This window comes from Pollachius pollachius, assembly GCF_949987615.1.
Source record: "Pollachius pollachius genome assembly, chromosome: 3".
NCBI classification, from domain to species: Eukaryota; Metazoa; Chordata; class Actinopteri; order Gadiformes; family Gadidae; genus Pollachius; species Pollachius pollachius.
In genome coordinates, this window is record NC_136936.1 from 23,037,366 (window position 1) to 23,107,854 (window position 70,489).

At 46.3% G+C, this 70,489-nt stretch overlaps 7 protein-coding genes across 7 annotated transcripts in view; 4 read left to right on the forward strand and 3 right to left on the reverse strand.

Moving 5' to 3' along the window:
* Positions 1–10,631, forward strand: part of pik3cb (phosphatidylinositol-4,5-bisphosphate 3-kinase, catalytic subunit beta) — a 50,599-nt gene extending 39,968 nt beyond the window's left edge. The window contains exons 11-24 of the mRNA XM_079733332.1: positions 1–2; positions 355–405; positions 1,939–2,127; positions 2,507–2,628; positions 2,889–3,032; positions 3,182–3,281; positions 4,570–4,766; positions 5,279–5,388; positions 5,592–5,670; positions 6,369–6,536; positions 7,101–7,224; positions 7,591–7,736; positions 7,975–8,107; positions 8,773–10,631. The exon at positions 1–2 is cut by the window's left edge and continues 129 nt beyond it. Coding sequence (XP_079589458.1) covers positions 1–2; positions 355–405; positions 1,939–2,127; positions 2,507–2,628; positions 2,889–3,032; positions 3,182–3,281; positions 4,570–4,766; positions 5,279–5,388; positions 5,592–5,670; positions 6,369–6,536; positions 7,101–7,224; positions 7,591–7,736; positions 7,975–8,107; positions 8,773–8,910 — 1,703 coding nt within the window. The 3' untranslated portion in view covers positions 8,911–10,631. The remainder of the gene's footprint in view (positions 3–354; positions 406–1,938; positions 2,128–2,506; positions 2,629–2,888; positions 3,033–3,181; positions 3,282–4,569; positions 4,767–5,278; positions 5,389–5,591; positions 5,671–6,368; positions 6,537–7,100; positions 7,225–7,590; positions 7,737–7,974; positions 8,108–8,772) is intronic.
* A 2,461-nt stretch (positions 10,632–13,092) lies between these two features.
* On the forward strand, positions 13,093–28,009 carry LOC307073778 (period circadian protein homolog 2-like; the record flags this gene model as incomplete). Its single annotated transcript, XM_079733738.1, has 21 exons — positions 13,093–13,523; positions 16,425–16,517; positions 16,822–16,976; positions 17,355–17,464; positions 17,959–18,160; positions 19,015–19,066; positions 19,397–19,539; positions 19,660–19,738; positions 19,968–20,074; positions 20,713–20,866; positions 21,376–21,484; positions 21,688–21,964; positions 22,268–22,418; positions 22,600–22,733; positions 23,048–23,212; positions 23,426–23,665; positions 23,979–25,087; positions 25,669–25,933; positions 26,529–26,763; positions 27,262–27,397; positions 27,902–28,009. 21 exons carry the CDS (start codon positions 13,093–13,095, stop codon positions 27,995–27,997), a joined length of 4,443 nt encoding a protein of 1,480 aa, XP_079589864.1. The 3' UTR covers positions 27,998–28,009.
* A 4,406-nt stretch (positions 28,010–32,415) lies between these two features.
* her13 (hairy-related 13) lies at positions 32,416–33,611 on the reverse strand (the record flags this gene model as incomplete). Its single annotated transcript, XM_079731655.1, has 4 exons — positions 33,496–33,611; positions 33,295–33,381; positions 33,068–33,149; positions 32,416–32,939 (listed from the first exon to the last, which is right to left on the reverse strand). The coding sequence occupies exons 1-4, from the start codon at positions 33,583–33,585 to the stop codon at positions 32,416–32,418; spliced, it is 783 nt and encodes a 260-aa protein (XP_079587781.1). The 5' UTR covers positions 33,586–33,611.
* A 2,487-nt stretch (positions 33,612–36,098) lies between these two features.
* On the reverse strand, positions 36,099–37,245 carry her8.2 (hairy-related 8.2; the record flags this gene model as incomplete). Its single annotated transcript, XM_079733739.1, has 4 exons — positions 36,099–36,442; positions 36,762–36,840; positions 36,943–37,038; positions 37,183–37,245. 4 exons carry the CDS (start codon positions 37,243–37,245, stop codon positions 36,099–36,101), a joined length of 582 nt encoding a protein of 193 aa, XP_079589865.1.
* A 3,078-nt stretch (positions 37,246–40,323) lies between these two features.
* Positions 40,324–49,773, forward strand: cab39 (calcium binding protein 39). The gene is made up of 9 exons (XM_079732223.1): positions 40,324–40,497; positions 43,568–43,725; positions 44,453–44,617; positions 45,619–45,737; positions 46,667–46,835; positions 47,198–47,257; positions 47,899–47,964; positions 48,375–48,518; positions 49,553–49,773. Exons 2-9 carry the CDS (start codon positions 43,612–43,614, stop codon positions 49,739–49,741), a joined length of 1,026 nt encoding a protein of 341 aa, XP_079588349.1. The 5' UTR covers positions 40,324–40,497; positions 43,568–43,611; the 3' UTR covers positions 49,742–49,773.
* Positions 49,774–51,974: 2,201 nt separating this feature from the next.
* Positions 51,975–61,080, forward strand: LOC307073438 (integral membrane protein 2C-like). The gene is made up of 6 exons (XM_079733284.1): positions 51,975–52,177; positions 53,811–53,957; positions 54,390–54,578; positions 55,095–55,205; positions 58,577–58,727; positions 60,000–61,080. The coding sequence occupies exons 1-6, from the start codon at positions 52,085–52,087 to the stop codon at positions 60,089–60,091; spliced, it is 783 nt and encodes a 260-aa protein (XP_079589410.1). The 5' UTR covers positions 51,975–52,084; the 3' UTR covers positions 60,092–61,080.
* Positions 61,081–62,789: 1,709 nt separating this feature from the next.
* LOC307072401 (lysophosphatidic acid receptor 4-like) lies at positions 62,790–63,757 on the reverse strand. Its single transcript, XM_079731686.1, has one exon. The coding sequence runs from the start codon at positions 63,741–63,743 to the stop codon at positions 62,892–62,894; it is 852 nt and encodes a 283-aa protein (XP_079587812.1). The 5' UTR covers positions 63,744–63,757; the 3' UTR covers positions 62,790–62,891.
* Between the last annotated feature and the right edge of the window lie 6,732 nt (positions 63,758–70,489).

Here is a 70,489-nt window from a genome sequence, read left to right on the forward strand (position 1 = left end):
AGGTTCAAGCACGCACACACACACACACACACAATGACATACTCACAAACAAGCATACCGCACACTCATGCACAAGTCATCACATCCGCTTGATTGATGGTTGATTGATGACACACACACACGCACACACACCTCTCACTTTGGATGAACTTCCTGCTGACACCACCACTTCCTCCGCATCTCTCGGAGGAAGCCCATCATCGGTGCCCTTCATTAAGACACGATGACAGAAAGTTGTGAATACGAGCAGGCTGGCGCGTGTGTGCGACGTGTGTGTGCGACGTGTGTGTGCGACGTGTGAGGCATGCACCATCTGCAGGCACTAACGTTCACGCCGGTTTCTTGTCCTCACAGATACTGGAGAAGGCTGCGGAGATTGCAAAAGCCAATGACCTCGTTCCCATGGTGAGTTTGGGACATGAGCATGAAAACGCACGCCGGCCAAATACAAAGCTATTACTCCCATTCTCCTTACCTTCATTTAATTTCCTTTAAATACTCACCCCCCTTCTTTTTTTTGAGTCGCAGCATGTCAGGCGGTGTTGGTTAGTTTCCTAGGAAACCCAAAGCAAGCACCATTCAGAAAACTGGACTGAATGTGCTAATCCACCCCCGTACTCGGTGATCATCCATGTGGTTTCATTTTGGGATGGTTACATTTTTGAACATCAAGCCAGAAAGCAGTCCCATAGTGTAATTTTATCCCAACAGACAGTTGAAAACACTGCATTTACATTACTAATAACATTAGCTTTGAGATTTTAATGAATGGTTAATGCCAAAAAATGATAGAAGTGGAAAGACTTTCAAGGTAATTCCGATATGATTTCAGTAAACAACATCTGTATGTATTTAGACTGAAATCACCTTTTAATAGCTCTAATGTTTGCGGACAATTCCCTTGCAACATGCTAGTACAAATCCTTTGTAGATTCAAAGACAATCATTTAGTTGTAAAAGGAATTTGATCGTTGTTACCTGGTTGCATGCTGCCATCTAGTGGTTCATTTTCAGCAAGAGCTGCCGATGAGGAGTGGCAGGTTACCGTAGCAACATTCAGCAGTGTGATATCAAAAGCTTAAATCATTTAAACCCTGCAAATTACTGGCTTTGGCGCTAACGCAGCAACCATTGGCAGAGCTCTATTGTATTTTCTCCAGTGCTAGTTTCTAGGGAATATCGAGGAGAGAGTATCTGTTTTACATCCCTGGTTTACCATAACTTTAATCTGCCGGGACGCAAACAAAGATGCCATCACAAACGTGATCTTCATATCTGTGGTTGTATAGGGCTTGTACATCAGAATGCCCCATGGGATTCCCTGTTGCCGATAAACCGCCATTTTGTTACGACTTGATTGAGTCATGTCCTAAATTAACGTAAACATTCACTTAACCTAGGCTAATGCAAAAAAAAAATATTGCCATGTCTCGTATGAGAAACGTGGCAGTTTCAAACACAACAATATCCTCCCATAATGACAAATGATTTCACCATTAATTACTGAAGAATGACCAAACAAGATTGCAACCAATAACATTATCATTGCTATGTGACGTCACATTGTAAAAGCGCTATTTTGTACTGAGAGCAAGAACAATGCCAGATTTACCTGTTTATTTATTGGATTAGATTCCACTTTGATTCCAAATATGTGTCCATGTATACAGCAGCCCAAAGTCAAACATAATTTGTTTACTAACTCATAGATGGAGGAATGCTGGAACACAGTTTATTTGTTAACGCTCTCTGGGCTGCCAAGAGCCCCTCAACAAACGTGATACTGGGCCTCAACCGAACGTGTTCTTTGAAGCGCTGCCAGAGGGCGCAGGATGGTTGTTTGGTGTAAGAGATCTCTCTCAATCTCCTCTCCTCTCCCCCGCTCCTTCTCCCCTCCCTCCCTCTCTCCCTCCACTCCCTCTCTCCTCCCGCCTCCAGGGGCGCGGGGGGAAGAAGTTCCATATCGAGCTGAAGGAGATCATGGAGCGCGACCCGCTCTCCCAGCTGTGTGAGAACGAGAAGGACCTGATCTGGACGCTGCGCCACGACTGCCACTTGAAATTCCCCCAGTCCCTCCCCAAGCTGCTGCTGTCGGTCAAGTGGAGCAAGCACGAGGATATGGCCCAGGTTAGCCAGGGCAGAGGGCAGAATGTGCGGAGATGCTCACAGACCGAATCCAGAATACACAGCCCTGTCAGCGGCCAACCGTTCTTCATTCACATCACAACAGGCCTGACACAATTTGCATGGTTGTCCAATTTCTGTAATCAATGACTGGACGCCAGGCCGATCAACTTATAACATATTATAACAGCTTCATAAATGATCTAAAAATATTTTTTGAAGAAATGTTCAGAAGAGGACCTTTGAGTATGAGGTTTGATGTGCCGAGTGTGAGTATGTGGGCCAGCATATTGGTGTAAAAATGGTGATGGTGGTGATGCTGAGGATGGTGGTTGTGATGATGATGATGATGATGATGATGATGTGTGTGTGGCTGCCTCAGCTCCAGGCCCTGCTCCAGATCTGGCCCCGGCTGAGCCCCAGGGACGCCCTGGAGCTGCTGGACTTCAACTACCCCGACCAGTACGTCCGCGAGTACGCTGTGAGGTGCCTGCGGGACATGAGGTACACACTCACTCACTCAGTCAATTACTCACACACTCACACACTCACACACCCAGCCAAATAAATCGTGGCCGATTTACGACTCGACATTGACAATGTCAACAATTAACCTCGGGTCTTATCAAACTGGCAAACATTTAACCCTTTTTTTCTCTACCTCTCATTTCTCTCTCTGTCTCCCTTTGCTTCTGTTTTTGTGTGTGTGTGTGTGTGTGTGTGTGTGTGTGTGTGTGTGTGTGTGTGTGTGTGTGTGTCCCCAGCGACGAGGAGCTGTCTCAGTACCTGCTGCAGCTGGTGCAGGTGTTGCGCTACGAGCCGTACTATGACTGCGCCCTCACGCGCTTCCTGCTGGAGCGTGCCCAGGCCAACCGCAAGATCGGTCACTTCCTCTTCTGGCACCTTCGGTGGGTGTTGCTATGAGCTCCCACGCACACACCTTGCCAGTTGTGCGTGCATAAAAACAAGTGAAACGTGTTGTTTGCAGAAGGCGGGTCACACGAGGACAGAGACGGTTTGGGTTGGGCTCAATGTGTTGCCTCTGCCGCCCCTACAGGTCAGAGATCCACATGCCTGCTGTTTCCATCCAGTTTGCCCTCATCCTAGAAGCCTACTGTCGAGGAAGCATCCCTCATATTGAGGTCCTTAAGAAGCAGGTAGGACACGCATAAAAGGAAATACAGAGACATGTGAGGTTTTTCCTCTTTGTGGATCATTTAAAGGGGACATATTATGAAAACTATGCTTTTCCTGGGATTTGGGGTGTTGTTTTGGGTCTCTGGTGCTCCCACACGCACCCAAACTTTGAAAAAAGTCTGTACATGATTCTTTGAGTGAGATATTATCAGTCTGACAGCTCATTGGTCAATGGGCAGCAGCTCATTTGCATTAAAGCTACAGACACCAGAAACAGCGCATTCTGAAGGGACTGAAACAAAGGGGAATAGCGGTAGGCAAGATTTTCTTTCCTAAAAGCTATTTCCAGCAAACAGCTTCAAAAACATGTTTTCTGGACCTCAAATACTATGTTTACTTGTTGGGAAAACACCATAATATGTCTCCTTTAATCTTCTGTGTTCACTGATTCCTAACGCAACTGTGTCAAATGACTTACAACAAACATAGTGGGACACACACACACACACACACACACACACACACACACACACACACACACACACACACACACACACACACACACACACACACACACACATACTGTGCTTAAAGATGATATATCTGTGAAGAAGTGTGTGTGTGTGTGTGTGTGTAGGCATGCTGCAGGATGTGACCTGGGCATGAATGGTTATTCTGTGTCTATTCTTCCCATCTTAAACTCTGCGTGTGAAGTGTACCACCCCTGCCACATCCGCCAGGCAAGGACCCAAATAGTACACAGTTTATTGACAGGCCCAGGGTCATGATACACACAAACACACATTTGACCTTTGAACTTCGCCCACAAAAGTAGTACGCTGGAGGACATTCTCTTCTCTGGGCACTTCCTTCCTCTTCCACTTCTTCAGCACTGTCTTAGCGCTCTCCACTTCCTATTTCGAGGTGTGTGTGTGTGTGTGTGTGTGTGTGTGTGTGTGTGTGTGTGTGTGTGTGTGGTGAAAGTCCTGTTGTGCTTGTTTGGAAAATCATTCTAGATCAGGGTTTATTCTGCATTAATTCCACTACTTATATGGCTTTTGGCTGTTCAATTATGAATTGACTTTGATACGCATGACAGAGCATGGCTTATGGGGCTCATACAATATCTCAGTATGCGTGAGTTTAGTTCAATAATCAACTAGCTCTCGGAGCGTCACTGTTAACATTGACACACATTTAGAGTCCATAATGTTCCTCTGTCGGCCCCTTGACCCTTGTGTACATTACCGCTCTGCCAGTACTCCCTTCTTTGAATGCATCTATATGTTATTCCCAACCCCCTGGTAGGTGGAAGCGCTGAGTAAGCTGAAGTCGGTCAACGAACTCATTAAGCTGGGCACCATCAAGACGGCCCGCAGTAAGACCAAGGAGGCCATGTTAACCAAGGAGGCCATGATGACGTGCCTGAGACAGAGCGGCTACTCAGAGACGCTGTCGGACCTGAACTCACCGCTCAACCCCAGCATCCAGCTCTCCGGCATCAAGTGAGTCCCAAGGAGCCCGCCGCTCTCTGCTGGCAGCCGACCCCTTGCAGTCAGTAGGCAAGTGTTGAGTCTCTTCTGCAGCGTTCCTACAGCTCTGGGTCACGATGCGGTCGGATGGTGGGCTGGGGCCTGACAACGCACTTAAACCCCTTAGCACCCCAGAATGCGTGATCCTTGCGCTAAAAGATGTTTCTGTGCGTTTGTGGCCCCACCACCGCTGACTGAAAAGGCCTCTTGGGTCCTGAGGCGACCCAGGGGAAGAAGCCCTGCTCTGCGGTGTACAGGATGTAGTGTGTGCTAAACCACAGCATAGACACGGTGATTGTCGTGCTAAATTGATGCAACTGCCGTTTGACCAATAAAGCCGTTTTTTCAGTCGAGGGTCAGAGACGGCCAAGAAACCAGAGAAGAGAGTCTGTGGCTGTGTGGTTCTTGGTTTCTTGTTGAACTTTTCTTTTCCCTCTCTCTCTCCCGGTGCTTTCCCTCTCCCTGTCCTCGCTGGCGGCCCTCAGTGTGGAGCGCTGTCGCTACATGGACTCCAAGATGAAGCCTCTGTGGATCGTGTACCACAACAAGCTGCTGCGTGGAGACAGCCTGGGCATCATCTTCAAGAACGGAGACGGTAGGACTACACACACACACACATATATATATATATATATTTATAGCGTTTTTCCAAATAGCTGTTCAACAGTTGTTCAAATGTTATTCAACAAGTCATGACTCATGTGCATCATCTGCTTGGTGTTTGGTTTCCTTTCACTGATCTCTCTTCTCTCTCTCTCTCGTCCCTCTGTCTTTCTATCCCTGTCTCTCTTGCCACAGACTTGAGACAGGACATGTTGACTCTACAGATTCTGAGGTTAATGGACCTGCTGTGGAAGGAGAATAGCCTGGATCTTAGGTGAGCCTGTGTGTGTGTGTGTGTGTATGTGTGTGCTCTCTCTTCAGCAGGGGGAAACTAATGTGTGTGTGTGTGTGTGTGTGTGTGTGTGTGTGTGTGTGTGTGTGTGTGTGTGTGTGTTTGTTTGAATGCACAGACGGGCGGGCGTTGCGTGCCCTAGCTTGTCGGCAGCTGTTCATATTAATATTCCTCATTCCCTTCTAAACCTCTCCCCAACCAAGACGAGGATCAGTTCTGTTCTCTCAGTCCTTATGGGATTGGGTTTGTATTTCCTTGAGTCCCATGTGTCTGCATTTCTCCGGGTTGGGTGGTGCTGTAGGATGTGGACAACTTAGGCAGTATCTATTATTAAACCTAGAAGAGTAGCAGTTAGTTTTTCAACCTTTCCACATGCTTTAAATCCTGCAGATTATATCAACACAGCCCTCCTGTGGACATGGAGGGAAAATGCAACATTTGTATTAGAAATACATAAAAAGATTGCAATGAGTTATTTCCTTGGTAAATTGATCCCTGATAGAATTGACTTTCCATCAGATGAATTAATAAATACCAACTTTTCCATTTAAGTTCTCCCTTGTTGTAACCAATATTTCCTTTTGGTAAGGAACAGGAGCAAGCATTACATGGTGTGTGTACGTGTTTGTGTTGTGAATGGAGCGAGCTCTTCCTGATGCGTCTGCCTCTGTGCGGTGCAGGATCGTTCCTTACGGATGCCTGGCCACGGGGGACCGGGCGGGGCTGATTGAGGTGGTGTCGTCGGCGGACACCATCGCCAACATCCAGCTGACCAGCAGCAACGTGGCGGCGGCCGCGGCCTTCAACAAGGACGCGCTGCTCAACTGGCTGAAGGAGAAGAACTCTGGGTAAGGAGGACTCTGCACGATGCTGCTTGTCTCAGGGTGAGGGTTAGCCTCAGACCTTTGATTATTGGCCAGAGTTACCACATGTGACTTGTTAACCAAAGCTATTTATTTTTTATTAAGAAAGTATCCTAACTAGCTGTTTAATTTGCATTATGTAAATACAAGGCAGGTACTATATAGGTGTTAACACAGCCTATACATTACTTGCATGTCAACGTTTATGTTGTATAAATGTGTTGTGTACGTTTTTCAGAGAGGTTCGATCTCAGTGAGACCAACCTGGTTACAATATCGAATAGATACAAATCGACAATCTAGACTTCCAAACTATGGAGCATTTTCACTGCTTGAATGTGTATGGTTTCGATACCGTTCAGACAGTGATGGGTCACTTTTAGCGAGCCAAGCTAGGACGCCTAGGTTCCATGTCTCTGAGCCCGTGCACTGGGGGTGAGACCGGGGCCACATCTGTATGAAGAGAGTTCCAGGTGCTGATGCAAGTAGTTTTTTGGGTTCACGGACTGATGATCACCGGCTGTGTTTGTGTTGTCCTAACGATGACAGGGACGCACTGGACCGCGCCATCGAGGAGTTCACCCTGTCGTGTGCTGGCTACTGCGTGGCCACCTACGTGCTGGGCATCGGAGACCGCCACAGCGACAACATCATGGTCCGCAGCACCGGCCAGGTCAGTCTGAGGGCCAGAGAGGAACACCGTTATACACAGTGGTCATGTGTGCAAGATAAGCCTAGTAATGTAGAGTGAATAATTTAATTCGGACGGTAATGATTGGATGGCCTACCTGTCTGTCTACCTACCAACCCGCACTCATTGTAGATGACCGGACTCTTCCACAAGGCTAGGTCAGACCTATCTCTTAAGCTAGTGGGCTAGCTCTTTTTTAATTTGCAAACCTTTAAATTTCTTACTTCTCCACATTGCCTACCACTAGCTTTAAGTAAAACAGAAAAAGAGAGGCCGTTAAAGATGCTAGAAAAGTTGAGTCACTCATCATCATCGTCGTCATTGATTTGCTCATCGTCTCTCCCCCAGCTCTTCCACATTGACTTTGGCCACATCCTGGGCAACTTCAAGTCCAAGTTCGGCATCAAGCGGGAACGTGTGCCCTTCATCCTCACGCATGACTTCATCCACGTCATCCAGCAGGGCAAGACGGGCAACACAGAGAAGTTTGGAAGGTGTGTTCCAGCTTCTTGTTGGTGGTCTGAGCCACTTCCATGTGTTTGCATGGAACAAGAGGGGATGAATCTGATAATTGCTCGTATAAGACAGGGATGAGGGGAATTATACTATCATACTATACTACGATACTGTGATGACGCTAAATTTTTATATGTCAAGACTGCCCCCTTTTTATTTGTCTACACCACTAGCGCTTGGTTGGTTGATACATCTTTTCTGTGTCTTTTCCACCAGCTTCCGTCAGTATTGCGAGGGGGCCTATCTAATCCTGAGGAAGAACGGGAACCTCTTCATCACACTGTTCGCCCTCATGCTCACCGCTGGGCTGCCAGAGCTCACCTCCGTAAAAGACATACAGTACCTGAAGGTAACACACAGACATACACTCACTCACTCACTCTCATACACAGACTGATCGAATGGAAATCATAATGCACAGTGCCGCCGTGTTCAGATGCATGTGGATGCATGCCTTGATGAGCGTCTGCATACCAGCTAACCTTTAAAATCATGTAAGCGTTCCGTTACCGATGCAACAACTATAGCGTGATTGTGTTCTGGACGTTAAAGTGGTTTCTTCTATAACTAACGTAACACAATGACATCAAGCGCTGACATAACCAGCGCTGCTATCATCTGTATCTGTAGCCAGCCGGCCGTTGCTTAGCAACCATAGTTGACACCGGTGTCGGACATGTTTTGGTTGTTCAAAGATCAAGAGATAAGGTATTTCTATCTCTCCTGTTGCGGCCTCGTTCCCTCCCTGGTCCTCGTCTCTGCCTCCGTCTCGGTGCTTGCGCTGCATCTCCTCCTCAACCCCTGTTTCCTCTCTCCTCTCCTCCCTCCTCCTCAACCCCTGTTTCCTCTCTCCTCTCCTCCCTCCTCCACAACCCCTGTTTCCTCTCTCCTCTCCTCCCTCCTCCACAACCCCTGTTTCCTCTCTCCTCTCCTCCCTCCTCCACAACCCCTGTTTCCTCTCTCCTCTCCTCCCTCCTCCTCAACCCCTGTTCCCTCTCCCCCCCTCCCCCCCAGGACTCCCTGGCGTTGGGCAAGACGGACGAGGAGGCGCTCAAGCAGTTCCGCCAGAAGTTTGACGAGGCGCTGCGAGAGAGCTGGACCACCAAGGTCAACTGGATGGCTCACAACGTGGCCAAGGACAACCGCTCCTAGGGCAGCTGCCCCCCCACGGGGTGGGGGGGGGGGGGGGGGGGGGGGTGGAGGGCAAGGGGCTGAAGGGGGTGCCACGGAGAGACGCATAGAGACAACTTATCTATATATTTAAAGAAGGGAATGTAGAAGACACCCGCTCCCCCCCCGCCCCACCTACCCACCCCGCTCACTTCCTTATGTCGTTCTGGAAGAGCGACTGAAAGACAGAACAAAGAGAACTTCTTTCAGGCCTTTTGACATATTTGTGGAATAACCTATGGCACTTGCAGGTCTTGCACAAGTGCAGTCGGTGACCGAGCACACACTCACACACACATGCAACCCATGGAAGGAACTTACTCTCCAAACTCTATCGTCTCTCTCCTGTATCTCCCCACAACAAATCCCAGCCGCCAGCCCCTATCGCCGTACTGACCGTGGGGTTGGGGGCTCCGGCCCACTGACTGATGAGGGAGAGGGGTGCTTCAGAGGACAAGTGTGGGTTGGCTAACTTGTGTCCAGAGAACATCAACGGCTGGTCCCACGCACAGAGCCAACGGAGGCATCACGCGCCACGCCCAACTACTGTACTCTCTAAGATAAACGACGGGTGTGGACGGCAAAAAACTGAAAAAAGACGTGGAAACCGGAAGAAGTCTTAAAACTTAGCCAAACTATATGCAACGGCCACAAAGGATCACAACATTCTTGTTCCTTTACTGCCTCCTGCTAACCATCAACCGTGTGCCTCAAGTGCGGGAAGATTGTATATTTTTATTTTAATTTTTTTGCCGTTTTAAGATTATATCTTCTGGGTTTTTTTGTTTTTCTCGTTTTGTTTTTATGTGCCAGACTACTTTATTGCTCCACAGAAGTGTGTGTGAGAGGAACAAGTTTTTAAAGTTTTTAAAAGAAGCAGAGGAATCGAATACCTTGAGCCTCGTCCACCGTTTTAAGCTAAGGGGTAGCGTGGAACATTCCAAACACTGGAACCTTGCATGAACAAGACCTAGCACAGAAAAGGAATTACTGAACTCAACGTTTTCTATCAAAGTAAAAAAAAATTTTTTGAGTTTGACCGGAAAGTTGCTTTTTTTTGTTTTTTGCTTTATCTAATTCAATCAGATTTTTTGTTTTTAACAAAGGTAAATAAAAGCAATTCTGCTAAATATATCCGCTTTAAGGAGTTCATGTCTTATATAGGACCTTGCCTCAGCTTGTGAGCCTTTCAAAGCACAATCCACCTTGTGCTAATAATCTCGACAATATCGGAATCATGTAACATGCCTTTCTTAGGACCAAACTAAAGAGAAAAAACTTTGGTCGTTTTATTGTTAATACATATTTTGTAATTATTTGTTCCAAAGTTGAATGTTCTCGCAAATAAGTGCCGATGTCATTTGAAATGTATTGGTGGTTTTGATATAGCAGGGTGAGGGACACTGCGATACAAAGCTCCAATCTGGCTTTTCAACATTGGGTGCTCCCTGCAGCACCTGCATTGGTTGTTTGTGCAATACCCATAAACAAATATATGAACTGTATCTATTTGCATATGAACCCTTGGGCTTCAGGCCCGAGCTCAAACTGGAGGTCCCGGTGGGTTTATGTGTGATGCTGCTGTACTTCCCACTGCTAGCCTTTACATGTCTCCCAGACACTGGATATTGTCAAATGTACAGGCTTTTATTGTTTCGCTGGTATTTTGTTTTCATAGGAGTTTTATTAAAGTTATTTTTCACCAAAAACTCGGGCAATCTCTGCTGTTGTCGCAGTCCTGGTTGCTGTTTAATGTCGCTGATCTGGTTCAAAACAAACTGAATGATTCCATCTTTGTGATTGCTCGAGTCTTGTTGTGAATTAAGTTTGATTCCAGGAGATGAATATGTCCAGATCCGTTGGAATCTACTGTTTCTTATTATTCGCCAGAGAGAAGAAAACTGTTGTCAGGGCGAGGTCACAGATGGTGATGCCTCTCCTTCTTATGTCCATAGCTTGCTTTCAGTGAGGCTGCAACGTTGTGTTTTTTGGAAGTTATTGCTTTGAGTGTCAACATTCAGTACACGACTAGTATGCTGCCCTTGCTTTACTATAGAAAAGGATACCATCTGTGTTGTGGCTCTTCCCCCACATACTGTATATGGCACCGTTCTCTACTTTGAAGTGGCATATTTGCTTATACTATCCAGACAACAATGGAACACATTGTGTGTTTGTGGTTGTTGATTGTCATATCTATTTTTCTGTCGAGGCCCATCTCTTTATTCTTTTTCCGCAGAAGCAGAATAATCTTGGCACTAAATTAAGTCAATTCACTACTGTTGGATAGTGACAAGGATGTGACATCATCCCCAGACAATAATGTGTGCTGGTCCAATTCCCCCGTTATGTAATAACGTAAGGTCTACTTCCTTCAATATGGTGAGCCTGGAACTGTACCATGTGTATCTGGAGGCGGTTTTTAGGTCATTGCATACGTAACCACCGAGTCTTTCGAGCTCTATTTTGTGTTATTATAATATTGCGTTGGTTGCTGCTAGTGTTTTCTTTTTTATTCAATTTCCAACTCGGACTTCACGCACAACTCAGGCAAGCGAAAAACATGCAACATAAGTCTCCACTTGCAAAGTGTATCAGTTTAACGTAAAGTGATAGGCAGTGGCTTGAGCCAATCACCGCGCTTTGTGGTCATTGCGTCAATTTCCCCATGGAAACCCTCGGCTTCAGCCAATGAGCGGCAGATATTCTGGAGTCTAAATTCAGGTCGCGCCGGGAGATGCGGAATACCGACTACCTGAAGTTAAAGACAATATTCCCTTCATGCCGTCAGCATTCAACACCAAGGAGAATATGATCCAACTTCAACCACTCAGGTTTGTGATTTTTATTTGGGCATTTTCTATTACTAAAAAAAAAAAACGACCCATGCGATATAATCCAGTTTGCTCTACTAATTGTATTTTACTTATAAAAACAATTTCAGAAGCTTGTGTTTTCTTACAAAAGTTAGGGGCATGTCTGGACTTGAGACTTGTCCCTACATAGCAATTATAACCCTATTTTATTGTGCGATTCAACTGACACTTCAACGGTACCCCAATATAGCTACCTGCAGTGGTTTGCATGTCAAAGGGTCTGCGTCATGAAGTAGAAGGAGTTTTATGGGAGAAAATAATTCTGCTCCGCTGAAAGTGGTCGTTTTTAATTCCTCATGAACTTCAAATCATTCTTCATAGGCTTGCAAGTCTAGTCAGTCTTGAAAATAAACACATCCGACAGCCTAGGAACCCTAATATTGGCTTACCATATCCATTATATATGTGGAATTATCTGGGTTATATCTAAATCCTGTATCTAGAGAGAGATATTCCAGTCATTGTTTTTGATCTGTGAATTAATTATGGTAAAACTTGGAAACTTTTCTTTAATTTGGCAAGAATTGTGTCTCAGGGTTTTAGTTTTTCTTTCCTGTACTTCTGTTCCCATTTCACATGATTATAGGCTGTTGTCCAAATGTACTCTCTCTGTGTTGGCTGTTTGGCTTCTCCATAACAGCGTCAGTGGTTTATTAGTTCAAGTGCTTGCGTCTGTGGGTATGTGTGTGCATGTTTGTTCATAGAAAGCCTGCTCACATACAGACGTCATCAGATCAAGTCAGCTGACAGTAGCCGCCACCACCACCATACTGCTATGAACAGTGGTTGAAATGATTTGCCTTTAGAAATATAGGCTACAGTTGATCGTTCTGGAAAACAAACTTTTAATTTGGTGGCATGTGTACTTGCATGAAAGGTAAAAAAACAAGTTTGCCTCCATGATATGGTTTGCCCTTTTCATTATTATTAATCAGAATTTTGTTTCCATCTAAAGCTGCAATTCATATCGCTATGACCGGGTCAAAGGCAGTTTGTTTTGGTCCAGTGGGTGACTTCCTGTTATTGATTAGGATTATCTACAGAGATATGATCCTAATAATAGCTTCCCCAAACAATCAGGATCATCTCATCCATGTGCTGGCCCCGTCGTGTAAGGTTTCTAATACTGTATGTTTTGTTTCTGTCTCCCTCCCTAGACGCTACATGTCTACACTTCAGCACTTATTGCAGTGCTGAGGCCATGCTGAAAACAGCCTAACCTCAGCCCTGTTCTTGCTTTACTTGTGCACCCCACCTCCCCTGCTGTCTGAGAACTGAGCACTCCAGCATGGACGGGCGCGCAAGAAACCAAGAGAGAGTCAGCTTCCTGCCGCAGGAAGAGGAGGAGGAGGAGGAGGAAGGCTCCCCCTGCATCCCCATCGGTCAGCTGCACCTCATGGCCGGGGGCTACCCCGAGGGAAGCGGTGGACGGGACCGTCCCGAGCTGGAGCCGGCACTGGGCCTGGCGTCCGAGGGAAGTGAGAGCAGCCAGGAGGGCCCGGCCTCGCCCGGGTCGCCGCTCGAGAACAACAGGAAGCGGGTGCGGCCTGCCTTGCACGAGGACATGGAGATGGGGGCCAGCGGCTCCAGCGGAAGCAGGACAGAGTCCCATGGCAACGAGTCCCACGGCAACGATTCTCAAGGCGACGAGTCGGTCGGCAGCTCCAGCGGAAACGGCAAAGACTCTGCCCTGACGGAGTCTATAGAAAGCAACAAGACGTGAGTGACGGCCCCCCTGCTTAGCTCAGGGTCTCCCCAACGCCACAGGGAGAGCACCATCTAGGCCACGGATGTGAGTTTCATTAGGCGTAATGGCATGGACGTTCGGGAGGCTGTGAGTCACGGTCGCCGTCCATTAGGCGGGCAGTCTCAGCAGGGGGACCTGCTCTGTGTTTCAAGGCTCTAAATGAGACAACACCGGTACTGCTGTCATACAGAAGGAGGGGAAATTAAAACGTTGATTGGCCATGATTCACCAGTAAAGCTTAAAGAGACTAACTTACCAGATTCTGAAATGCAGGGCACTTATATATGACAATATATCAAATGAACCTAGTAACAACTGATAAACTTCCATTGACATGATCTCTATCTCCAGATATATGATTATATTCATGCGTCTATATTCGATTGCTTACGGTACTTTTGGACACATGGACCTCCAGCCACTGGATGAACCTATAACTGTGTAGGGTATTACGTTTTCTCTAGATAAGTGGAAGCCAATATAATGGAAGCTCTGTCCGTCATTTCATCCATTTTGACCCGGGCAGCTGTCAATTGACGTAGACTCAAAAGACCTAGCCCCTTTTGACCACTTCCCATTTACGCACACAGACAGACACACACCACACCACACACACACACACACACACACACTAAATTTTCATTTACAGTGAATTGACTACAACTTCAAAGTGCTTGCGTTGATGGAGCTCCTGGCCTGGTCATTGCTACTTCCTGCTGAAATTAGTCCATCTGAATTGTTGTTCTAGAGCGATGAATTTTCAGGATTCTGACAAGTTGGACCATATCAGGATGTCACTGGCTCCAAGTCAGGTTTTTATTTATCTTAACACTGTTGGAGACTAGGGCATTGCTGGCCAACACCAACATTTGGTTTTATAGTCTCAGGTGATCTGTAAGGTAAAGTGAAAACTCTAGAAACCCATTTGGGAAAAAGGATGAACTCTGACCTGTATTACATTAAAGGGAAGCTGGTTCAGGAGTGTAGTGGTGACGGAGATGGCTATGGTGCCGTTATGGTCAGGTTGTTTAGTTGATCAACAGGATCAAATCAGGAAATATATACATAATCAAAAAAGAAAGAGAAAAATAAGCAAATTCCAGACATCCCTTTTAGCCGCTGATAACTTGCCGGTAATTGTTTATGATCATTTATAAACTAAATGATTAATCAACCACAGAAATAATCAGTTGCATTACTTGCAGCCCTATATAGTTCAATACTTCTGGTAATTAGAGATGAGCATATTGGTGGCTATAGGAGCTACTGGCTAAAGCTCAGACCAGGCAGTCCATGTGCGCAGGTCCGGAGGGAGATGGAGAGCCTCACAGACATGTCTAAGGCGTTACATCACAACGGTCTATATGCGTCACAGGCTGTGCGGTGCTGGAGCAGTGTAAGATTAGAAGCAGGGTCTCCTGTAAAGCCCCCACACCTGGAGGAGTCTGGCTATTGCATAACACAGCCTCTGACTCATCTTGCAACGCCGGGCTGTCTTTGTATCCATGACAATACAAACAGCGCTCCCTTTGGTGAGAGAGGGGAGAAGGTCTCCAGAGAAACTCTGAGAAAGTCCTGTCTTCCAACGGACCGGGATGGGTAACATTGTGCATCTCTCCTGCTGGAAATTAATGGAAGCAGAATGGCAGGGCGAAAGGTTTAAATCCTCTGATGTTAATAATGGGTTCTGTATCGTGATCCAATGTGCAGCCACTCATTTGTGCACAAACAACAGATCCATTGCGTGGTATTTCTCCTATTTCTTCAATCTTTGTGTTGGGCCATGGTGGTTGGGGTGTTGGCCAAAGTTGTTTTAATATCAATGGCATATATATGATGTGTGCTCAGAGTAGGCCTCACATGGCCGGCCTCTGGACCATGGCAACACGCCCCACGGTGGGATGGGATCGATCCAGTGCTCAGTGGCCCCCTGTTGCTTCGGAAGTGATGCTTGTTGTTCTAAACCAAGCTTCTTAGTTGTTAATTCTACACACATGTCTTCCAGCGGGAGCTAAGCTAAGACAATGGGATCAGATCTCTGAGATGGATTATGTTAGGGTCTACTGAACTAGTCCTGGAGGTATTAATGTTAAAACAACAACCATAGATTCACTCTTAAATAAAACTGATGTAGTCTAGACAAATATTGACCGTTGTGTAAGGCCTGGTTACAAAGTGTTTCAATACCATTTGCTAATAGTATTTTTGAGCAGACAAATTATGAAAATCTGAGAATCTCTATAAAGAAGCTACGTGTTTATTCAATCAATTGAATATAATAAGTTGGACCTTCTCCGAAGGTCCATGGATACCCTTAACTCACACATGTCTGGCATCAACCATGTTTATGAAACATTTAGGCTTTGTTTTATTAATCGTAAAAATTCAGCCATCCCTTCCCACACTCTGTTTTGCGACGTCACAGGAAACGGAGGGCTGTTGTGTGTTGCTTGCTGGAGCTGAGTGAGTTATGTAAGAGCGGAGGGCTATTGTGGATCAACAGGGATGTTGAATGAAAAGAGATAGTGGTGTTTATCAGCGGCAGAGCCCAGTCAAGAGCCTCTGTGCTCGTGTAACACAGTGGCCGTTGGCCTGTTATCGCACTGTTGATGTTACATCAGAACCCCTAGTGTGTATATATAGACCTGGCTTAATTTCCATAACTGTCATGCATATGCTGAAACTAATCCGGGGGACGCACCTGCACTCTCTGCAGCTGTTGCCCTTAACAACCTACGATTATTACCAATTATTTCCACTTTTATGACAACAATCTTGCCGTTCCTGCAGCGGTTCCACCTTCTATTGTGTGTGGGGTACGTGTCCTGATGGCTAACGTCCCCTTTCTCCGGGCTTTGGTTCTCCCCTCGCAGCTCCAACTCCCACAGCCCGTCTCCGCCCAGCAGCTCCACCGCCTTCAGCCTGCTGAGCTCCGAACAGGACAACCCGTCCACCAGTGGCTGCAGGTCAGCACTCACAACCTATTTTCTGCACTCACTCCGCGGTTTAAGTTATTATAGTGTTATTTTAGGAATTAAACGGCAAATTCGAAAGAAATGTTAGCTGTTGATACATATAAATATTTTTGAGGTCAAGGGTCAATGAAAGCATTTATCCCAATCCCTGCCTACTGAGGTATAAACCAGGCACTGCCGTTCCCCTCCGTGCTTTGAACCCCCGTGGTTCGGAGCATGTGACGGCGTTGGCCACTGAACCAGCGTGTTTATGTTGGCTGATGCACGTGTGTCTGGTCCCATGTGACCCCTGCAGTAGCGAACAGTCGGCCAAAGCCAAGATGCAGAAGGAGCTGTTCAAGACGCTGAAGGACCTGAAGATGCACCTGCCGTCTGAGAAGAGGAGCAAGGGGAAGTCCAGCACCCTCAACACGCTGAAGTACGCGCTGCGATGCATCAAGCAGGTCAAAGGTAAGAGAGATCTCGTTTTTTGTCTTGGGATGCAGGGTGCCATCATTTCAACTGCGGTATTCCATCTCCGTTCAACCATGTGTATATCCTATATTGATTTATATATGTACATTTGCATACACGTGTTTATTACATGTGTTTATTTTTAATAAATGCATTCACGTTGACAACGGTGTCGATTTAACTAGGCTCAAAAAGCATGGCGTGGAGGTGTCACTCATCGTTCACGCCCTGCATGTCGGCCTCATGTTAACATGAATTTCTGTCTGTTTGCGGGTGTCTGTGCGGCATCTGTGTGTGTGTGTGTGTGTGTGTGTGTGTGTGTGTGTGTGTGTGTGTGTGTGTGTGTGTGTGTGTGTGTGTGTGTGTACTTGGCAGCCAATGAGGAGTACTACCAGATGCTGATGATCAACGACAGCCAGCCCCCCGGGACCGACGTTTCATCTTACACCATCAAGGAAATCAACAGCATCACCTCGGAGTACACGGTGAGCCCCCCCCCATCCCCAGGTGCAGCCTCATCAGGCTGCACCTGATGAGGTCCACGCCCCCAGAGCCAGGCGGGCATGGCTCTCCCCCCTCCCCCGTCAGCCTCGTGTTGTACTGATGGATCCTCTGGGGGCACTCAGAGTCCATCCTGGTCTCTGATAGTCATTTAGTGAAAGCGTTGACTCAGAAGAACAGCGCCTGGCTGTTAAGGTATAGATATGATATAGATATGGAAAGCTTTACTGGGGAATTCCCAAAGGCTGCCTGACTCTCTGACAGGAGATTGAAAGACAAAGCCAGCGCCTTTAAAAACTGTGCACACTATTGAATTAAAACCACTTGGAGCAATAACAATGTCTGATGTTTAACTGATTTACTGACACGCTACGAGGGGAAAAAAGGGTTTTATCGAAGAGGAATGGGGTATAATGAAATGACTTTAAGGACTGAGCTTAATTGTCCCCCACCCCCCTCCCCCTGTGCGTCCCAACAGGATATCTTCGCGGTGGCGGTGTCGCTCATCACAGGGAGGATCGTGTACATCTCGGACCAGGCGGCCTTCATCCTCAACTGCAAGCGGGAGGTGTTCCACAACGCCAAGTTTGTGGAGTTCCTGACGCCGCAGGACGTGGGCGTGTTCTACAGCTTCACCACGCCGTACCGCCTCCCCTCCTGGAGCATGTGCCCCGGAGCAGGTACGTCGTCTGCTGCGTCTGGAATGCGCGGGTCCGATGCCCGTGGGAATTGCCGAGAGCAGATGGGTCGGATGCAAAAGTTTTTTAGATTTCTTTTACCGGGAAATTCGACTTTAAATCACGAATCACAAATCCTGAACTGTGGATGAGCCAAGTTGAGCCATGTGAGGCTGGCAGGTAGGGAGCGCCAAAACGGTCAAATGTCAGCACTCACCTCCGCCATCGTCTCTCCCTCACGGGGAACACATAGGATACGACCCCCCGACCCCTCACACTCTGCTCACACACACACACACACACACACACACACACACACACACACACACACACACACACACACACACACACACACACACAAGGTGGTGCATAAACATGTCGCCCGCCCACGCGTCATCAACACATCTCCATCACCCAACTGGTCCGTCTGAAGGGTGTGACGTTGCTAATATTCATGCTAATACTAAACAAAAGTGGAACACTTCTATTTTTAGTGTATTTGAATCTGAGAGAAATATTAAAGCTGAATTGAAGTGCAAACTGTAGGCTCTGTGGTACTCGCAATCACTAATTAAAATCACCAAGTTTCAAATCTACGCCCCGCTCCCAATATACTGGCACCATCAACCTTTAGCTGGCCATATTATACAGTCTTTACTTGTATGAGATACACACAGTAGACCAGTGCTGGCTCTGGCTCTGTTCAGTGCTCAGTGAGCTAATCTAGATTATCCTCGCCAACTATTCCTCCACCTGGGTGAAAGGTAACCATTTTAATCCATGATTATAGATATTATTTCTGACTCTCTCTCTCTTGCTCTATTCCTGCTCCGATTCTTCCTCTTCCTCTAATGCAGAGTCGTCTCCCACAGAGTGTATGCAGAAGAAGTCCTTCTTCTGCCGCATTAGGTGAGTGATCAGAGCTGCTGGGCCAGCGTTTCCAGCTCCAATAGGCCCTTAGTCAGGCCGATAGTAAACCTCTGTCGCCATCTAGTGGTCAGATACATGGCTACAAACATATGAACAGGTGGCGCTTTTTGGGGGTCATTATATCCCTGTGTTTTTTGTTTAAAAAAGTACTAAAAGAAATACATCTGTAACAAAATGTGGAATATGAATCTGATTTCAGAAGATTTGATCAAACCCCAGCTTAACTCCTTAACAACCCTCTCTCTCTCTCTCTCTCTCTCTCTCTCTCTCTCTCTCTCTCTCTCTCTCTCTTATTTTTATATATACCAGTGGGGGTAAGGAGCACGAGGGGGCCCTGCGCTACTACCCGTTCCGCATGACACCCTACCTGATGAAGGTGCAGGATGCCCAGCTGGCTGAGGACCAGCTCTGCTGCTTCCTGCTGGCCGAGAGGGTGCACTCCGGCTACGAAGGTGAACACTCCAACAAGAACCCCCCGACGTCAGCTCCCCCCCAGTATATCAGCCCACTGTACGAGTCAGAGAGAACTGTGATCATGTGTTTAAAACATTGCCCTGCCTCCATTGCCACAGCGCCACGAATCCCTGCCGACAAGCGCATCTTCACCACCACACACACGCCCAACTGTGTGTTCCAGGACGTGGATGAGAGGTGAGCCGGACCACCTTCACACACACACACACACACACACACACACACACACACACACACACACACACACACACACACACACACACACACACACACACACACACACACACACACACACACACTTACTTCTGTATGATGTCGGCAAGCAGGACTGCTGATCCTTACATGAAAAAAGAGTAAGTCAAGGTCGGACAAATGTTAACAATGTCTTCCCCCTCCCCAACGCCAGGGCCATCCCGCTGCTTGGCTACCTGCCCCAGGACCTGATCGGGACCCCCGTGTTCCTCAACCTACACCCCAGCGACAGGCCTCTCATGTTGGCCGTACATAAAAAGAGTGAGTGCCTCCCTGGTGTTCTACCCTTAGACTATTATTTGCTACCGTCCACAGGGTAGGCTGGTAGACTGATCTGTCCATTATACATCTAGGTGGACACGCCCACTTGGGATGTCACTAAAATACAGGAGATGGCAGATTCGCAAAGGGCTTGTAATGGCTGATCACACTCACACCTGGTGGCATAATATCACCCCTTTAAAGGTTGTATCAGCGATGCTGGGTGAGGTCACTTCTGATGGTATTTGAAGTGAGATCCCAAACGAACAGAGCCAGCTCGCCCCTCCCTTCCGTGTTTTGTGCATCCAGTAAAAACTATCATGAACGCAGCGCAAAATCCCACAACAACCACCCCTTGTCGGTGATCGGTTGGAATACTATTTATTTTGGTTTTGAGTGGTTGGTAGTACGCGTTTTTTTTGACAGCCTGCTTATGGGGCGGTGAATGTGAACATTTATGTTTCGCCCTAGAATCGCTGATACAACCTTCAACACGGTTGGAATGCTAGCTCTGAGATTCATCCTGTGTAAATGTGTGTTAAAACACTTCCAAGATTTTCAGTCAGTGTGAATGGGTGTGTTTTCAGGGTCAAACTTGTGTGAATGTTTTTATAAACAACCTCTTCCTTCTCCTCCAGTCCTGCAGTTCGCCGGCCAGCCCTTCGACCACTCGTCCACGCGCTTCTTCGCCAAGAATGGCGAGTATGTGACCATCGACACCAGCTGGTCCAGCTTCGTCAACCCCTGGAGCCGCAAGGTGTCCTTTGTGATCGGCCGTCACAAAGTCCGCATGTGAGTGGTGTTAAGCCGCACACACCCAGACACACACAAACACACACAGATGCCACACAGACGCTGCAAACAGACGGAGATTCATGTTAACATGAGGCCGACATGCAGGCGTGAACGATGAGTGACACCTCCACGCCATGCTTTTTGATAGCCTAGTTTCGACACTGTTTTCGACCTAACCCTACGCATGCATTAAAAATACACACATGTATGCCAATTTGTAAAAGCTAAATGTACATATATAAATATATATAGGATATTCACATAGTTGAATGGAGATGGATTATTTGAATTGATGACATGAGAGTTGCCGTTGATATTTACAAGAAAAAAAAAGAGATCCTTCTTACCTTTGACCTTTTTGACACACACACACACACACACACACACACACACACACACACACAAATAATGTACCTTGAGTAAGACATTTGTTGTTGTTTTTACTTGGAAATGAGTGTTGAGGACATGGGAAAATGTTAATATTGATGTGCGTGTGTGTTTTCCAGGGGTCCCGTGAATGAGGACGTGTTTGATGCACCAGCGTTCCACGGAGGAAAGATCATGGACTCTGACATCCAGGAAATCAGTGAGCAGGTCCATCGACTGCTGATGCAGGTACACACACACACACACACACACACACACACACACACACACACACACACACACAACACTGACATGGTTACACACACACATACACACACACTGACATGGTTACACACACACACACAAACAAAACAAAAAATATCCCCTTATTTGTTTAGTTTTTTACCCACCATGCAGTTCACAACCTCTAACGCCACCCTTCCTCCGCCCAGCCGGTGCACCACATGGGCTCCAGCGGCTACGGGAGCCACGGGAGCAACGGCTCCCATGAGCAGCAGCTGAGCGTGGGCTCGCCCAGCGACAGCACGGGGACCCTTGCAGGGGGCCCCGCCGGCGCCACAGAGGAAGAGACGGCGCGGACCAAGCCACGCACCTTCAAGGAGATCTGCAAGGGGGTGACCATGCTGAAGAACCAGGGCCCCCAGGTGTGCCTGCAGCCGCCCGCGCCCTGGCCCCCCAGGCCTGAGCAGAGGCTGAAGGCCGCTGATGGTGAGTGGCAGTCCGGCCGGACACATCCATGTTTGGTGCTTTCTCAGACGTTGAATTTTAAGCGTTTTCTTTTGTCTCACCTTTTCTTTGACCGCCATCTGTGATGTATACGGTATTTGAGTGGATGATTGATTATGTCAGACATTACGTTTTAGGTGTGTCATTTTCGTTCTTGGTGTTTGGAACCACACAGAGTTGCATATCGTTAAATGTGGAATGAAGTTAAAATAAATGTTAGACCATGGTTTCTTTTCACTCCTCAAGTCAAAATATGTTCCGTGTCTTGTTTTTATTGCTCACCAGCATCCTTTTCGGCTGCACTGAGGAATCCCCTGGCGCGTCTGAAGGACCTGGTGGCCAAAGACAGTACTGCAGCCAGCATGGAGGACCTCCGCTGTAAAGACCAGAGCGTTTACTCCTACCAGCAGATCAGCTGCCTCGACAGTGTCATCAGGTAAGGCCATCAAACCACTGTTGCAGTCCAGCGTTTTATGAATCCAGGCTGCTGTTCTCTGTGTGTGTGTGTGTGTGTGTGTGTGTGTGTGTGTGTGTGTGTGTGTGTGTGTGTGTGTGTGTGTGTGTGTGTGTGTGTCTTATCCTAAATCCTTCTCTCCTGGGACTCCACCTCCTCCCAGGTACCTGGAGAACTGCAACATTCCCGGTACGGTGAAGAGGAAGCACCAGTTCTCCTCCAACACCCCCTCCTCCTCCGACGAGGAAAAGAAGGGCTCGGAGAACGGTTTCCAGGGCCCGCATGGCACCCACCAAGGTAGGCCCACGCAAATCAGCCCGCACTGGGAGCCACGCGCTGCACACACCTCAAACATGTTTGGGCTTTTAAAATCATGCATTTTTACAGTTAAGGATGCAATGTTAATTATTTGCTCGCTTGTAGATAAAAAAAAGTCTTGAAATGTCTGTAGGCAATGCCGATCGATAGTGATTTCAATTATGTTATCAATAGAATCACATCCTCACAAAATCCCATTCTTCATGATGAAAAGTGGGACATTGTGTCTGGTATTTTTAGCTATTTAGCAATCGTTATTCAGATGTACAACTCATCTCTGTCCCTCCGTCCAGGCTCCATGATGCTCAACGCTCGCCCAGGGCCCCCCTTCCCCCAGAAGCCTCTGGCGGCCCTCCCCCCGCCCCGCAAGGCAGAGAGCGTGGTGTCAATCACCTCTCAGTGCAGCTACAGCAGCACCATCGTCCACGTGGGGGACAAGAAGCTCCAGCCCGACTCTGGTGATTCCCCCTTGCACACCCCCCCATGCTCCACACCCTCAATATGGCCTGTTTGTGGGTGAATTATTTGTTGCATAATAAACATGACAAGACTAGCCTCCATGCGGACATTTGACATTACCTTTTAATACATGTGAAAAATGGGATTGCCTTATGCGACTGTGTGACTAACCCCTCCGTGCACACACACACACCCCCCCCACCCTCCCTCAGAGATCATCGAGGACGTGGTGGAGAGCCCTGCGCCCCCTCCCAGCGTGGTGGAGTCCCCCCCCAGCCAGGAGAAGGAGGCCTACAGGCGCCTCGGCCTCACCAAGCAGGTGCTGGCGGCGCACACCCAGAAGGAGGAGCAGGCCTTCCTGACCCGCTGCCGGGAGCTCCGCGACGCCCACACCTTCCAGAAGGACTGCTCCACCTACCTGCACCGCCACCGCCGCTCCACCAACGCCGGAGGTAGCGCCCTTGAGCAACCGTGGGAATGCGGACGTGCACGCCAGCAGCGCTGGTGTTTATGTGCAGCCATGTTTCAATAGGGTGTAATTGTTGTTTCTGACCTCATCGTCTTAGTATTGGACAAAGTATTCAGTGCGGTAGAAGAGATACTACATTCCTATCATCAGTTCCAAACCTCATCGATTAGTCCTGCATCTGTAGCATGTAGCACAACACATCCCAGTGATGGTTTAATGAATGGGACAACGCATGCAATGAAATTGGACGTGCCAGTAGGCGGTAACTCACGCTGAATATCGTCTCTGCCCTGCAGAATCCTCAGGGGCCCGGGGGCCACACAAGCAGGGCGCCGGCCGGCCCGAGCCCAGCGCCAGAAAGGGCGGCCGGAGCAGGAAGTCAAAAAAGCCACGCATGAAGCGTCCCGACTCGTCGGACAGCGCCATGTCCGACCGCAAGCCCCGCCCCCCTCTGCGGGGCCTCAACCAGACATCCTGGTCACCGTCGGAGGCCTCCCAGTCGGCGTTCAGCGTCTCGTACCCGGCCCTGGTGGCGGGCTACCCGCTCTCCGCGTACCCCGCCGCCCCAGCCCGGGCGGCCTGTCCGGAAACCCCCCTCTCCGGCGGCTTCGCTGAGGTCCAGAGCAGCCAAGCTCCTCCCACTGCCACGCCCTTCGCGGCTCCCATCGTGGCGCCCGTGGTGACGCTGGTGCTGCCCGACTACCTGTTTCCTCAGATGGGTCCGATGGGCCAGATGGCCGCGGCCCCGAGTCCGGCCTTCTTCCCTGAGCAGACGCAGCCCCAGCCGGCGTACACCGCTCAGACGGCCTACCAGCCCGCCTACCCCATGCAGCCGCAGGCCCCCTACCCCACCCTGGCGCCCCAGCCCTTCGCCCCCCAGCCGGCCTTCATCCCCCAGCCCGCGTTCGTCCCCCAGCCCACGTTCGTCCCCCAGCCGGCCTTCCTCCCCCAGCAGGCCTTCCTCCCCCAGCCCACCTTCCAGGCCCCGCAGGCGGCCTACGCCTCCCCACCGCAGCCTTTTCAGACGCAGCCCGCCTACAGCCCCCAGCAGCACTTCTCCCTCGCTCCCCAGGCGTCCTTTGGCGTGCAGACCCAGTTTGTGACGCAGGTCCCCTACCCGGCCCAGCCCTTTGCCTACGCCATGCCCCCGGAGACCCCGGCGGTCCCGGACCCCCGGGACGGGGCAGCGTTGCGCTCCTCCACGCCTGCGTCGGCCAGCCGCGAGCCCCCCGCCTCACCGGCCCCGCTCTTTGAGTCGCGCTGCAGCTCGCCACTGCAGCTCAACCTGCTGAGCATGGAGGAGACACAGCGCTCAGCGGAGCGGCCGGACGCAGGGCCGCCGGCCGGACCGGGGCCGCCCGTGTGCGGGGAGATGGGCGTGGCCCCCGCCGAGGACCACCATCAGGTGAGACCAGGATTCATGTTCACTGGTGCAGTGTTGTGGAGAAGCAATCAAAGGGCTTCTGGACTTGCTTTCAACACAATAATAAATATAAAAGTAACACATTTCTTTAAATTTAAAAAGCTTTTATCCCAGTTCTCGAATCCAACTGGGGAGTGCTAGTGTTGGAAGTGGATTGAACCATTTTTGTGCACAGAAGAGAAATAGAATTACAAAATTCTTATTGAGCAAGCTGTCCGTTTAGTGAGCAGAGAGACAGTTTTGTAACCCGCATTGCCCCACTTGGTTTGTTATACAGAACCATCTGGAAAGTTTTCTACTTAGTATGGGCGGGGCTCTTTCAAAAAGGACTTGGCATTTGGTTGCATGAACCATTTTCTGACAGCCGTCAATCAGGTGGATCACATAGTTCCCCATAGGATGCTGTTTTGGCCCAACGCGTAAAGGCTGGCGAGGGGGAGTCTAATCCAGCGTCCTCGCAGGGTGGAGGGCTTCAGCCACTTTAGGGAGTGAGAGGGTGTGGTGGTAGTGCGTTGTGTATGGGGGTGCGTCCCTGACGGCCGCTCGGCGGACGGGGCCCAGAGCGACCGGAACCTGACCTCCTGCTGGACATCCTGCTGCAGGAGGACTCCCACTCCGGCACCGGCTCGGCCAGCTCCAGCTCCATGGGCTCCGGGTCAGGGTCCGGGTCAGGCTCCCAGTCGGGGTTGGAGTCCGGGTCTGGCTCCAGGGGCTCCGGGTCGGGCTCCAGGTCTGGCTTCCGGTCGGGGGTGGGGTCCGGGTCAGGTTCGGGCTCCGGGTCCAACGGCTGCAGGACCTCAGCCAGCAGGGCATCCGGGAGCAGAACTGGTCAGTCATTAACCCTGCGTGTGTGTGTGTGTGTGTGTGTGTGTGTGTGTGTGTGTGTGTGTGTTCAGTCAGTCAGTCAGTCAGTCAGTCAGTCAGTCAGTCAGTCAGTCAGTCAGTCAGTCAGTCAGTCAGTCAGTCAGTCGGAGGGCCAAACCTTGTTCTTAGAGAGAAAGCCATGAATGTACATCAATGCAATATTAGAAATGACTTTTTTTACTTTTTAGTCCTGACTTAATGACTATTACACATGTGGGCCCTGAAACTGCACCAGTAAATTGAACCACCACATTACCTGTTTTGTTTTAGGCTATTGTTGAGATTCTCCTTTTCCTTTCAACAAAGGCAATACAATGCATGCACAATTGTGTTAACAATCCCAGAGCCATTAGTCTTCAGTAGAGAGTATTTACATGGTGGGTTCCTCACTAAACAACCAAGGGAATTAAATGTAATTAAAATGAATGTAACTTACATTAATTAAAACTGGATACAAATTGTATTCATAAAACAAACATTGCCATATTTTTCTTTCCAATGCCCGTCTCTTTACTCCCACATGTTCTTAAACTCATGGGTCCTCCTCTGCTCTCCACAGGAAGCCGCAACACCAGCAAGTACTTTGGCAGCGTGGACTCCCTGGGGCCGGACCCCAGGGTCAAGGCCAGGGCCAAGGGTGGCCTCATGCCGGGCGAGGCCGGCTCGGAGGCCGGCCGGCCCCTTGCTCCGGGGGACCGGGAGAGCCTGGCCAGGTATAGGCTGCAGGAGCCCCTGTGGCTCCTGGGGGCCAACACTGACGACCAGGTCATGATGACCTACCAGATGCCTTCCAGGTGAGGGGAGGTGGCTTTGGAGAGAACACACCCACCAGACTGGCCCATAGAACAGTTTATTGTATTTGTTCATTCATTTCATAATTTCCAAAATAAACATGCCAATTCCTTCATTAGCAGGAAGAGAATGATTGGGCTTATTATTGTTGAAATTGCTCAAAGGTTGGGAAAATGTGACATTGAGCAAATGAATAAGTCAATCCATACCACGTGGCATCATTTTATTTAAAAATGTGAAGGATGAATATATAACTATACTATAACAAAAGGGCCCTGTCTTTTATTTTGCATCAAGTGAAACCAATTCAGGGTCAGTTGAGGATAGGTTCCTTTTAAGGCATTAGCAATAGAGCCTCTTAGTTTCCTTGGCAACTCGGATTCATACCTGGGCCCTTGTCGATGTTTCTAAATATCCCCTTTCTCTCTCTCGCTTTCTCTCGCTGTGTGTGTGTGCGTGTGTGTGTGTGTGTGTGTGTGTGTGTGTGTGTGTGTGTGCAGGGACATCCAGAAGGTTCTGCGGGAGGACAAAGAGCGGCTGAGCCAGCTGTGCTTCTCGTCAGAGCAGCGGAGGGAGATAATGGAGGACCACCCCTGGATGAGGAGGGGGGGCCTGCCCTCCACCATAAACGTCAAGGTGAGACCCCGCATCTTATCGGAGAAGGGGGGGCACCTGGCGAATAAGATAGCCTTTTTTTATTATAAGAATTTGATTAACTTCTATTAAAGTCCCATGTAGATGAAGACAGCCATTCATTCATAAGTACCTAATTTATGCCAAGATATATAGACAAATGGTTTGAATCATTAAGATGGACCTCAGTTGTTGGATTTCCAATAGAGAAGAGGATGAATAGTGATATATATTGACATTGTGTGATTATTGAACAAAACAACAACAACAAAGTCTTTCTTCCACACCGGCCACTAAACATCAACAGGGTTGTTGCGCACATTAGTACAAATTGCTATCAGGATAATCACCCTTCTGAAACGATGAAGGTTTGCTAGCTCACTGCTTGATTAACTCACTAAAAGTGAAGGGTAAACAAACCCAACTTTGTACAACTACTCATGTTTCTCTAGCGGTGGAAGCAATCTTTGAACTGGTCTAAGTGTGTGTGTGGTTTCCCCAATCCAGGAGTGTGTGTACTGTGAAGACGCAGCCACGCACCCTTCTGCCGAGGAAGACCACCCAGAAATGGACCTTGGGGACAGGGTAGAGGAGAAGGGCTGACAGGACCAGATACAGCAACCCCACGAGGCCGGACCTCAGCCCGACTTAGGGTCACACACACACACACACACACACACACACACACACACACACACACGAGGGGATGACATGGACCATTGCCATGGCATCAGATGCTTACATTACACCACATTAAATTACATTGCACACACATGCACCTGGGCGTCTCTATAAACATGAGGTATAAAATGGCGTGCCTTGGGAGGCTTGCATGGCAACACTGCATGGAACAATTTCACGTGTGTGGAACTCTCCTCTTTGCGGCCATTTGGGATGGCGGTGAAGCTGTGTACGCGTGTGTGTCTATGTTTGTGTGTGTCGAGGGGCAATTATGTGTGATAAATAGGAAAAGGTGGACTGCAGACCACAGTACCTATCCCCTCCCTCCAGGGGGCAGTATGCTCCAGATGCTGAAGGCATTGTCAAACACACTGTTCTCCGCTCATGAAACACAAGCCCTCACACTTGTTCTCTCTAATACCTTTGGTGCCCAACTTGCGTAGCTTATGACTATAATCATACGAAAATGCCTTACATTATGCCCATCGTTTTTACAAGATCAGGCTTAATTGCATTATTGGTACTTTTGTACAACTTAAATGGAAATCATTTCTGAATTATATTAAGGAATTACAAAAAAGATTGCCACTTTACTAGGCAAAATATGGCCTTTACAGACTTTCTATCTTGTTTGTTTTGGGGACGGTCCTCTGCAGAGCGATGAGGCTTTTTGGGGCAGGCTACCAAGCTCTCTAGTTGTTCCTTCCTGGGGCCATGTAGCGTGGACAGGCTGTTCAGTGGCTAGTTTAAAGATACACTTTAATCAACCAATTGTTTCAATCAAACTCATCCACTTATCCCTACCCTTTATTTATGTATTGTTGCCAGGAAAGCACAGAATTTTGACCAAAGCTCAGAAAGGTGGTTCCATCTTTTTTCGCTCCGACTTACAGCAGATGATTTATCTTGAGGAAACCACATACATACATATATATGGGTACAACCCCACACAAGCTATTAAACTGTTAAACTCATCCCACTGACCATAGGGAACTCCTGTATTATATGGCCATTGGCCACAGCCCTGCAGCGGGGCTGGCCAGTGAAAATGGTGAATGACCATGCTAGTGTCATTCATCTTTTAGATTGTTTTTATTTTGTTTTGTGGCTCAGGATGGTAGGAGAAATATGTAATGTTTTTTTGCGTCATACTGAATCAATAACCAGTGAGCAGTGTTGCACACAGTGGATAAGTCACATGGGCAACATGGTATCCGAGTGCTGAAATACACATTGGTCAAGTGTGACTATTCATTTTATTTAACCTATTACAAAGGTCACACAATCACAGCAACTGTAAAGCCTCCTTCTTGGTCACTTGGGCATAACAATAAGCTAATTTGCTCATATTTATTATGTTTATAATGAGCTGCTTGTCGCCTAGTTATTGTTATTTATTTATTTATTTATTTATTTATTTATTTATTTAAATGACAGTCAGTGGTTCATATGGCTCTGTCTTTGTGGAATAAAAGAAAGTTGCTTCAAAAGTTGACCTCATTGTAAAGTCCTATTCACCGTGTTGAAGTTGTATTGTACAAACCAGGGTACTGTGAACGCTAAGAGGTCGTCTCCGTCCTCTGGTTCACCAGCACCTTGAGTGGGAGCATTAAGCACTAAAGGGGAATATCGGAGGACTGCTGCGTCACAGCGGTCGAGGAAACAGAAAAGCAAATCACCATAGTTACCATACACACTGTGGGTTTGAGTGTGTGATGCACAAACGCATATGCTACAGAATGTGGGATGTAGAGCACTGGACGTGTTAATGTGTTATTGTGCTCACAGTAAGAGCTATGCTCTTACGAAGCTATGCTCATAAAGTTAAAGACATGGGGACTCTGGGAGGGTCCATATTGGCTCCATCATTCAGTTTATGACGACTAAGAACAATTGTGGTGCGGGGGGGTGCATGAGAGAGGGTTGGGGGGGTAAGGGCGCTATGAATCAAGTCAAGTCCCTTGGGTTGTGTTGAAGTGATTGGATATCCCTTTTATTGTGGCATCGTTTTAGGTCATCTTTTTCTTCTCTTCTCTTTGCCGCCGTTTTCTCTTTGTGTACTGTCCAGCTTTTGATTGGGGTTTTGGAAATTCAAAACAGGAAAGTGCTTTAGGAGCATTATCGGGGAACTACCTCTGATTCTGAAAAGAGAGAATACATCCCCAACCTTTCCACCTTACTGTATGCGCAATGAAACGTACTATTACCTTTGTGGGCGCAGCGCGGTGAACAGGGTGGAGGTACCTTGTGGATACCTCTCGGTGGTCTCTATGTCTGTAAGGAGAGACCCCTGTTTGACTTAAGGTGTTGCACCCACCTCATACAAGGGCCTGGCCCCCCTCCTTCTATGAGTATATTGTTTTTTTATCAATATTGTGTCCCACATTTATTTTGGAGATTATTTTTGAGTTCCGGTGTGTTACAAATGTTTTTTGTATTTTTTATTACCTTGTTGTGACAGAATTGGTAGGGTATCACCTGCTGAAAATGTTTAAAGTATACGTGGTTAATCAAAGCCTTACTCGTAAGGCCGTATCAGGATAGTAGCCATTTTAAAATGATTTCACACGCAGTATGAGACCATGTTTTATAAAACTGGCACGTTTTCTTTGCGGTTTTTGTAGGTTACAAAATGTGTTGATTGAAACATAAAGATGATGTAATAAAAATGACAAAAGCATTATACATGTGGCTGTGCTACCAATTATTTTGCTACTTTTTGGTTAATTGGACTTCCTCACGTCTCCGTTACATTGAATGATTCTTTTCAAAATCTGCTGAGCAACAGATTATGTTGAATTTGTTGATGTATACCCATGGGATTCGTGTTACCGCCATATGCTCTCTTTCTCTCACTCTCTTTTAATTTCTCGCTCTCGTTCACCGTTAAAACCTTAGGGCCAACTGTCGCATCTTGCTGACCTCTGACCCCAGAATTCAAGCAGCGTTAAGGCTGATTTAATTTCGAATTTTAAATTCAAATACATCTCCGACTCTGCTCATTATTGATTTATGCCGAATCAACAAATCACGTATACCTAATGTCAGCTGTAAAGAGGGTCGATGCATCCCAATAAGCTGTCTATATTTTGTGCGTGCATGAACCTGGTGTTGCTGCAAGTTTCGGATGTCTGTGAGCTCTCCTCTCCGGCTTTGACGCCCATCTGTCAAACGCTGGCCCACCATGCTCTCCGCTTTGATCACAACGCCTCCTCCTCTCTCGTTTCACCGTCTCCTCCGACATCACACGGTTCACACCTTGTCCAATTTGAGACCAGGGTGTGAACGAGCACAGGGAAGCGCCTTTCTCTAATCCTGCGTATTAGTCATTTCTGCAGAAGGGTTAAAGACTAATCAGCACTAGCTTCGTCCTACTCGATGGAATACTTGCAATATAAATAACTTCGACATCCACGTAAAAGTCAAGTCTGGTTTGGTTGTCCACAATGCAACCAATGCAGATTTTTAACAGCCCTCTTCATGCCGATGAAGTGTGGTCTGCGACAGCTTTATGAAAGTCAACATTTCAGACTTTTGAAGTCATATGCTTTCGAAAAATAAGTCTATACGGACTCAAGGCAGCGCGTTGTTATTGTTTGCGTCTAGCCTATTTTTACTGTTCACTGGGAGGGCTGTTCGGACACCATTTGGGTCCAGACAGGATCTGAAGCCCCTTTGACGCGGATGTTATTTGCATCGGAGGTGTGAGCTGTGTCGCCGACTGGGGCAGTCCGAGGTGTGACATCATCTCTTTCATGTGCCAGCTTCCGTGGCTTTAAACGTGGGATCCACACATAGGACCGATGCAGGCTATGGCCTGTATATGAAAACCCACCATGGTCATATGTGAAGCTTCCCAGCATAACTGGACAACCGTTGTTTCATACTTATTTATTATTTTATTTATGAGATTCAGACATGGAATTATAGCAAAAGCTTTCTAAACATCATTACATCATCCACTTGTTCTGACGGAGGCTAACCCCAAAATCACGCTACTACATTTGGAATAATACAACAGAAATAATTATATTAATCGCAGAAAAGGTCAGAACGTGTCGGTATCTAAAGAGCTTGGTCCTCACACGCGTCCTTTATTATACACTCCATTATATACAAAGATGGGCTGCCCTTCCGGTTCTTCTTTTTATTCCCTGGTCCACGTCTGTAGCGGTAAGTGAATCTCCGGTCTGAAGGGTGAAACAAGAAATGCTCAACCTTGTTGTCACGTGTACGGTCTTAATAACTCACAACGATACGAGCAGGGCCTATAGGCACACAAACGTCCCACACTGAGGGCCCAGTGCCATGGGGACCCCCACTGTGTCCCCCTCTCTCCCCTACCACGGCCTCCACATGGACTGAGAGTAGAGGACGGTGGGGGGCATGCCGGTGGGTGTGCTGGTGGCCTCGCGGAGGTCCAGCCCCTGCCCCTCGGAGCTCTGGTTGTGCTCGCTGTCCGTGTCGTCCAGGTCCGAGCACAAGTCCGAGCACAGGTCCTCGCTGGACGCGCTGGAGGGGGCCGGGGAGAGGGCCATGCTGGATATACTCCTTCCCCCGGGCGAGGCGAGGCTGGCGCACAGCGCGTCGTCCGCGTTCTGCCAAGTGCTGCCGTTGTGACCACCACCACCAGTAGTAGTAGCAGTGGTAGTGGTAGTGGTCGTGTCTGTGATTAAATCCATGAGCACGTCTGTGAAGTGGTCCTCGTTCAGGGGCATGCACTCCAGCAGATGGTTGAGCAGCTCGGCCGCCACTGTCGCGTCGATGCCGGGGCAGTTGGACACGAACATGTGCACCTCGTGCATGCACTGGATGTACCCGGCGGCGAACCGCTCGCTGGCCTCCCGGTTCAGCGTGTCGGTCTCTGTTTGTGCAAGAAGGAAGAGGGAAGCTTAGCATTGCAAAGTTGACGTTCAAAATACTTTTTAGGAGAGCTTTATAAGGGGAGATGGAGGGTCCAGCTATTTGGGTAGAGGGCTGGGGGGTGCTGACCTTGCGTTCGGTTCTGCAGAATGTCCTCAACCTTTTTCACTGTCATCTCCAGCACCTCTGCGTTCTCCATCTTGGACTGAAACTTAAAGAGAGAGAGAGAGAGAGCAAGAGACCATGGGCACAGGGTGTTTAGAACAGAAAGCGGTCTGATGTGTTCATGAACGTGTCGCAGTCGAGCCGGTATAGCAGTCACAGGTGAGCGCGTAATGAACCACGGGGCTACTCACGTCCGCGTCCGCCAGCAGGTTCCGAAGCTCCTGCAGACTCTCATTGATGCGAGCACGCCTCTTCTTCTCCACTAAGGGCTTCCTCGTCTGTAAGAACATGTGAGACGTGTTAAAACAACCGTGGTTATAACCGCGGTATCCATTGAAGGGTGCTGCAGAAAGTACCACGATGCGTCGCTTACGAGGGCTGAGTCGATTTACCTTTCTGTCTCCTCTCTGTATCCCGTAGTAATCCTCCTCCTCCTCCTCCGTATCCAGTTCGTTTACGCTGGGTCGAGCCGAAGGTGCCATGTTGGTTAGAGCCCGAATTGTGCAAAAGAAAATACCGCAATTGGTTAGATATCCCAGCGCTCTCTGGTTCTTTCCCCGGACTCCAGTGACGGGCAGCTGGCGAATGGAAACCGGTCCGAGGGAATCAATAAACGACAGGCGAGGCGACCTGTGTTTATTGTGCAATCCTAGTGAGACGGGCTGCTGGCCCCGAGTAACTGTTGTTAGTATTTATAGGGGCTTATTAGCATGTGAATGAGGGTCTGGCTGCTCATGCTCGCGAACAACGGAGCGCACATCGCAGCAGCCAATGGGCGCGCAGTCCTTTGTCTGGTCGGGCCCCGCAGCGCCGCCAGCGCCTCGGACCGCGGCTTTAATGAATTATCTTTTGGTTGACGGGGCCAAACGCGCCGATTTTTTCCTCTTTCAGATAGATACATAGATCATAACTTCATTAATTGCCCGGAGGGGACATTCCTTAGTTACAACAGCCCAGCAGAAGTGGAAAACACGGGATAAGAATAATACAATAAAGAATTGTATCTCATAGTATCTAATTTTGTGTAACACTTTTGGGAAAGGCTCCCATCATGTAGTCTACATGACTCGCTGAGATTGCATTGTAGGGTATACACCATTTGGACTGACTTATACGTCTGCTTATGTAGAATATCAATTTTACAAGGTAAGTATTTTACTTAGTTTTCTATTTGCCCGACTTCTTTATGGCTATTGGTGTTCACTTTATAGCCCACTTTCAGTTTTCATTAGAAACAAAGCGGGGTATAATGTGACAAATATATATAGAGCTTATGCTGTTACATGTTGCAGAGGAACACACACACATACACACACACACACACACACACACACACACACACACACACACACACACACACACACACACACACACATACATTTTTTTTAGTATTATTTTATTTCGAGGTATTTTGTCCGAAGTTCTGGTGATTTACCCGTGCCTGGCGGATGTAACGCGATGCCTCCAGTCGGCAGCTGCTGGCGGCAGCCCCGTTGGCCCAAACTGAATCAGCCGGGGAATTAAGAGCCCTCCTCCAAAGAAAGCGACAGGTGTTGCCTGCGCCTCGTTTGTTCTCCCCGTTTTTTGTGACTTCTGATTTCAGTGTTACTGCGTTCCTGCAGGCCTCCCCGAACATATCCAAAGGAAAAATATCTCGCTCTTAGTTATTTTTCATTAATAAATAAAGATTCTGATTCTGATGGATTTAGATTGTGCTTTTGTGCGCAATATCTGCTCATTTTGAGCAGGCGTGCTTTGCTCTGAACGTGTTGTGTTCATCGCATTGTGATGCAAATCAATCTACCGTAGGCTACAATATGACCTTATTGTCGCTTATGACTGCTGCATGACTTCTATGTCAGGTTGCAAACACGAGAAGATGCACTTTATGGTGCAATTTTCCGCACAATCTTTCCGCACAGGCATGGGTGTATGAGGGAAAGTATAATAACTTGTGTGTGTGTGGTGGGGGGTGGGGGGGGGGGGGGGGGGGGGGGGGGGCGGGGTGGTGTTGGAACCTAGCCACCGCCATCCTCTGCTCCAGATTTTTAATGGTCTGGACTGTGGAGAGAGCAGCTGCCCCGGCTCGCTTTTGTTCGTCAACTCGCTGAGGGACCAGGCGTCTGTTTCCCTCTCTTCAGTAGCCTACTAACTGACTCCGTCAGATTGGGCCAGTAATAAAGGGATCGGGCCAGTATTAAGGGCCCACAATGGCGAGAGTTGGGCCACGAGCACAGTGATTATATAGGGGGGTATATGTAAATTTCAGGCAGAAATTATGCTGTAGGCTTCTTATTAATATGACCAAAGCCAGTTTATTCTTAATGGGACCTCATATTGCCTTTAATTATCATTTACAGGATAATATCCAAATATGGTTGATTTAACAGCCGCAAGCAGCATATTTTCAACCATCAATTGGCCCCTGTATAGTGGTGTATCATTATTTTATATCTTTAATGATACCAGATATTCTTAAAGAGACGATTGTCCCTCGATAGTATAACACGTAAGATAGGCCTGCTGTGTTACAGTAGTTGCAAATTGGAAAGTTATGTGAAATGTACAAGTATTCTTCTTTAAATGCTCAGAATAAATGAATACACAAACATAACTGCATACAAGATATTTTTTTATTAATATTTGTGTTAAACATAAATGGTATAGAGGAGGAAGGAAACCAAAAGACAGTGCTGGACAACAGCTCTACAGAGACATTGGTCATCTTATAATATTGAATAAATAAAGTTGTTAACACAATAAATACAAGAGAGATTAATAGGAGCCTTCTATAATGCAGGCTACGGGATATCGACTTCTGACAGGAAGTACTGGAAAGGGTCTTCATCTAGCACACCTAGAATCATAAGTATCGGAACAAAAAGCGCCCCACACATGGTTGTTTTCAGAGTAGCATATCTATAAGATACATAACAGAAGTTGCTCTAACAAAAAATGGGAGAATCGACATCGTAGTACAGTCGAGTCCACATGTTCACCAGGGCCTCCACATCTCCAGCAGACCCAGGGGGCTGTGGTGGCTGGGGCTACTTGGCAACTGCAGCACCCTCTCCTGGGGCCAGGCTATTTGGCCCCCGTCCCCCCTGAGGGGTGTGCCGGGGAGCTCTGCCAGGGTGGGCGTGTCTTGTCTTGGGGTGCGCTGTAGGGGGCGCTCGTTGGTGGACCTGGGCAGGGACTTCAGCAGGTGGTTGAGCAGGCGGGAGCCCAGGGTTTTGTCCATCCACTCACAGGTCAGCAGCATGTTGTGGACCTCGTGCATGCACTCGATGTAGCCCGTGCTGTACTTCTGCTGTGCCTCTAGGCCTAACGTCGGATCGGCTGAGGAGAAAGGCGGGAGATGTTTGTTACGTGGTTCAACAGCATCCCCTGCTGGTAACAGCAAGAGTAGTGAGAGCAGTGCATTGCTTTTACCAATTCTCTTTAATTAAACCAAACTGTTGGTAAAAACTGCTGTCTTGTGCAGGCTCAAAAATTATGTTTATATTTTATTTTGAAATAATCAATGGTTATTAATGATATAATCGTTGGAGAATACATGCCTTCTCCTGTTCACAAGTCATCATGTTGTAGGCCTATGAATATGAAGACACTTGTTGCTGGTGACAACAGTCTTTCCGAGCTGATTCAAGTTTCTTACCATTGCGTTTGTGACTCTGGATGTTCTGCAGGTGTTTCACGGTCATTTCTAGGATATCCGCTTTCTCAAGTTTCGATTGCTGTTAGACAATAAAAAAGCATTAATTTTGTAACCGATTCTGAGGTATCCAACAGTTTGCATTACAAATGAAAACAGGTAGGCCTAGCTCTAAAATACTTACATCTAGTCTAAACGCTCCGATCACCGTTTCTTTAAGTTGATCCAAACAAGTGTTTATCCTCTCTCTCCTTTTTCTCTCAATGAGTGGCTTCCTTAACTATGTAGAAGAAAAAAATACTGTTAGCACCTCAGAAATCACTAGGATTCCTTTGCGGAAAAACAGGCCAACATGACGAGAGTACAGCATTAGGGTTATCCATCCAACAACTTTAAACGCGTTAAAGCCTCAACAAAAGTATACCTTTCTCTCCTCCTTAGCACTCGAGTGTCTCCCCACGTTGTGAGCCATAGAGGACGCGGTCATGTTGAGCCCACTGTTGCCTGAGCGAGTTTCAGAGCGTCTCTAAGGCCCTGCGCGCTGCGTGGCCCTCTTATTTATAGGGCACAATTAGCATGTGAATGGTCCAACTCTTTGGCTTCGGTATTTTCCCACACACAGGGTCGCTCCCAGCGGCCTTCTCCCATCAGTCAAGACTGACAGGTCACTGGCTCTATTCAATAGCAGGCGAAACCAAACTTGAAAAAAAAAAAAAACACACAACGACAGATGTCCTGCTTGAAACCACGCACCCATCCTCCACCACAACACAACTTTCGTTTCCTCTTTTTCCTCTTTTTTTTTTTGCTGGCCGAGTCACGTGACCCAAGGCGCGCCGATTTTCTCGGAGTTGTCATTCCCATGGATGAACAAGGGTGTGCAATTACCGCGCTATACTCCGGGGAGTCGTCGCCCATTGGCTTTCAATAGGTGGAGGAAACATAAGACCACGTGCAAGGAGGAAACCTTCTGAAACCTTACAAAAAAAACATCGCGCTCTCAAAACCAAGCAGACGAGAAATAGGCCCCCCGTTATTGTTCACCTGCTGATCCAAACGGATTACACATGGTTTAAGGGGACTTTTTGGTTCAACAACAGACATAAAATAAATAAATAACACACACACTTATATATATATATATATATATATATATATATATATATATATATATATATATATATATATATATATATATATATATATATATATATATAGGCCTCTTTACGTAAACTTCCCCAAAGTTTAGAATCAATAAATAGAATAGATTATTTTTCAGTCCATGCATATTATTTGTTGATATGCATCGATGTGTGTGATTACGAATCGCCGACAAAAGACTTTTTTTTTCTTTAAGGTATTTTTGTAGGCACAGGCACTACACAGGTTAAATAACAAATCTTTGTGAAATGACCAACATCTGTTGTCGACCACGGCGCGCGGCCAACTGAGCAGATGTCCGCGTGACCAGATGTCCCCGAGCGGCGGCTCGCGCTCTGCTGCGCCTCTGTGTGGAGCCACGCGACCGCCGGGCGAACGCCAGGTCGTGGGAAACACAGCCGAACAATGGTGGCTATTCAAGCAGTCCTAATCACCATGAAGAGAGTAGGCCTAATAACCCCTAGAATAAGTGGACTGTCCGTTCGGAAAAGAGCACTCCAAAAATAAATAATATATAAATAAAGAATTTATATTTATATATAACTCTTTAAATAATAACAATAAAGTTGGATAACCGACCAAACAGTATTCTTCTGTTCTACATAATCATTACAGCCCGAAGCAAACCATTTTACAACATCACTAAAGCAACAGGTGCCTTTGTGCCCGGTGTGTTGTTGGCCGAGAGTCACACCCTCTGATCAGGAGTTGAATGGGGATAGCCAGAGACATAGGTTTTCTGGGTCTGAACAAAACGCGCGGGGGAAGGGCCGAAGACATACGGGCATCTGGCACGCGACCAACATACTCTTATCTCTCAGGGATTTCTCAGAGAAAACATTAAGATGTTTGAAATGTAACTGAAATAAATATTTACAAACAGCAGCACTGGAAACGTGATATCTGACAAATGAGACTAAATGTATTAAGTAATCAATTAAACAATTAGAACAAGGTTTACAAAGTGGGCTGCCAAATCTTGAGAGCAGTGTTCTTGTAGTTTAATTTAAAAAAAAATAGATTAAATTACTTCATAGCACTCATTTGAGTTTGCTTCCACAACCCCATCCCCTTTATAATCTCTCTCTCTCTCTCTCTCTCTCTCTCTCTCTCTCTCTCTCTCTCTCTCTCTCTCTCTCTCTCTCTCTCTCTCTCTCTCTCTCTCTCTCTCTATTTAATCCACATTAAATGGTTGTGCATATATTTCAAATTGTTTCCTTTGGGGTGTGAAGAATCATATCATTCACATACCTTCTATATTTGTGATATTTCTACAAAATAGGACATCCCGTGGGAATTTAATTCTCACTGTAACATGTGTGATACATTTTCAAGAAAGAAAACATCCACACATACACACGCACATATGCATCCACACACACACACACACACCTGTGTGCACGCACACACACACACACACCTGACACACACACACAGCACTGTGTGCTGGAGGCATCTGCACAGTGCACACCATAGTCCCCAGAGGAAGCTGGCACAGTGCAGATCCACCAGCACAAGAAGTGTCTGAAGAGGACCCAGGAAGACCGGGACAAAGGTGTCCGCACTGCTCCTGTATGTCATGTTCACAGGCTCCCCCTCCCACGCCTCCTCTATGAACGGTCAGACTCCATTGCATTGGAGGGATCTTCTATATCCCTGACCACATGTTCCTCCGCTTTCAGTGTTGCCAGAATGGGCCAGATTTCCCGCCCAATCTGGTCCACAGTGTGGTCATTATACCTTCAGTTCCAAAGACTAGTCCTGCAAAATGGATTTGGATTTCAGTGTTTTTGAGCCGAGGACATTGGTTCTGTGGGTTGCTGGTACACTGATCTGACACAGATGTGGTGTGCTCTTTCTAATTCTGGCTCCGCCGCTCTTTATCTCCACCTGTCATGGCTCTTTTTCTCCAGAGCAAATTGGACTTGTAATTGTACTTGATTGCATGCTGTAGTACTGCTTTGACTTTCACATACCACCAGTTAGGCTGTGTTCAAGAGGAACAGCAAGTCCGAGGTCATGTCTCTCTGTCTTAACAGGGACAAAACACATTATTTTTATATTTGTGAGATTTCTACAAAGAAACACAACTTGTGGTTTAGGTTTAGAATACAACATGCATGATTAATTTACAAGAAAGAAAACACACACACACACACGCACACATGCACACACGCACACACACACACACACACACACACACACACACACACACACACACACACACACACACACACACACACACACACACACAATGTATTCACGTCAGCCAATCTAATATTGTGTTATCACGGGGTGAGAACGCCCTCGTGTGGCCGTGGGCTGCTCGGTCTGAGCAGATCCAGTATTGTGACCATATCGCCTCACGACCAGAGGGGGCGTCCTTTATCACTGGAATGACAACCACCTTGCTACTAGCATAGCAGTCGGATCCAGAGAAAGAACTGGGAAACAGTGGCCACACGATCACAAACAAGGGGAGGTGACCAATAAGGGAAACAAAGGAGATTATTTTGTAACGCTTCGGAGCACTTGATCCTCATTTTGCACCCCGTTACAGGCAGACCAAGCTCAGAAGGTATGTCATTTTACTCTCTGGATCAGGTATGACTGCCATAGTGCCTCCGCCGACACAACGCTACAGTTGCTTTACTACTGCTAGCCAAGTCGGCTAGCTAGCCACCTTCGACTAGCACACAAAAATAGCGTTGATTATATCAGAAATCATGCTTCAACTTTAGCTCCTAAACCTAGAATACGTCTCCCAGTACAGCCCTGCTGGGACCGGGAGCCGCTGCTGGGAGGCGACCAGGGGTGGGTTAATGGCTCGTATCCACGAGGAGCCACCAGCCGTGAGAGCCCCTTTTAGCAGAGCTAGCTTAGCTTAGCGTAGCTAAGTCAATGCTTACTCCATAATTATTCGCTCCGGTGTTTTCATCTGAACTTAATGGCTAACATTAGCCCCAGTGGCCCTCCGATGCAAGCAGGCCTCAGAGGGCCTTACGTGGGGCTCACTGGGGGCTAGTGTGCATTTGCTTCCTTCAAAGGGGTCCTTATAGGACACCTTGCATGCATAGTATACGTGCGTGTGTGTGTGTGTGTGTGCGCTTTCCCGTGCTTTCACAAGCACGGGTCGAGCCAGCAGCATCAGTGTTTGGGGGACACTGATTGAAATATAACAGGCTGGGGATCAGGCACAAGAATAGCCCTCCGGATGCCAGTAGGCAGTACAGTACAGCATCTGGTTTGGGTTTGATACTCAGTAAGAATACGTTGTTTTTGATCGGATTGGCTCGATGTCACGGGGCAGTTTTAATGGGGCATGTGGCTCAGGAGGTAGAGCAGGTTGGCTTGTAACCGGAAGGTTGCTGGTTCGATCCTTGGCTCCGACACTCCTAGTGTCGAGGTGGCCCTGTGCAATACGCCTCACCCTCCCCAAGAGCTGGCTGTCGCCTTACATGATTGACACCGCCGTCGGTGTGTGCATGTGAGGCAATATTGTACAGCGCTTTTAGTGTCCGCTGGTTAGAGTAGCGCTATATAAATTCAGTCCATTTTACGAGGCTGAGAGTTAAAAGGATCCCATACTGAGTGGCGTGGTGCTCGCAGCAGGGGCGGTGCTGTGTCTCTTTCCACTCCGTGGTGGCCAGCTCATGACGCTGTCGGGTTGCAACATGTTTTTTTAGTAATAAGTTATGCAATGGTTAAATTTAGTATTGAAGTCAAGGTATTATATAATAGTCACAACCCAGACTTATTCATGACATAGGGTCGCCAGCGATCAAGTCATCGTTGCGTGTTTTGCATATATTCAGATTCAATGATTGCTAGATCTGGTGGATTGTGTTGGCTGGCTGGTCTTGAACCTGACCATACGTCTTGCCCTCCCCTGGCTACGTCATTGATACCCAAGTGGGTCATGAGCAAGAGAAGCGGCGTGTCTCCCTGCCTGCTGGATACATTAACAGGCATTAGCCTGTGTAGAAGGGGTATTTGGCCACCTGGAGAAGTTTAAAGGTAGCCTGGTCCTACCAGACTCTTGTACTTCATTTCATTTGCACAGAGAGTCTGGACCCACTCAATTGACTAACTTTAACTCACTTGAAGGCGGGTGTCTGTTGAAGTTTAAAACTATTAGATCTACCCAGTGCCACTCTGGATCTGCCATAACCAATCGCTAATGTTTGGTCGTTACGTATGTCATGCGCCGGGACCGGCCGGGAATCATGTTGCGCGCAGGCTGTAAACAAACCAAACACCTTGCGTGAAGATGTCCGTCCACAAGAGCTGACTCTAACGTTATTGTTCTCAGCTACTCCCTCTGTTCGCTGATTGGACGCACACATTTTGGACTGAGAAAACCCACGAATATACCGCAAACCTGGACATAGTACTGAAGGGAATTTAAAATTGAGTGGAAGTACTTAGGTGGGCGGAGCCAGGCTAGTTTAAAGGTACTGCGGCCTCACTTTATAGCTTGCTTTTCTTTGGGACCTTTTCTTGGAGAACATTTACACAATATTTACTTTTCTCTTTGATTCCACCATTATCAAGCCCTTTCACCTCTTAAAACCTAGTGAAAAACTCATAATCTCACTTCGTTCTTGATGACTCTCTGATTAGTCGGAATGACATTGATAAGATGGCCGCACCCTGGGCCAGAGGGCCTCTGTATCTGCTACTTAACAGATGTGAGAAGGGCCTGCTCCGGCCTCTATAGGCCTACGTATATGTATGTATACTAGTATGCATGCAAGGTGTCCGATAAGGACCCCTGTGAAGGAAGCCATCTAGTACAGTAGGCTTATGTTGTGGTGTCCAATACCATGCCAAAGCCACAAGGACCTATTTTGCAGTTGTTTTTGATCCAGAGTTGTGGCTGAACCTTTTAGTTTTGTTTGAAGCAGTCACACACAAAGGGTGTGTTTTTAATAGAGCAGCGTGAGCCATGAATTTATTCATTGAGGGAATATGTTTACTAAGCTACAATGTCGGGAAAAGTCCTGTCCTAAGCAACACACCCATTAGGCCGTGGCCTGTGTGACTCTGAACACGGGGTAGTTTATCATTAACTAACAACGAACAGTCGGCTCTGAACTGTTGCTCAACGCACTGAGGCTCTTTTAAAAAAGTTTGTTGTGGTTAGCCTGATAATCTCACAAACACAGGAATAGATTCATACCCTTTAAAGCAAATTTAACACCACCTGGCTACCAAGCTTTTTCTAATGGCACTAGTTTTTGTATGTTGATTTAAAATCAAATGGTTTCAATCATGCCTAGGCTTATTAATGGATACCCTGTCGCCTTCTGTCTGGACATGTCATTGTTTATCTCTGAAACATGACGTTGCTCCCTAACATGAGTCACTGCCTTTTTATTTGGTCATCACCTGACTGCGTGTTCAGTACCCCGTCATGGCAGAAACCCGGTCAAAACAATTCTTGTCTATTAACAGTCTTCATGGAATAGCACTGGCGATAGGCCGCTGGATAGTTGGCAATTACCATTACTCTGTGTTCATATCTCTGGACTCATTCTCTAGACAGTTACTCTTATTTGGTTCCCTCTTAATCTCCTGGTGATTTGATTTGGGGTTTTGAAACTATTAATATATTTTCTGCGTCTCCCGTCGTCGTGCCTCCCCAGGTGGACAGTGCGCTGCGCCTGGTCGCCCCTGGTTACCCTCCACCATGCCTTTCCCCTTCGGCAAGTCCCACAAGTCTCCTGCGGACATCGTGAAGAACCTGAAGGACAGCATGGCGGTGCTGGAGAAGCACGACATCTCCGACAAGAAAGCCGAGAAGGTAGAGACTACCATCTTTGTTGCATATCTATTGAGTTTGATCTGCTAACGGGAGTGGAGAGAACTCTTAAGTGTGTGTGTGTTTGTGTGAGTGTGTGTGTGTGTGTGTATTAGGGCTGGCCGATTAATCAAATTTTGATTGTGATTTCGATTTTAGCGTTCACAAAATTAACATAATCTAGTTTTTCAATTTTTTTATTTTAATTTTTTTATTCGATGTTTTATAGAAAGGGCAGAACAGCTGGATACATTTTAGATTGGAACATTTTCTTTTTAACCATTTTGTGTATTTTTGTAAGGCGGAATTTCAAAGTTCTCAGTTACAAAGTTTTGTTTGGGAGAGACATGCTGAATAAATACAACATGTTTTCAAACTCAAAAATAATCATTTGAACAATCGTGATTTCAATATTGACCAAAAAAATAGGTCAATATTGAAATCACGTATGAAAAAAATCATAATATGATTTTTCCCATGATCGAGCAGCCCTAGTGTGTATGTGTATGTATATTTATTGTCTGGCCTGTTTTGCGTGCGCATGTGTTCTCACAAATGTAAATCAATGTTTTATTGACCAAATGCTGGAAAATGAATTCCCATTTAATTTGAAGAGCTTCCCTCAAGGACCACTTAGGAGTTTTTATGGCACCGTTTAGAACAATCTGTGTGCGTCCACTGCGTCTTTGTCGATCAACCTGTTTCGTCCCTCCGTCTTTCCCACCCCCAGGCCACGGAGGAGGTGTCCAAGAGCCTGGTGGCAATGAAGGAGATCCTGTACGGCACCAATGAGAAGGAGCCGCAGACGGAGGCGGTAGCCCAGCTGGCCCAGGAGCTGTACAACAGCGGGCTGCTCAGCACCCTCATCGCTGACCTGCAGCTCATCGACTTTGAGGTGAGAGGAGACAAACGCAAATCATGATTTGTTAAAGGACCCCCACTCCTCGTAAGCGGCCCTCGTGGCCCCCACCAGCACAGACCCACCTCCGTCCTCTTTTTGAGGGAGAGCCTGGATAATACTATAATGTTAACTCTGATTTCAAGAGAAGTATCTAGGGAGAATAGGGAGTTCCAGTAAACCAACCTGTAGTCTAGAGTCCCAGATTGTAGTGCCTTTTGACATGCAGACATTATACATACAAATGTTTTAAAGAATACAGATACAACTATTCAACCGGTACAGATATTGCTGAAAGACAATGTTGCAAACAATGTTGGTTTGAGGCTCTGCCCGGCCGTCTCTCGACGGGAACAGGTGAAGTAAACGTAACAAGTCGAGGCAAATGCACACATAGTTTGTGGAAGCGGGGCGGGGCGCACTGCTCCCTCAAGCTTGGGCCTCGCCCCACAGTGCGTGCATCCACGCGCGTTCGCCCTCCTCACAATATGCAGGCAGGGTGCTGGCGGCCACTGTGGCCGTTCCTGACTCACCCCGTGATGACGTGACTCACTGTGTTGTGAGAGAGGAGCTCTTCTCCTTTCCTCCTCAGGCCTTGAGGAGGAAAGGAAGGGAAGAACATGCATGGAAGAGTCTCTCATGTGTGTGTGTGTGTGTGTGTGTGTGTGTGTGTGTGTGTGTGTGTGTGTGTGTGTGTGTGTGTGTGTGTGTGGTCCTCCTCTTTGATGGGGCCAATGTGTTGTCCTCGTCAGCAAAAACACATCAGTAGAAGACCTCTGTCTTTCCTCCTCCCGCTCTCTTCACTCACTGCATTTATAAGCAACTCTCACTTCTCCATGTGGAACGGAAGTTTTGATTTCCATTATTAATATAAGTTGATGACTTTGTTGATTTTGTGTTGGAAACTACAACTTTTCCAACTTCGCCCCACTTTCAGCCTCAAACCCTGCTGGCAGCACCACCCGGTCTCCCTAGCGCTGTGTGTTCTCATCCCACAGGGTAAGAAGGACGTGGCGCAGATCTTCAACAACATACTGAGGCGCCAGATCGGCACTCGGACGCCCACCGTGGAGTACCTTTGCACCCAGCAGAACATCCTCTTCATGCTACTCAAGGGGTCAGGGGACACACGTAGACACACACAAACAGACACATGCAGACACCTGACACAGACACACACACACACACACACACACACACACACACACACACACACACACACACACACACACACACACACACACACACACACACACACACACACACACACACACACACACACACACACACACACACACACACACGTTCACGTTCAATATACGACACTCAGAGAGAGACGTTCAATATGCAACAACACACACAGACCCAGAGGTTCAATATAAAACCACAGACACAGACAGACTTTCAATGTAGAACAACACACACAGACAGACGTTCAATATACAACAACAAACACAGACAGACGTTCAATATCCGACAACACACACAGACAGACGTTCAATATACAACAACACAAACAGACAGACTTTCAATATAGAACAACACACACAGACAGACGTTCAATGTACAACAACACACACAGACAGACGTTCAATATCTGACAACACACACAGACAGACGTTCAATATACAACAACACACACAGACAGACGTTCAATATCCGACAACACACACAGACAGACGTTCAATATACAACAACACACACAAAGACGTTCAATATACGACAACAACACACACACACACGTTCAATATACAACAACAACACACACACACAGACGTTCAATATACAACAACAACACACACACACAGACATTCAATATAGAACAACACCATTCCCAAGACACTCAATTAGGATTTACAAACCGAAACCACATTGAGTTAGAGCACATTCACTTGTGCTCATTCATGAGAACGTTTTCCCTGAACTCAAAGCCACAGTTAAGATCTTAGGAAGAGATTGTACGCGTTGTTCAGCTTTGGTCAGTTTGTTTGTGGCACTGTTTGACGTTTAGCGGTAACCCTCTGATGGCCTGTGTGTTGCGCTCAGGTACGAGTCCCCGGAGATCGCCCTGAACTGCGGGATCATGCTGAGGGAGTGCGTGCGGCACGAGCCGCTGGCCAAGATCACGCTGTGGTCGGAGCAGTTCTACGACTTCTTCAGATACGTGGAGATGTCCACGTTCGACATCGCCTCAGACGCATTCGCCACTTTCAAAGTGAGTTGGGTGCCGATCGTACCCGGATTATCAGGCGATGGAGACAGTTTCCTGCTATTGAAGCTGTTTTGAAAAAAATGGTCCAAAAATATTGGCAAAAATATCAACAACAGGCCACAAGGTCACTTGCAGACTTGTTATCCGCTGTGTGATTGATTTGCGTCAACCCCGACAGGCCCATTGTATGGAAATGGCTCGCATGAAACAAACAGCAGACTGAATTATAAAGTGAAACCAAATAGAAATACGGGATTGTTTCAAATCCAATGGGTACCTGACCAACTGTCACATTCACACACTCCCGCCCTCACTAATTGCATTATCAATGTCTTAATACTTATTGAGATGTATTTTCTTACCAGGACCTACTCACGAGACACAAGCTACTAAGCGCAGAGTTCCTGGAGCAACATTACGACAAGGTAAGTCCATAGCACCCATTGCATGGAAACCTAATGAGCTACGTTACCTTAAGGCCATTTATTGAATGTACACTTCATACGTTAGTAACAGTATTTTACAAGGGGAATGAAAAGCTTCAAAATGTATACTGGCCCAAAGATACTTTACCAGGGCCTTACTCGAAGTTGTAATTATCAGCGTTAACCAAAGACTTTTGTTTCTTGACATGTTTAATCATAATCAATTGAATCAAACTCCCCTCTGCTGACAGCCATTCATGCACAACACTATCTGGCACTACCTGCCAATGACAAGCCACCAACTAATGGAGATTCAGACGTTTACTGAGCTCAGATCGAGATTATTTTGTGTCTGCGTTTTTTGTCAAAATGCCACCGTGCCAGTCTCAGCATGTGGTGTCCCAGTAATCCAAGTCTCCTGCCTGGGTGACATCAAACAGGCGTTTGTAGAGTGCATCACTTTTGGTTTCTGAGCACCGTCTGTGTGGGAAGAGCTCTCATTATCTTGTCAGCGTGTTTTCTAAACAAGACGCGAAGCGGTGCTCAGACGCTTGGCACATTTTCAGAAGACTCTTTAACTCGCCACCCCCAGAGTCTTCCTCTTCTCCACCTCTGATTATGTCTCTCCTTCTCTGCTCCAGTTTTTCAGCGAATACGAGAAGTTGCTCCACTCTGAAAACTATGTGACCAAAAGGCAATCTCTCAAGGTAAGGGCCGTGGCCATAGTTGGAGGGCCTCGGTGAACAGGGTGCCGCTCTCTTTAAGGAGCTATTTATGGAGGGCGGGGGCGTCTCTCACAGTATTGGGTTTCTAAAACATAACAAAAAACACCACCATGGTCTTAGTAGTGTGGCGCCCTCTTCTGTTTGGTATACAATTTTTAGTGTTATTCAGGTTTGGTCATTTTTCTCTTGCACATGTCATATTTCTCAGAGATAAAATTACATATTTTGATTTGTTCATTTGAATGTTTTTGCATTCTTTCTAAATCGTAAAAATTCTGGTACAAACATGTAAGGTGCCTGAAAAATAGCTGTGTTGTTTAACTGAAGTTATGACGCAAAAGGATGGAAAGCCGACAACGGGTCAAGTCTCTCTCTCTGCTTGGTTGCCACAGCTACTCGGGGAGCTGCTTCTCGACCGGCACAACTTCAGCATCATGACGAAATACATCAGCAAACCGGAGAACCTCAAGCTCATGATGAACCTCCTGCGAGACAAGAGCCGCAACATCCAGTTCGAAGCCTTCCACGTCTTCAAGGTAAGAGTCGCTGAGCGCTGTGATCAAACCTCTGGGACCGCCACCAAACACAAGTGAGTCAGGTGATGACACCTGGCGTATTCTGTGACATCACCTGGCCTGATCCGCCCATGGAAAAGGCAATAACGCATGATTCTCCGGAGAGTTAGCTTGTTCCTTAAAGGAGAAATCCTGTGTAAAATGGATCTGGGATGTTTAATATGATAACGAGTTGGGATGTTCGTTTGGGAGCAAAAAAGCACATGTAGACGCATTTTTAAGTTGGCTTTTTTTAGCCGATTCTACCAAAACGCTATAAACTTGGAACGATGGGGGCATGTGGTATGGTAAAAACTAAATCTACCTATCGAGTCTTAAAGAAAAGATGGCGTTGACGGGTGAACTACTGAAGGTATTGTGTGTTTAAAATGTCATCTTTAATAAACAATCTGTACACTTACAAAGTTATCAATGCCTCGTTTTATATGTTAAGACCCTTATTATACTACCAAAGAAGTGTCGGGCTACTTTTAGCCTTGTAAGTGGTTTAAAACAGTGATTTAGTCTTTACCATAGCACATGCCCCAATCGTTCCAAGTTTATAGCGTTTAGGTGGAATCTGCCAAAAAAAGCCATTAAGAATGCGTCTCCGAAAGAACACTCCAACTCGTTATCATGCTAAACGTATCCCAGATCTATTTTACACCGGATTTCTCCTTTAAAGCCTTCAGTTTCCGTTAAGAGTATCTTTTTCTTTTTTAAGAAGTCTTCGGCGCAGTTTACAATCGTAAATGTCTTGCAATCATACTGGTGTTTCTTTATTTAATAGACCACAATATTTTCATTATATGTGTATAGGACTACAGCACTGCTAGATTTGGCCATTTGCTTACATATGACCTTTCTTGTGCCACTCTCGATTTGCGATCATTTCTTGTTCATAGGCTTTTGAAAGGTAAATAGTGTTCACTTTATAATGAGTGTCTTTTAACGGATCTTAAATTCCTAATCGAAACCCCCTGATAAGGACGGCTCCTCTTCGCCTTCCCACCCAGGTGTTTGTGGCCAACCCAAACAAGACGCAGCCCATCCTGGACATCCTGCTGAAGAACCAGACCAAGCTCATCGAGTTTCTCAGCAAGTTCCAGAACGACCGGACGGAGGACGAACAGTTCAACGACGAGAAGACCTACCTGGTCAAACAGATCCGGGACCTGAAGCGGCCCGTCCCCCAGGAGGCCTGAGGGGAGCCTGGGGGGGTGGGCGGGGTGAGAGAGTTGAAGGGAGATGGGAGGAGGGAGGGAGGGTGGGGGCGTTGTCGTGGGGAATGCAGGAGGGACGAGCCTCCAGGGAGGCCTAATGGACCCGTCAGCCGCCGCCGCCACCGCCGCTCCGGTTGTTTCTCGGGAAATACATTTAAGGAAGCAAAAGCAAAAGAAAACCAGCGTACCCATCACATCGGGAAAGCTCTTCTGCCTCTGAAGGGACAACGTTTTTGTTTCCTTCTATCTTTTGCTATTTTTATTTTAAAAATTTCTTCCTTCCTTCATTCAAAAAAAAAAAAAGAGAAATAATAGTTGCTGCTGCTTCCTTGCACATTGAGACATGTTTAAAGTATACCCTGTTTACTAATGACACACACACATATGAATCACTTATGCACATAGTACATGAAAAAGGACTTTGAAGCTTGTGATGGGGTGGGGGGGTGAAGGTTCTAGCACGCTGAACATTGGGCTGGCTGATGCATGCCGTCTGGAAATGTGACAGATCCATGGCCGGGCACCTGCCACTCGGGAGACGTCCTCCGTGCACGCCCTCCGGGCCCGGCTCCTGCCCCTACGTCCAGTGCCACAGGCTGAGGGGGAGGGGAGAGAGAGAAAAAGTGCACGTGCTCTGTACGCCTTCATTCATTTAAGTGGCAGGTCTTTTTGCATGGTATTATGAATTGATTTGGGACGAGGACGGGATCTCAGAAGACATGTGGCAGCAGGACCACTGACGCCCCGCCGTGCGCTCGGTTACATTACAGCACTTCGAGCTCACGGCGGCGTGGGGTCCATGGTCAATTTGTACATAGGCCTTTTTTCTTTTGCTTTGTAGATTTCCTTTTTGTTTAACCTTGACATATGAATATATATTATATATATATTACCTTAACCATCGTGTTTTTGGTTCTTTGTAATCAAATTACTTTTAAAAAACTTAAAGGAGGCCACAAAGAAAGTCGAATGACATGTTTATTTTTTTTTTGTTCATTTTTTGTTTTGATTTTACTGCTGGTTGCTAGCGTGTGTCTTTGTACATAACCTCAAGGTCCACATTTAGCCAAACTAAAAGACACGAATCATTTGTACAGCGGAGGAATGTCGTGGTTTTAGCTCTAATTCTGTTAGTCCTCTTTGATTTCTCAACTTTCTCCTTTGAGCGTCCTTCACAGACCACTGCGACTGGGGGGGCGTGAGGAAAGGCCGGGCCGTCGAGGGGAGAGGAGGGCAGAGTCCACAGGAGAGCGCTCACCGACACATTAAGCCCTTCGGTGTTCTGTGCAGTTGGAGACGGCGCGTGTCGATTGGTCGACATATTAGGAAGGGGAGGGACGGAGGGTTTCCATTCGCCAGTACTTTAACATCAGTCCAACTTGACCCCCTTGGTTTATTTTCACTTTCAGGCTTATTTTGCGGGTTTATAATTCCAGTACAAATGCGAGCGTAAAGCATTGTGGGTAGCACTGGACTCCGGGCATGTTGAATTGTAGACGTATAGCAAAACATGGTGTCAAGCTGGGCGTTGGGTTTGCAGTGAGTGATCTTGGCAAAGTCTAAAGTCTAATCAGAGTGTTGTATTTGAAGCTGAGGACTGGAGCATACTTGCACATCTCCACTTCTATTCAGGCAAATTCTCTACCATCTTATTGTTAAGAACAAACTGCAGCACTCAGATATTTGCCCATACCTCCATGGACATCGATTTGATCTTCCGTGATCTTGCATGACCCTCCATTGGCTGTGCATGATGCTGTACTAAAAATGTTGTACTGGAATTGTGTTTTGCCCCAAATATTGAACAACAAATGAAATGTTGAATGAAACGCTTAAGTATGGCTGTGCGCTGGATTTTACTCCAATTTCAGCAGTGTGGGTTGCTTTCACAACTGTCAAAAGGCATGGGCCCTACAATCCAAACAATTGAAATAAAAACATTTGGAATAAAACATGGAATATTTTGTTTGTGTGGGAACATCTTGTGCCTGGCCTTCCCAAGGACCATTCAAGATCGATGGTTCGGTTCTTAGAAATACGGTTTGTGTGAACGTTTTATAAGTAGGCGTATACTTTCCCATGTGTTTATCTTACACCCTGTATCCGAGAGGGTGCATGGTTACATGGGCCGCGTCAAAGCACTGGCCCTTTAAAGGCGGAACAAAAACCTAAAAAGGCCAACTTCCGGCAGTCAGACACATCAGACACACCGTAGCGACAGCAGCAGTCACAGCACAGAGGTTGCTACAAGGGAGGATCGAGGGAGGCCCTTCGACGAGGGCAGTAGCAGCAGCAGACCTAACTTCGTTACAAGGCGACCCAAACATGGTGAAAATCACCTTCCAGTCGGTCGCGGGGCAGAAGGGCGAGAAGGACAACGATGGCGACAAGACCGAAATTCTCATTCCTCACCCGATGGTAAGCACCTTATTAATGATGTGTCTTTGTTCAATTGCATATTTCGATTGTTATATTTTGACGTCTCCTGTCACGATGTTTATTCGAGTGAATAAAGGGATGAAGCCCGATGGTCTATGGTAGGACCTCCTGCACCTGCTCAGTGGTGAACAACTGGAGATGCGTCGCCCTCCTCATCTGGCTGCAAAAACAATCATGCTCTTTTCACTGCGCTGCACCACTTTACTCTGTGGAAGTTACTGCATGCTCACAAAGCATCTCGAGGTCTTGAAACGTCTTAAAAAGTAATGCGGGCTATTTAAGATATAAGGTGTATTGGAATTTAGTATTTCAATGATGCAGGTAGATGCTTCTCTTGAATGTTACTGTAACGTTAAAACCCATGCGATATTACACTGCGTTGAATTGTAGAAGTGCACAAGCTGACAAAATGGCAGATTCGTTACTGTTTCTTGCAGTGTAGACAATCATTTATTGAGCTCTGTGGAGTGTTCAGCTAACCTTCACCGAGGTGCTGTTGTTTAACAATTACTGGTGGTTTTAAGTGCCACCGACGTCCTCTAATGTTGACAAAGATGGCCATTTCGCATATGACTTAACAATTCTGTAGCCTATGATAATGGTGGCGTTTTTCTGACTCTCAAGGCATGCTGTGACACGAATGTTGTGTCAAAGATATCGAGAGGACAGAGGACAGCTCTAGTTCCCACAGCAGGCTAGCGGAGAACACTAGAGAACTGTCTCACGCAAGTGATGGTTTCACACTCTTTCTGTTCCTCTTGTCATTGGGTGTCCTCTACTTTTCTCTCCCACCCACGTCTGTCATCTGAACAGTTTATATGATGAATATTAAGAGGATGCAAGTTCCTCATAAACCACTGGAAGGGTGAAGAACTACAGAGACAAGGGCATAGCTTCCTTCAGGAACATGTAACCCACATTACATGTACATCTCGCTCCCAACCTTTTATCTTTCTCAACACAACAATAGAAAAAGTCTGGTTCATTATTTTTTCTTCGAGTTAAAAATTGTCACTGCACATTACTATTTCGAAATAGCCTCCCACTGTTTACGCCATAGTAAAATCATAGTAATAAGCTCAGAGACGTGTGTGTGTGTGTGTGTGTGTGTGTGTGTGTGTGTGTGTGTGTGTGTGTGTACTATTTATTTTATGGTAAATGGAAGTGCTCAGTGAATAGTTACGTCTGTGTGAGTCTGTGTGATTCTTGCCTGATGCCTTGCCAAGGCAGACTGTGCGCGTGGCGGTGGCAGCAGATGGAGTGTGAGACTGGAGGCGTCCGGGGAAGGATTACTCACCATCTCACTCAAGCTTCTCATTACCCACTGCTCAGTCATCCTTCTCCCTGGCCTCGCACAGCAATTACCTCAGACTTTTTATTTAGTTGCACGGAAGTGCTGTGTTAACGCATTTGTCTAATATTGGCTGGTGTTAATTTGGGTCTTTTTTTGTTGTTGTTGATTAGCGTTAAGACCAGTGAGCGGAAATCGAAATGAGTGTGGAGCCTCGTGAGAGGCTAATTGTAATTTATAATAAGGTGTGTGTGTGTGTGTGTGTGTGTGTGTGTGTGTGTGTGTGTGTGTGTGTGTGTGTGTGTGTGTGTGTTCTCCCAGGATGATGAAGACGAGCTGGTCCTGCCTCTGCGTCCCAGGAAGTCCCCCCTGAACGGACTATGCTGCCTGACCTTTGGGCTGGTGGTCTTCATGTCCGGCCTGGTGCTGGCCTCCATCTATGTCTACCGCTACTACTTCATACCTCATGTAAGACCCCCCCCAGCTCCCCCCACCCCTTCTTGTTTCTTACTGATATTAATATAACACACAGACAGTGGGAAATTGCTTTCAGGGGGATTGTACTTAGTGTTTCCCCACAGGCTTTCACAGAGATTGTGTTGGCTCATTCTAAGTTCCCCTTTCCAGATTACAGCGCCCCTCCATTCAAGAAAAATATGATACAAACAGAAACTACAACAAACAATAACCATCAAATAACATTGGTAGTCTTGATTATACATATTGTGTATTCAAAGCCGTTCTTTAATGAAAAAGAAACTTAAATAAAAGATACTATTAATAAAAATAAAGGTGTGTGTGTGTGTGTGTGTGTGTGTGTGTGTGTGTGTGTGTGTGTGTGTGTGTGTGTGTGTGTGTGTGTGTGTGTGTGTGTGTGTGTGTGTGTGTGTGTGTGTGTAGATGCCAGAGGAGAACCTGTTCCACTGCAGGGTTCTGTACGAGGACTCGGCCTACGCCCCTCTGCTGGGCCGCCAGGAGCTGGAGGAGAACGTGGGCATCTATCTGGACGACAACTACGAGCAGATCACTGTGCCTGTGCCCCACTTCGGCGGGAGCGACGCCGCTGACATCATCCACGACTTCCACAGGGTGAGCCTGAGGAGGAGGGTTCAGGACGATGAAAGGAAGATGGAAAGGCTGATTTTGGGGATTTGGGGTTTCTAGGACTTTTAGAAATATTACATTTACAGTTACATTTAGCAGACGCTAGTACATTTGTCAGAAGAAGAGGAACAATTTATTGCTGTAGGTACAGTAAGGATGTTCATAGAACCAAGTGCCAAGCACCAACAACCTAGGTTAACCCAATTCCTGTATGCAACAAAGCTAGCTAGCTAGCTAGGATAACATGCTACGCAACTAATTACTATAACAAAGTACGACATACAATAAGTGTGTACATTAAGCGCCAGGGCGTACAACATCAAATAAGTAGGATGGGTGGGACAGGGTGGTTATGCAATGTCTAGGTGAACAGCGTTGTTCCATTAAAAGTTTAAAAGAGCAAATTACAGTTTGACAGAGGTTTGTGACTGTTGCTGCTACGTCTTTTCAGGACGTGACAAAGCCTTTGTACATGCTCTACGTTCTGCTCTCCTTCCACAGGGGCTGACTGCCTATCACGACATTGCCCTGGAGAAGTGCTACGTCATCGAGCTGAACACCACCATCGTGATGCCCCCACGCAACCTCTGGGAGCTACTCATTAACGTCAAGGTGGTGACACACACACACACACACACTAAGGTTGGGCGGTTCGTCTACAAGCTTCCATCGTCCGATTGCGCCCCCGAGCGATTGCCGATAGTCGATACTATCGGCCAGGTGGGGGGTCGCTGATTTATCACATTATAAAATTGACGTTTTCTAATTCTTCTTAAAAACAATAAGGATGGTCTTCCCCTTGGACCAGCGTGAGCCTCCGCTGATTCAAGTTTCGATGTGTCGGTGCCTGCGGTGCTGTCATGATGACACAGTCGGCGTATCTCAATTGTGAAAACTGTGGTCGTGTGGGCGTCAATATCACCGTTTCATGGAACGCCGGATGCAACTTCTCCTTTCTGCTACTTTCAGTTGGTTTCATTGAAGCCGTCTAGTCAACCTCTGACAATTCAACACATCGTAACCAATTCATTTTTCAACCGTTTACCTTCGTTCAAACCAATGAACAAATCTACACACTTGATTCTTCAATAATATCTAAACGAGATTTCGATAGCTTTCATACTTTTTTCAGAATCACAGTTTTAGTTTCTTATAGTTTTCAGTTGCTCGCGTTGATTTCCTTTGACGCCAGAGCGTGACGACGTTCATGCACACACACACACACACACGCAATAGCTCCGCCACATAGCCGCGTTTATGGACACTTCTGATCCGATAAGAAGTGGAAGCTCACTCAGAATAAAGAATTATCATATATACGCCTAAATCGGAATACAATTCTCTGATCGGAATAGAATTCCATGTCCCGGTAACTTATCAACCCCAGCGTGTCCGGTTGCTAAGCAACGTCAACATCTTTGGCGGACTATTTCTCAGCTGATCAACACTACGAATGGTAGTTGTAAAAAGACACATCGTGTGAAGATATTGTTTTGTTTTGGCAGGGAGCCATGTAATAAGCAGGATAATGTATAATATAATGTATCCCTTATCATTTAAGTCCAGACCAACATAATGGTTGTGCACGAGATATACGGACGTACGCTTACCACTTTTGTAAATGCCATATATTCGGATTGCATGATAGGAATAGATTTATTCCGTTTAGAAATCTAATAGGATCAGAAGTGTCCATTTTAACGCGGCTTAGACAAACACGGAATGGCTCCACCATTGTCTTCACACACACACACACACACACACACACACACACACACACACACACACACACACACACACACACACACACACACACACACACACACACACACACACACACACACAGATACACAGACATAGACACACACACATAGATGAGTGGCCATCAGTTTTTCAGGGTGAGATGCAGCGGAGTGTGATGTCATTTCGCCTTGCGAGTAGACCGGTAGGTTTCGAGCCCCTCCCCTCTCGTAGCAGTGAGGGAGTACGTCAGGTCAGTGCTACCGTTACGCTAACTTCAATTACAATTTCCAGGGCTTTTTAAGCTGTAAAATTAGCCACCACATCACACACAGCACACCACAGCGCTGTTTTTCTGGCAATAATAAAAAACAATCACAAAAAAAAATCCCCTTTTCATCAGCAACTTGAGATGATCGACAATAGAATCCATCTATCGTCGGTAGAATCAACCATCGGCCCATCCCTAACACACACACGCACGCACGCACGCACGCACGCACGCACGCACGCACGCACGCACGCACGCACGCACGCACGCACGCACGCACGCACGCGCACGCGCACACACACACATACACACACAGTCCCTGCCTCGGTTCACTTGAAAGACAGATCCGAAGCAACCTAAAAATATCCTGACATTGTTGTCTAAGAAGATGTCATGAGAAGCGGCCTCTGTTTGCGGTTGTAAATCTCTCTTCAAATCGCAAAATGGTCTCCAAGTTCTGTTCAGTTCATCACTTTATTTGTCCGGAAGGGAAATTTTGTTTACAGCAGTGGAAAAGACCCAAATACAACATATACAAAGACATGAGACAAAACAACCTGACCAAATACAACCAATAAAATTAAAACTACTCATCTTTCTTTAATGTCTATTCCATTTGCAATCCTTAAAATTGCCATGGCATGAAAATTTCACTTTATGAGTTTTTCTTACATTAATATTAGTTCCCCTAGCCTGCCTATGGTCCCCCAGTAGCTAGACATGGCGTTAGGTGTAAAACGAGCACTAGGTGTCCTGCTCTGCCTTTTGAAAAAACAAAGCTTAGACGCACAGGGACATGTTACCTCCCCTTTCTCTGCTTTGCCCAATGAGCTATGACCATGCGAGTGCCACGTGTGTGTGTCTAAATAAACACACTGCAAGTGTTGTACACTACTTTGTTAATCGGATAACCGTTCTGCTGTTGGTGTGGCGCATAACACGTCGGGTTCTCTGATGTCTCTGGTATTTCCAGAACGAGGCTTGTAGTGGGGGTTATCGCAGCCATGGTTGAGAAGGAATTGGGGGGAACTTTGGCTTTGACACCCCTGAAGTACATGACCCGTGACATGGAGGAGAAAGGGATTGTTGCCTGCGATTGTTTCCCGCCGGAGCTCCGCTACCACGAGGCACCACCACCACAGGGTGGTGGTGTCTCGGCGCTGCCCGTTGCCCGCTGCCCGCTGCTGAGGCACCACCGCTGCGAGGCACCACCGCCCTGCGGCGTTGGTGCCCCAAGGCGGTAGTGGGGCTCCGGCGGGAGACAATCGAGGTCAACAATTCCTTTCTCCTACATGTCGCGGTTCACTCTACTTCAGATTGATGTGGAAGTGGAAGAACCAGAGACGTCGGAGAACCCGACGCAGTTGTTTGAGATTCATAATATCGTCTGGATCGCACACAGCTTTTGGCCGTGATAATCTATGTTATATGATATAGATATCTATGTATAATATGATATTATTTAGCTCCAGGACTCCCAACGGAGCACCCGGAGTGTTCTAGAATATTTACAGAACACAGCCAAAAGCTGTTTACGCCTCGCCATTGCAATACATCCACTGTAAACACGAGCGCATGGCGCTGCTCAGGGCCACAACCCCACCCTCCACCTTGACCCGCCTCTAAAAAACGGCACGTTTGTGGAAAGCTCATTGTGGGACTGGCTCGTAGTGGCTGTAATTCTGCACGGCTGCAAGGCTGAATTTCATAAACGTCTTCAAATACTGTATTAAGGGCCAACTAAAACACACACACATATATATATATATATATATATACAAGCATCCATAAAGTAGCATGCCATGGGACCTTTAAAAATAAAGCGCTTTAGTGCTGTTTGAATGTGACGTCAAGTTTTAACACTTGTTAAGTGCATTTATTGCAGTAGGAATAAAGGAAAATGTATACCTATTGCACCTAACCCTGGGCAGCCTGGATGAGCATGACCGTGTTTGACTTCACGTCTCCACAGAAGGGGACCTACCTGCCCCAGACCTACATCATCCACGAAGAGATGGTGGTGACGGGCAAGGTGCATAACATGCGCCAGCTGGGCCCCTACATCTACCGCCTGTGCAACGGCCGCGAAACCTACCGCCTGAAGCGCCGCTCCATGCACAGACGTGAGTGTGCTCCCTTTGTCTCGGGCCGTGGGGCTGGCAGCGTCGGCTCGCCAATCACACTTTGATAATCGAAAGTAGATCTGGTCCTGAGGTGTGAAGGTAGACGAGCTGAAGATCTGGGTGAAGGGGTCTTGTCACCTTCTTTTCGCTTCGTATTTGTTTCAACCGATCGTGTTGCTGGAGGCGGTTGATCTGTAAGCCCGTAATTGGTGGAATAGCGGACACTTACTCAGCCAGCACTCGTAAACGTGTAAAACGTCCTGTCCCGGATCCCTCTCTTCTTAGACCACGTTTTTGTAAAGGTTTTGAATCAACGCGGTGTAGACTGGCCCCTTTACAAATAAACGTTTCAAAATCCCCTTTCTGAAAGTATCAGCAACACTTTGAGAGAATATCTCTGTAACAGAACATTGGTTTCCGGCCGAGGCTATGTGCTGTCTCCTCCAGATGTGTGTTATAACATAGTGGGACTGCAGGATACAAGACTGGTAAGACTGGTAATGTAGTCTGGTTAAGACTAACCCTATGAGTGCTAGGTTGGTGCTGGCTGTTAAAGAGACTCTCATTAAATGGATCATATTGTAAAGCTGACTTTTCCTTGCATGTCACGATGTTCTATAGTGTCGCCGTAACGTCGCTACCAAGATCATTTCGGGGATTTGATATGAGCAAGTTGAGACGTATATCCAGTGGCTCTCCCCGGTCACTCACCGGTCTATGAAATGATCCTGACCACTGTGCTTAGCTTGGCGTGTCCAAACAATTCCAAGATAATGTGGACAAAGGGGAAGATGTTTTAAGGATGTTTTTATTCTTCAATAGGTCCCCATTAACGGTTAACTTAGAATCTTCACATGAAATGGTTTTAAGACTAAGTAAACCCCCGTTTTAGCATGAGACCTTAAAACTAAAATCTGATCTGGGCCGCCGTGACCCTCATAAAGGTTTTACAAAGAACGGGTACATTGAGTTCCATAGGAGAAAGTGCAAGGGGTGCTGTTAGACACTGTCAGAACCCCTATCCCACTCTCTAGGGCTAGGTTGCGCAACCAATACCACTGAGGAAGTTGTTGTAGTGGGAGGTTTACCCTGTTTCACAAACTTTGTACATTTCTGGTAAAAAATACACAAATGTTTTTGCTCTCTCTGTCTCTCTGTCTGTCTGTCTGTCTGTCTGTCTGTCTGTCTGTCTGTCTGTCTGTCTGTCTGTCTGTCTGTCTGTCTGTCTGTCTGTCTGTCTGTCTTTCCCTCTCTGGCTTTTGTCTCTTCCAGGCATCGACAAGCGTGAGGCCAAGGACTGCCACCACATTCGTCACTTTGAGAACACGTTTGTTGTGGAGACCGTCATTTGTGACGACGCATAAACACACACACACACACACACACACACACACACCGTAGCACCCTTTCATTTGGTTAACTGGGTATGATTTTTACTAAGGCGTTCCTTGGATAATGACACTCTACTTGTTTTGATAAATGTGTAGGTAAACGTCACTTGTTGTTCTGTCTTCAACACTCTACACCTGCTGCAATGCCACACTCACAGTTCCATCACTATAGATGTAGCAATTTTCAACTTTGCAAATAAGAGGAAACGGGGTGACCATTTATGCTTCAGACATCTCTGTGGGGAATGTGTAGGGTGGTGACGGTAGTCATGGGAGATTACTGTTTCTATGTGTCATCATGTCGACCCACTCTCCTTGCCCTGGAGACTAGGCATGTCTCTCGGAGTTCGACAATGGGGAAAGGAGCGGTGCGAGGCATGATAGTTTGACCCCATGGGATGAATGATGCAGGCGTTCACATTACTGTTTGTTACCAACAGGTAGAGAAAAACACAGCTGGTGTTAGTCTTTCCGCTCCTACACCGCCTTATTTCCGGTTAATCCCTTGCATGCTTTCCGTTTCACTTAAGCTTCTCGATGTAACGGATGTGATAAAATCGTGTGGTTAGTCAGACAGATGTAGATAACATCAATCATGAACTGTTCTAAAAGTTTAACATCAAAGGTATCACTTGTAAACCTGTTTTGTTAATTGTGGCATTATATCGCAATAAGCTCAGCTCAGCTTCATTACCATCCATTACCACATTTTTAGGAGCTTTGTTTTGCACTTTGAATCGATAAAGTTGTGCATCCCACTTGGTGTCTTTATTTAGTATTGCATGAGTTTATGAATAAGAGAAGAGGGAGAAAAAAGTGGCACTGTTAGAATTCTTTGTAGAACAAGTTTTGAAGCCTTGGTCCAGAGTCAGAGACTGGACTTAAGTCATTACAACACCGAAAGGGAACATATTAATGTTTTAACCACTAAACTTTTGATCTGTATATTTTGTTCACCTTTCTCTGGGATTAAAGTAAATAGAAAAACAAACTGAATTTGTTGTGGAAATCTATAAACCCATTTATTTTAACACAAAATGTAGAATAATACATATATATAATAATACATATATATATATATATATACATAATATTTTGAATTAATATTTCAGCCCCACCGGTTTCCATCTAGGCTACCTCTGTGTGCCATGTCATCAGGCTTATCATCCACTTCCATCACACCTGTTAATTCCACATTGTGTGGTTGGAGGGCTGATTGCACTGATTGCACATATGTAGTCCACATGAGGCTACAAACAACCAATACACAGTCGCTGTGATGGGGAATCGATCCGTGAGGTCTGCCATAGCTTAACTCAAAAGCTTGAGTCCATCTGGCTCAGTTTATATCTGGAGATTGTAATACTCATAAACACAATGGATATGTGCAGGGCTGTACGCTTACTTTTTAAAGTGGTAGCACTGTTGCTAGCAAGCAAAAAAATTCAGTAGCAAAAAAAAAATTTTGGTAGCACACATACTATAGTCAAAATAATTATTTTATTCAGATATAACTATATGAACAGAATAGGACGTATATTCAAAAGTAACACAATATGAAAAAATTTAACAACAGTAAAGTGACAATGAACATATTAAATAGTAAAGTGACTATGAGAGCTTTTTTTTAAACATCAGCAGCCAGAAGTGGTGAACACATTGAACAAAATGAAGTAATTATTACAAATTTAACCAGCACGGTTAACCTGGGTTTTTGCGGAAAAAAGCCTCCCGGCAAGCGATGTGTCTCTGACAAGTTGTGCTTAGTGACGTTGTCCCTCTTGAAAATAGTGTTCCCTGTAATGTAGGGTGTCTTCCCAGATGTCCTTTCCCCTGCCTCGAGGCAATATTTACAAAACATAGACTTCTTGGGCTGGTCGTAGACCAGCCAATTGAAAGTTTTTAACCACTGGGGGTTAAACCTGTATGTTTTCCTGTTGGCCGAGACAGAGTCATGGGTGGAGTCGGCTTCGTCCGAAGGTGCCGGTTCCGTGCATGTGGTCGCCGAGTCAATCTCTTCCATACGTGGATTTTCTTCCAAGTTTTCATCTTTATTTGATGAAGAAGAACTTCCGAATACAGAGAAATACCTTTTCATTTTTCTGTTTTGGTTAAAAAGTGAATTTCCTGCGACCATTACAGAGCCTCTTTCTCAACGTGCGAATGTTCGGGAAATGTATGTTGTATGTTTGTATGTATGTTTTTTAGTAGTTGAGCGGAACTGGCGAGCCTATAATTTGAAATACATTTCCCTACATGCATCACTCCCATCATGCTCCCACACACTCGCGCTTAGCAGTGCCATTGAAAGCCGTACCGAAAGACGTATTTTGTTTCGGCACGGGTCCTTCTCACCCTTTCGCATCGGTGCGAGTGGACTTGTGTTTATTTTCGCGCGTTATATATTTTAATAGCATATGCGATCAAAACTGTCGCACTGTACAGCCCTGTAATGTGATTATTAAAGAAAGGAAAGGGCTCAAAAAGCCTTACAATATGAAGCACAGAATAGTTGTTCTCCTTTTCTCGACTTGAGTCTTGTTGATTTTGTTTTACATTGATAAAATATACTACAAAATGGCATTAAAACTCCCCTATGCTTTAGTAGTTTCAGATATGTACTGCATTTAATGTTTTATTGACTCAAATACAAATAATATATTACACTGTCAGCAGAACAACCTTTTATTCAATGGCTTTACATAAATAGATATAAAAGGTGACATTATATATACATTATATATTTGTTCAAATGGCTCAGTGTAGCTCTATTTCACCTTATCATGACCGGCTGTGGATTCTGATTGGGCTCGTCATCCTCTTTCTTATTCCAGAAGGAATCCAAAGAAAAGTAATACAACAGAGGATCAAAACAGCAGTTTATGCACGCAAGACACAGTGCTGGCTCAACAGCATTCCTCCACTTTTCAACGCTCAGTACCAATGAAACAGGCAAGAAAAATATGAAAAACATCAACAAGTTCGTGGCAAAGATGAGCATTACATTCATCTTGTTGACCTGAACAGAGTCACTGAGGTGACTCCGCAATTTCCAGGACACCATTGAAGTGGCGATACAATTGACTGCCAGTAAAGTCAACATGCTACAAGAATGCACGTATTTCAGTGATGGAGGAATCTGCTTCTTAACACAGGGAAAGCGTTCAGGGTGAAAGCAGGTCGTTAGATTGCAGTCCTGCATCAACCTTGATATCCCGACGCTCTCTGGGATGCTTAGAGCCACTAGAGAGATCCAAACCAAGCCGCATGCTTTCCAGCTGTTGGTGGTGTTGCGCAGGTGCCTGGACCTCAGAGGGAAAACCACAGCCAGCAGTCGGTCCACACCAATGAAGGTGATGAAGATGGCGCTGGCACGGATGTTGTTACTGAACAGTGATGAGATACCGACGCAAGCGATAACCCCAAGGGACCAGGTGCCCGTTGCATAGTAGTAGACTCTCATTGGCAGGGACAGCACCAGCAGCAGGTCGGCCAATGCCAGGTTGATCATGAAGACAGCGCTGGGAGACTTGAGCCGGTGGCGTTGTATCAGGATCCACAGGGACGCAGCGTTGAGCGGCAAACCCAGCACCACGATGCACCCAAAGACGACTGCGTAGGCCATGCTCCCCACCTCTGCAGATGACATGTTGTCGAGTGAAGGAATCAACAACATGTTCTAGATACATGAAGTGTTGTGTCCCTTATTTAGGTTAAGCAACCACACAGGAACTGATGATTGCCTATTCCACCACATCAAGCTAACATCACTTTCTAGGTTGGAGGCACTATTCATTTGATACTCGTGGATTGTCGCTTTGAGTTTGACTTGAAGTTCTCGAATAGACTTTCAAGGGATTTGTACTTTTCTTGATTGTTTCCATTTGTGGCCTTTGTGATTTACTACAAATATTTGAAAGGGATCTTCCCACTCTTCTTTACTTCTAAATTCACCAAATGCCACTTTCTGAACAATGACTGTTCAGAAAGTGGTGACTTCCCTTTTCTTGCAACTAACCCCCAAATAGCAAACTTGGTGTAGTCCCCCTCACTTTAATGTCAGGTATGAATGTGTGTGTGTGTGTGTGTGTGTGTGTGTGTGTGTGTGTGTGTGTGTGTGTGTGTGTGTGTGTGTGTGTGTGTGTGTGTGTGTGTGTGTGTGTGTACGTACACTGGCAGGTAAGTTTCTCAAATACACTAAACCAACCAAGACCGACGTTCCGAGAGGCGCATCCAGAGATACCCGCGGTCGGCTGGTAGCTTCCTGGCATCTGGTTTCCCTTGCTCCATCTGCGGACGTATGTGCGGCTCAAGGATCGGACTCTACACCCATGACAGGCACCAGCGGCAACCTCGCTGAACCCTCCCCCACCCCCATCCCTGGAGCAAGCGTCATTATCGGACACGATGGACAGCTAAGAGTAAGAATTGTGGACATAAATAAAGAAGTTAAAATGTGTGTGTGAGAGAACCTATCTTGTCGTCTTATTCTGCGGTGGCAGAAGGAAGGCCAGACAATCAACATTAGCATCTGTATGTAAATACAACTTTGTTTCACACAACTTTTAAGAAAGTATATCCAAAAAACGGTCAATACTTTTTAAAGATCTGCGGCAACAATATTGTACTCAACAATATTGTTGCCATTTATGAACTACCAGATCTTTTGATCTTTGTATGAGTTGAGTTGGTGGCAGAGGATCTCTGCCTACATCCTGTGGAAGTAACTGAAGGTCTTTTTTTAATGACTTCTAATGAATAAGATAACATATTAGAAGTGAAATTAAATGGGAAGGGGAAGCAACACATTGTAAGACACATTCTAACATGGATGACCGGTGTGGTTTCATGAACTGGGACAGAATGAATGGCCCTCCCCGGTGTTATTCAGGTCTAGCCACTAGAGGGCGCCGTCGCGATTCTTCTTCGACCGGTTGACAATTGGCCAACAAAGTTGCGTAATACCGTTTTTAAAGTGTTGACTGTTAGTTGTTTGAAGGGATTTTGATTTTTGAAACCCAATCTGATAGTGTGTGAAATGTGTGAAAGTATATTTGTGTGTTAAAAAAAGATCCATAGAGTGTGTACACAAGAGTATTGTTTGTTTACACGTTGGATCATGAGGAAGAGTCAGTTCATCACTTGTCCTCTAAGCCAATCACAAACTATTTCACATAAAGCCCCACACTTTAATTAGCATTCTAGGTGTTCACACACAACCCACACACTGCAAGGTCTCTCAAACACTCACACAGAGCATGCATGCTGCAAGAACACCCTGCTATTGATCATGGCCTGCAAAAGTCTAAATTGCATTGATTGTAAATTAAAAATGTAAATATATATTTATTTATTTATTTATTTTTAATCAAAAAAATGTGCAGTTTGTAATCAGTTGTGTTTTCAGCGATTAATAAATGATCTCTTGGAAGATTCAGTGTACTGGAAGCTGCAGATTTATTTTTGGCCAATAGAGGGCAGTAGGCTATTGCCCTACAACTTCTGATAGGTCAGGCATCGGTGCTCATGGATTCTCCTTTGGTAGGCTTATGTGAAATATTTAGTTTAATTTGATAACGAAAATATTGAGGGAAATTGCATCACTCGAGTATGCGTATTTGTACATTTATATAACCAGCTCGTCTGCTGGTACCCATTGATATGCATAACTTAGTGCCATGCTCTCTTTCCGTGCATGTACCCGTTCAATCGTACGACGGACACAAATCCGACTGTATAGGCTAAACAAACCAAAAAATGGCAAGACATAACCAAGCCATATACACAGGCTTTATAAACATGTAAACAATTATATAAGGTGCCTCATATTCAAATGTGAACATATATGTGGAGACACATGGAGGCACATTCACAAACTGCGTAACACCAATCCTTACATATAATACCGTCTCGTTGCTGAATTTTAAATGACCAAGCCAATCAAATTTGCCTAATGAGACATCTGGCATTCTGCCTGCATGTGGATGTCAACCCAGAAACAGCTGGGTCTTCAAACACAGACAAAATCCTTGTCTCTGACACACACACACACACACACACACACACACACACACACACACACACACACTGCATTAGTATTGTTGGGTCTGGGTAAGGAAGAGGGAATAATTACTACGGTTTACTGGAACGCACACACTGGAGATCCGCACAATCAAGCCATCCTTTTACTCATGTGATATATTATGCATAAATGGGTGTGTTAGACATCATGGCGACCATCCATGTGATATATGGGGGACGGGGCTGTGGCGTGAGAGAGAGAGAGAGAGAGAAAAAAAAGGTGTGGGTGGGGGGGGGGCACAGATGGCCATGGCCTGGGGCAGTAGAGCTGTGTACTGCTGCTAAACATGGAGGCAGCCCCCGACCCCCCTTCCACACACACACATACACACACACACACACACACACACACACACTACACACACTGTAAACCAGTAGCAGGGTGATGCAACTATAATCCATCGAAGGCACCATATTCAAAGAGATAAGAGGTTGCAAATGTAGATCTTTATATTTTTGCGCCCCTTACATTTTATAAAATTTGAAAGTAGTTGTATCCTAAAAGCATCCAACGATGCACTACATGTAACTATATTCGTTTCATAACATTATTCTGTATTCAAACAGAACAGCCAAAAGGGGAAGGCCACCAAATCGCTGCTGAAGGATCCCAAACACCTCACTCAATAAACCAGGTTGACTACAATGCGCTCCATGACTTCCATTATGTGTGAATGCGTGACTGAAACTACAGCTTTTCCAGCATCCATAGATTTACACTTCGCATTGAGAGAACTATTAGGGAAAGGTCTTCCCTAGATGATTGAGGCTGACTGCAAACGTGTGACGGTATGATCAAAGCCTGCACGGCCATGCCGTCCAGACCCCTGTGGGTTGCCTCACTGCTAGGCCTTATCCTTCACTGTCTGTCTGTCTGTCTGTCTGTCTGTCTGTCTGTCTGTCTGTCTGCCTGCCTGCCTGCCTGCCTGCCTGCCTGCCTGCCTGTGCGCCCTGTCTTTCCGTCAGGTCCCTCTGTTGCGTTTTGTTTCACGTCTAGTTTCGTCGGCAGCTGTGACAAACCAACAGCTTGCCTCTGTCAGTTGGTTGTTAATGGGGTGTCGTCCCCCCCCCCCCCCTTCCCCCCTTCCCCCCATCCCCCCACCGGACCCCAACACAACCACATATAACTTTCTCTCACTGTCTCTCTCCCCATTATACCCCTGCTCTCTTTTTTGTCCGTCCGCACACACACAAGCACGAACGCACACATGCCAACACACATGCAGGCACGTACACATGTATGATGTACACAGGCATGTTCGAACGCTCGTGCACACATACACACACACACAAACACACACTCAAACTCTGTCTTTCACACTCTTTCCCTCCTACTATAACTATTCACGTTATGGTCTGACCCCCTCCCCTACCTTCGTCTCTTTCTTACTCTCTCTCTGCACCTCCCTCTCTGTCCTCTCTTTTGTCCCTCCCCCTCCCACTTGTCTGAACTCTGACAGGTGTGTAATTGAATGATTAATGATCAACATAGCCCCCCCCCCCCACACACACACACACACACACACACAAACCCGACAAGCACACACACACACAGATACACCCTCAAGCACACACACACACATACACACCCACACTCACACAAACACACACACACACACACAAACACAAACACACTGATACACCCTTAAGCACACACACACACACACACATAGACACCCACACTCACACAAACACACACACACACACACACACACTGGTACACCCTCTAGCACACACATACACACACATACCCTCCAGCACTCACACAAAGACACACACACACACACGAATACACACACACACGGTTGACCAAAAATATCTTTTCAATTTTTTTTAATTTAATTGTTTTATTGTATGGATTTATTGTATGTAAGGATAACAATGTTGTTCTAGAAAAAAGAATTGCAATAAAAATGTTGTTAACTGTTCTTAATTATAATTAGTGTTTGTTTTAGGGTCAATGTTGATTGTAGTTGGTATCAGTAGCATGATAATACGACACAATAGATCACATTTTAATGGCCTTGGATGTAAATATTAAATCAAACAATTCCAGCTTATTGTCAAATTATTTAAATTCTACACATTTGTATGTGTTAGGGATCGCAGCAAACATACATACCCGCAACCCAAGCAACACCCATTTGTTCTCGACACAAAGACCCCATCCTCCCTTCACATACACACATCTACGCAAACACACAGCAAAGATTGATGTCGACGCATAAACATATCAAACTCACCCTCCCTTTTTTTATTTCTTCTTCTCTCCTCCTTTTATCCCTCTCAACCTCTCTCCCTCCCCCCTTCTCCTAGTAGCTCCATCAGTAACTATGGCTGGTATTTTTATATGCGATGTAATGTGTTCCCTGGTTTCCATTGATTTTGAGACACTGTGTGTGTGTGTTTGTGCGTGTGCATGTGTGTGTGTGTGTGTGTGTGTGTGTGCACGTGTGCGTCTCACAAGGCCCTGACACATGAGAGGCGGACGGGATGGTTTTCACATCATTCTGATGCAGGGGCCATGACAAATGCAGTTAACACAACGTCTTTCTCCTCTTAATGGGACCAAAGGACAGGTTTCAAAAATAAATTGATGACAATGAAATCAAATAAAATAAATCGACAGTTATATTTATATAAAAAAATAAATTTAGAATGACAATTGTATGAAATTTAATTTAATTTAATTAAAAAAGAAATACAATAAAATAAAATAATATCCAATAAATAGGACGTGACCAATAGAAATAGACCAGCTTTAGCCTCCAGAGGATTTGTATCCCATTGTCTCTGGAGTTCAGGATATCAGCGGCCCGCGCTTGGACACAGAAAGGGACAGTGTTAGAGGAGAGAGAGAGAGAGGATACAATGGACAAGGAAAGAGAGAGTGCGGGAGCGATGGGAAAGAGGGGAAGACGAGGATAAAATGAAAAGTAAAAGAGGTGTTTGGGGTCAACACACGAGTGATGCAGAGAACAAGCGTTTCCTGTTGACCTCTGACTGAACTGTAGCCTCTGACTCCTCCTCCTTTTTCTCCCTTTGTCTCCTCCCTCTTTCCTCCGGCCCAACAATTGAGAGGAGCAGTAGCGCTAGAGAAAGAGAGAGTGTGCGTCCGTACGTGCGTGTGTGTGTGTGTGCGTGCCTGTGTGTGTGTGTGTGTGTGTGTGTGTGTGTGTGTGTGTGTGTGTGTTTTAGAGGGGTAGATGCAGATGAGAAGCTTGTGAGGGACATGTGAGTTGCTCTCTCCCACCAATGGGTTGGGGGACAGAGAGGGGAATGGAGGTTATGGTTGAGGCTGGTACATCTGGGGAGGAAAAGGCTTACAGTTTGGAAAGTTGAAGTTGAATGCATTAAGGATGTGTGTGTGTGTGTGTGTGTGTGTGTGTGTGTGTGTGTGTGTGATTGCTAATGTGACTTTACCGGCTGAGAGGTGCAAAAACAGATGACCTCACAGGCTGCCTGTATGACATGTGAAAACAACTGCTTCCTTATTGATTTCTGTAATGGATCCAGCCGCTTCATTGGCCATCCACACCCTTCACCACCTCACACACACACACACGCACAATCACACATAATCACACACAATCATACACACACACACACACACACGCATGCACAAAAAAGCAGGCACATGAAAACACACACAAATGCGCACACATCCACAAACACACAAATGCACATGCATTTGAACTTGCTACTATCCTTCTCAATGAAAACATAGATAAAACCTTGCATATTTTCATTGTTTTGTCTTTGTGCTCTCTCGTGTTCTTTTTCGGCCTGCGCACGTGGATTAAGAAAGCTTTGTCCAGCAGAATGTAAAACCCATTTGTCTCATAAAGCTTTCATCAGAGTTTAACGGAGGGCTTCACAGCAGACGGGGGAGACTTCATTCATTCTACTGGCTTTGTTTTCTTAAAGTTGGGTTTCTATACGGCTGCAGTAAAATTTCATTCCTATCTTTTTTATTTCTTTCTTTTTTTTTGTGTTTGTGTGTGTGTGTTTCTTTTTTTTAATGAAGATAAACTAGGCAAGTACTTTGATAATTCCAGAATATACTTATATATACTCATATATAAATAATAATAGAAAAATAACAGATAATATAAACAATATCATATAAACAATATATAATGCATATGATATAATATGTATAATAATAAAACATAAACATACCAGTATATATTATTATATAACACAGTATCCATCCATTTTTTGCACGTGATAGTTGGTCGTTTAGCTATTGTTACAAAAATATTTCTTAAAGTAGTATTTTTTAAAAAA

Coding starts and splice junctions, on each gene's coding strand:
- LOC307073438 (XM_079733284.1), top strand. CDS start 52,085: ATGGTGAAAATCACCTTCCAGTCGGTCGCGGGGCAGAAGGGCGAGAAG. Junction 52,178..53,810: donor TTCTCATTCCTCACCCGATG/GTAAGCACCTTA, acceptor GTGTTCTCCCAG/GATGATGAAGACGAGCTGGT. Junction 55,206..58,576: donor AGCTACTCATTAACGTCAAG/GTGGTGACACAC, acceptor ACGTCTCCACAG/AAGGGGACCTACCTGCCCCA.
- cab39 (XM_079732223.1), top strand. CDS start 43,612: ATGCCTTTCCCCTTCGGCAAGTCCCACAAGTCTCCTGCGGACATCGTG. Junction 44,618..45,618: donor TGCAGCTCATCGACTTTGAG/GTGAGAGGAGAC, acceptor CTCATCCCACAG/GGTAAGAAGGACGTGGCGCA. Junction 47,965..48,374: donor CCAAAAGGCAATCTCTCAAG/GTAAGGGCCGTG, acceptor TGGTTGCCACAG/CTACTCGGGGAGCTGCTTCT.
- LOC307072401 (XM_079731686.1), bottom strand. CDS start 63,743: ATGGCCTACGCAGTCGTCTTTGGGTGCATCGTGGTGCTGGGTTTGCCG.